This window comes from Carettochelys insculpta, chromosome 13, assembly GCF_033958435.1.
Source record: "Carettochelys insculpta isolate YL-2023 chromosome 13, ASM3395843v1, whole genome shotgun sequence".
Classification (NCBI taxonomy): domain Eukaryota; kingdom Metazoa; phylum Chordata; order Testudines; family Carettochelyidae; genus Carettochelys; species Carettochelys insculpta.
Window position 1 is genome coordinate 19734213 of NC_134149.1, and position 71716 is coordinate 19805928.

The window sequence follows — 71716 nt, forward strand, 5'->3', positions numbered from 1 at the left end:
ATGGGTGCTTGTGTCCCCTCCCCACAGGTGGTCCGCAGGCTCAATGTCATGCTGCTCCAGAGGGTTGTTGGAGTCGGGGACCTGGACACAGCCATTGCTGGATTTGCTGCCATGGGGTTCCCAAATCCCCCACATGCCCATTCACACCCCGGACCACAGCGGGGGAAAATACATCAACTGGAGGGGCTACCACTTTGATCAGGGTGACCCCTGAGCACCTCCCTGGCCTTCCCCAGAGGGCTGCCTACACACCACCCCCACCCGCTTGCACACCATCCCGCCAACAAGCATACATCTCAGGTTCTTTGGAAAATAAAACTGTGGATTATTGAATGCTGGTAAACTGTCTTATGTGCACAACAAAAACTGGAACCAATATACAAAGGGGGACAACTATATACAAATGGGGGGCCAGCGGATGGCTCAGCCTTCGGCTTATCAATCTGGAGTGGGGATAGAGGGGCGTAACCCCCGCAGGTACGGGTCACAGCCCCGCCCCTTGTCCGCAGTCCCCGGCATGGCCAGCTGTGAGCTAGGAGGACCAGCAGGTACGGTCGCAATGCCTCCACCAGCTGGTCTTCAGCCCCAGTGGGCTCTGCTCCTGGTGGGCTGGCAGGCGGGGTGGCAGGTGGGGCAGGCGAGGCAGGTGGGGAGGCAGGGGACACTGGGTGGAGTGGTGGGGAGGGTGGTGGGGGGAGCCGCGGGGGGCGGGAGCCAGGTGACAGCCTCCCAGAGCAACCTGGCTACGTCCCAGAATATGCCCATGAATTCCTGCCATGCCACCCAGTGCTGGGTGGACTCCTCCCAGTCGAAGTGGAGCTGCTCCTCAGCCACCTCCACCTGCCACCAGAGAGCCACCAGGAGCTGGGGGTCCACGGGGGCCATCCTCCCAGTTGGGTGGTGGCGTGCCTGTCCTCAGTGATGTCCCTGGGAGTTGGTGGTGCCTAACCTCTGGCTCTCAAGGACCATGGAGGGTGCCTGGCTGCCTGGGGCCTCGGATGGTGCAGCTGTGGAGAGGGAGAGAGGCAGGGGAAGGCTGATAGTACTGTGCCCTGACCCGTGGCCCATTTCCCCCCACCCCTCCTTGGGTACTGGGTCTCTGTCCCCATCGCTGGGTGTGGTGTCCCTGCTGGGTGGCCCCATTGCATGGTCCCCCCACCCCCGGGGTTAGGGCACAGTGCTGTCTATGGGTGTGGGTGCTGATGGGTGCTGATGGCCATGGCGCTGTCCTGGGACCATGCTGTGGCTGGACAGTTGCGGGTCAGGGTCCGCTGGGGGTGTGTGAGGCTCCCGGCTGTGCCTGGTGCCCCACCCTGTGGCCCGGGGTGTGTGCCCTGTGGGGTACGTACCTGACCATCTACTGCTGCGGTCGGGGGAACCCCGGTGGACGGATGCCCGGCTGATGCTCCGGGAGGGGAGGTCTATGAGGAGTCCCCCTCCTTGCTGCCACTTTTTGGCCCCCCGTTTGGCTGTTGGGGGTCCATGGGTCCTCTTGGGGAAGGTCCTGGGGGCGCTCAGGGGCTGGCTTGATGCCATGGCGCTGGGTGGTCGGGTCGGATCTGGTCCGTAGAGGGCGTGCAGGGCGAACACATGAGTATGCTGCTGCCTGCATGCTCTCAGCTTCCTGCCACAGGAAATCCAAGTACGTGGTGCTTTAAGGGCTGCTGTGTGCGGTGATCATAGAGCCCTGCAGGGGCTGGACAGCACGTCTCAACCCCTCGGCTGATTGCCGCCATGGAGGACCCCCCTATTTCGAATTAGCGGGACGCAGATCGTCTACAAACTCTCTACTTCGACATTGAACATCAAAGTAGGATGCTACTCCCATCTTCGGATAGGAACAGCGATTTCGACATCTTGCCGCCTAACGTCGATTTCAACGTTGAAATAGCGCATGGCGCGTGTAGACGCGATGCATGCTATTTCGACGTTGCACCAACTACTTCGAAGTAGCCGGCTAGTGTAGACGCACCCCTGCTCCCTGTTTAATTCTTGGTTGATGGAGTCAAATATGCAAATAAATTGCAGTTCAGAGATTTCTCTCTCCATTTGATTTTTTAAATTTGTTTCAGGACTGCCACCCTTAAATCTGCTACTGAGTGCCCAGGGAGACTGAAGTGCTCTCCCACAGGTTTCTGTACATTACCGTTCCTGAAGTCTGACTTATGTCCATTTAGTCTAATGTGTATTGTTACTCTTCTAAGTACCCTGGATTTTCTTCATAAGCAACAACTCTCAGAAACATCTTACTAAGAATCTTTTATTGTGTGGATGGTTTGCTCTTGTGGACTCCTATAACTGTCCCAGCACCAAACTCTTTTATCCACTGACAGAGAAGGGAAGAATTCATCTCATTTCCAGGATCCTGAGAAATCAACGCTCACCAGAATTTCTCGTAACATCTCAATCTTTCACATATATACATTCAAATAGAATAACTACTTTTATGATTTTAGTATCATCTTACCCTCATGTTTCTGATTGGACGGTGGAGGAGAATAACTTCTGTATGAACTACGTTAGCTTGGTTAGCATTTTCCTTTTGAAACATTGTAATAGCTGAGGTAGGCTCCTCCCAGAGAATAGGTGGTGTGGTCTGGAAATAACTGGAGACAGGTGTCCCCAGGGACCTCAGGAGGGGGAAAAGAAGACAAGGAAATTAAAAGAAACAAAGTAGTAGAGAAGATGGTAGCAAGTTTCAGGGGGAGCAGGAGCAATAGAATTAAAGGGTACGTCCACATTTGGAGCTGGAGGTGTGACTCAGCTCGAGGAGTCATATACATGCTAGCACTGTTTGAGCTGGTGCACTAAAACAATGTTTTCATGGCAGCACAAAGGCCTAGCTGGGCCCTGAGTACAAGCTTGTGAAAGAAAAGATATATGTGCAGTATATACTTGTGGGGAGCAGTCCATCGTGCCACTTGCATTGTCATGGCTACATTCTGTTTCTAGCAGGACAAGTCACCAAGAGCTAGCATGTCTCCATAAACTGGGAATCACACCCCTAGCTCAGCTTGTAGATATATTCAAACGTGAGCAGCCGCACAGAAAAATCTAACATAACTGAGCTAATGCTGCACTCACCTATCTTTCATTAGGAATTTGGAGGTCGCATCTCACGGTTTGTGGTACAGCAATACCCTGAGCAACACTTCCTGTATTGTCTGTTCTTCTAGGCAGGAGGAAAGGGGAAGAAAGTATTATGGGAAGGCACTGAACATCTAGCTGCACTTGCTGATTTAGCCCTGCTTCTGCGCTTCAAGCTGAGGGTTATTAGCAACGTTTCCTCTAATCTTATTCATCCATGTGCAGATTTTCCTATTCATTTACAAAATAACTTTCATAATATGCACCAAGTCTTGTGCAAAAGGCACATCAACAGTAGGAAAAAAAAAACAACCCCTAGCTGTGGATGCTCTGCTTATCAGCTAGGTGATATTTGAATCTCCCCTGAGCAGCTGCCTAAGTGCACAGCTTACAGGGAACACTAGTTACCAGCCCAACTAAACGTGGCAGCTGAACTTAAACATCCAGCTAACATGGGTTTAAAGCATCACTAAACTCAGGTGAGAGAGTTTTGCATGAACGGAGCAGGGTCACGGTCAGGGTGAGACTATGCGCAGCAGCTGAGTTAAACGTGCAGGCACACAAACGCTGCAAAGCCATGTCAAGGGAGTAGGGTTTACATTTATTTATGCAAAGTTTCACAGAAAGGAGTGCCCTACTGACATGCACAAGTAAATCAGAATTCTCTGCAGGCCCAATATCCAAATTTGAGTTGTCTGAGATTTATTTTCGGCTCCCATTTCCAACAATTGACATTAATCAGAATTTAAATTTTGGATATTTGTTAAAATCTTTGAAAATTAAGGGTTACTTGTATAAACTCCATGTATAAGAGTATAGTTGGGCCTTAAAGCACATTGCAGGAGACAAGAGTATGTCCAGGTTTTGGGAATGATTCCCCATTTCTGGACTTTGCATGGTGGTTTGTTTCACTGATACTGAAGGCATGGGAGCATGACCCAGATGAAATACCTGCACTTTATCTCTGTATATAGAGTATACCTAAATGCTATAGTTGGTCAGAAATTCTTGTAGTAAAAAAACCCAACAGACTAGGTGTAAAATGGGATTATACCATGCAATCTCCAGCTCCCTTTTCCAAACCTCCAGCCTAGCTCCTGGCTCTTGTGACAAGTACAGCAAGCTACTCTCATCATTTCTGAGTAAAAACAACAAATAGCGCCTTTGTGCTTTGCAGTAAAGCAAGGATGGGGAAGCCCCAGACCATGGTTCAGATCCAGGCCATAGCTTGTTCAGACCAAGGTTTGGGGCTCCCCTCCCAACCTGCGGCAAAGTTGGGGGGCATGGAGCCCTAAGTTTCATTGGCTGGATGAGGCAAGCTAAGACCAGACCCTGACTGCCACTGGTTCCCCGGCCGGGGGGGAGGGGGGTGCGGGCACAGCCAAGCTGCCTGAAGAAATACTGGCCAATTGGAGCAGCAGAGGACAATGCCTGGGACCAGAAGGGACACAGAGCCACGTGCTTCCAGTGGTGCTGCCCAGGCAAGCTGCACCCCCCATCACCCTGACGCCCTATACAGTTCCTGCATACCCCCCCCGTTCAGACCTCCATGTCCACCACCTCCCCCACCCTGATCCTACCCCCTCCCTTCCAAACCTTCTGCTCCCCCTCCTACCCCGATTCCCCACCCGCAGCCCGCTCCTGCACCCCGCTCCGGCGCCGACCCCCAATTCCCAGCCCCCCCTCCTCCCTCCCACCAGGACCCACACCCACTTCCTGGCAGCCACCTCCCGCACTCAACGCGCATTTTAGCCCTAGAGGAGCCCATAAAACGTAACACCCGGCCGGCTCCGGGGCCGCGTGCCGGGGGAATGAGCCCTGGCGGTTCAGGCGGGTACCACACGAGCAGAGGAAGTGGGGGATCTGGGGGCAGGCCGCGCACAGCTGAGCCCCCCTTTATTTCAGGGCTGGCACTGGGGTCCACCCGGGCGCCCGGCTGGAGCTGGGCATAACACCTCTGTGCTGGACCATGAGCCACCGGGAGACGCAGGCGGAGCTGGGACTCGCCGCCCGCCGGGCCCCTGCTCGGCTTTGCCGAACCAAGGGCGCCCCTGGCGGCCGCTCGCAGCCCGGCTCGCCGGGAGAGGGACCGCTCGGCTGCCACCGGCCATGAAAACGGCCTTCGTCACCGTGGGGACGACCAGCTTCGAGGAGCTAATCGCCGCGGTGAGCGCCCCGGAGACTCTGCAGGTGAGCTCGGGGCTTGCACCGCGGCGAGCGCCTGTCCGCCCGGGCCCTGCTTGCACTGCGGCTTGTGCCGCAGGCCCCCAGCGGCCGGGAGCGAAGGTGGCGGGTGGGGGGAGCGCCTGCCAGGCCAAGAGGGCCCGATCCCCTCTCAGGAGCCGGCCCGGGCTCGGCGCAGGCCCCAGGCAGAAGCGGCCCCACCCCCCCGGCCCTGGGCGCTGTAACGCCCCCCCGTCTCGCGGCAGGTGTTGCGGGGCCTGGGCTACGGCCGGCTCGTGCTGCAGGTGGGCCGAGGGGCGCTGGCCCCCGCCCCGCTCAGCGCGCCGGCCTTCGCGCTGGAGGTGTTCCGCTTCAAGGAGTCCCTGGCTGACGACCTCCAGAGGGCGGACCTGGTGATCAGCCACGCGGGTAAGGCGGCGCGGGGCGGGGTTGGGGCACTTCCGGGGGCCCCAGGGGGTCGGCGGAGTGAGAGGCTGACCGGCGGGAGTGGGGCACGGCTTGACGGGGCAGCCCCCCTCTGCCCAGTGCGAGAGCACACCCGGCTCTGTGCTGCCTGCCTAGCCCTTGCTCACGGGGTGGCTTCGGGGTGCATGGCACAGCCTCCCCCACTCTTCCCGGTGATCCTTAGCCCTGCCACAATTGCCCAGTACCCCACACCCCAGCGTGCACACGTCTCCCACAGCTACAGCACCTCACCCTGCCCCCCACTGTAGCACCCGAAAATACACAAGGCTCCCCCAGTGCCCAGCACCCCCACACCCATCCTCTTCCCAATGCCCTGCCTCCCAGGCCTTGACGGACCAGCACAGAGCATGTCACTCCTCTCCCAGGAGACAAGACAAAAGAAGCTGGGGAGCAAAGAGCAGACTCCCACCTATCCCTACTCACCTGATGTGGGTGCTCATAGTTGAGGAGAGTATCAGAGGGGTAGCCCTGTTAGTCTGTATCTGTAAAAGCAACCAGAAGTCCTGTGGCACCTTCCAGACAAACAGATATATTGGAGCATTAGCTTTCTTGGGCAAAGACCCACTTCATTAGATACATCGCTGGAGGAAGTGTTTTGGGGTAGCCTCCAACTTTCCCTGCTTACCCCTTCCACAAAGCAGCAGGGAGAGGGGATAGATCCTGCAACTGGAGAGCCCAGAGCTGGAAGATTGCTGGCCTGGAGTAGCAGGTGCTAAGGGCCCCTCTTTGTCCCCTGCTTGCTGCCAGTGATGGGGGTGGGGAGGAGCCTGGAGCAAACAGTGGGTTGTGGAGGAGTCAACAGGTGGGCAGGGCCAAGAGGTGTGGCGAGAAGCCCTGGGCAGCTGGATGAGAGGAGCACATGGTGGTGGGGAGAGGAACCAGCTGTGCCAGGTGCTGTACAAGTGAGCAGGCCAGGTTGCGACCCGTTTTGAGTGGGGGTTTAGAATAATAGAAAACTAGAACTGAAAGGGACTGCAGAAGGTCCTCAAGTGCAGTCCCCTGTTGGCATGGCAAGACCAAGAACCATCTGTGTCATCCCTGAGAAATATTTATCTAACATCTTCTTAAATATCTCCACTGATGGAGATTCTACAGCCACCCTAGGTAATTTATTCCAGTACTGAACCATCCTGACAGGAAGTTTCTTCTAATGTCCCACTTAAATCTCCCTTGCTGCAATTCAAGCCCATTGCTTTTTGTCCAATTGTCAGAGGCTAAGGAGAATAATTTTTCTCCCTCCTCCTTGGAACACCCTTTTAGGTACTTGAAAGCTGCTGTCATGTCCCTGTTCAGACTTCTCTTTTCCAAACTAAACAACCCATTTCTTTTAATATTCTCTAACAGGTCATATTTTCTAGACATTTAATTATTTTAGTTGATATTCTCTGGATCGTTTCCAAATTCTCCACATCTTTTCTAAAATGTGGTGCCCAGAACTGGGCACATTACTTCACTTGAGGCCTAATCAGCACAGAGTAGAGTGAAAAAGCTGCTACTTGTGTTTTTCTCATAACACTCCTGCTAATGCATTCCAGATCGTGTTTGCTTTTTCTCACACTTAGCTTGTTGTCCACTATGACCCCGCACCCCTTGGTTCAGTACTGCCTCCTAGGGAGTCCCTTCCCATTTTGTATGTGTGAAACTGATTGTTCTTCCCTAAGTGGAGTACTTTGCCAGCAGCATCATTGTAAATCTGATACTGGCTGGTTTGCTCCATTGGCTGTAGGGAATGGGTCTGTCAAGCTGCCGCAGCCTGAGGTGCCACTGACAAGTTTTGCAGCTTTTAGCTTTGTACCTGGGATGAAGTGGGGATTTTCTGTGGTAGTTTTATTAGTCTGGTGCATGCCTCAGTTTCCCATATTATGCAGCCCAGTGGGTGGAAAAGGATTATTTGCTTTCAGAGCCAGAAAAGGGGCATAGGCCTGAATGTCACATCGCTATCTGAGCTTCAGTGGGGTACTGGAAAAGGGCTGGCAGAGGCTGACCCCATGGCAATGGAGAATTTAAGATGGCAATGACAAATCCTATCTCCAGGATAGCCAAAACTATCAGCCAGTGATCCAGAAGGAGAGAGCTTTCCCTACCTCTCAGCAGGGAAACTCAGCAGCATATCAACTCAAAGACAAAGAATGGGAAAGCTGTTAAGTGGAGGGGGTAAGAATTGGCAACTGAAAGGAGACATCTCTCACCTAAGAACTGATTATGGAGATCAGAGGAAGAGGGGAGACACTGCTTACAAACTCTGGAGTCACTACAGCTTGGTGGACTCTAGGTTAACTGGAATGGTCTGGTTATACCTTCCGTTTTCTATTCTAACCTAAAAATTTCCCATGTTCCGTTCCAGCTGACCAATGAACACTACACTTTTGATAGCGTGGCTTGAGTGTTAGTGAAAATGCTTGGTGAGGCGCATTGATCTCCAAAGAGTGGACAAGTCTCTACCGCTAGTCTAGTTCAACTGGACTTATTTAACAGAGCTTACAGTCACAAGAAGAAGATCCGCTTTGCCCACAAAAGCTTATGCTCCAATATGTATGTTAGTCTGTAAGGTGCTATAGGACTTCTTGTTGTTTTTGAAGACAGACTAACATATCTACCTCTCTGAGAGCTTACAGTGTGAACCAGCAGTGTGGGAGAGATCCAGGCTAAAGACACAGTGAGGCAATGAGACTCCATGCAGGAAGAGAGAGAGCTTGGGGTGCTGTCAGGTTGTAGGTGTGCCTCCTGGAGAGTTTACCACAGCTGGAGGTTCAGCACCAATCCTATGGATCTGTGACAGTCCCCAAGTTTAAATTTTGTAAAATTTTAGGCAAAGCCCCCATTCAAACTAAATATCAGTTGAATCATGCAGTATAATGGAAGTGTGACACATTGAAATACATCAGGGTGTTATTTTTAACTGCAGGAGTGTAAGGTGAAACATGGTTGCATATGTGAAAATACTGTTCCTGATTTCTTCTGTAGGTGCAGGCACTTGTTTGGAGACACTGGAAAAAGGAAAACCACTCTTGGTGGTTGTAAATGAAAACCTGATGAACAATCATCAACTAGAATTAGCCAGGCAACTATACAAAGATGGACACCTCTTCTATTGCACTTGTAGGTATGGCAGATCTTTTCCCATCATTTGTGCCTCCTCCTAAAGGTACAGCCAACTGTTCTCACCTCATTCCCTTGGAAGAAATTGACAACAGCCATCTTGACTGAAAAATATTATTAGTGATAATTATCTACATAGTTCTTAGGACAGGGGTTGCCAACCAGTTGGAGATGAAGAGCCAAGATAGCCGTGGATAGATAAATATATAATATGTGACTCTTTCTGCTATTAATGTAGATAAAAATAAATATATGTGGCTCGATGTCCTACCCCCCAGAGCCACGCACCCTAGCTTTCCTGCCCCCACTCTAAGGCTATTTCTACATGGAGAAAGTGGTATGCTAATAAACAGCCCCAATTATGCTAATGATGCACAGATGCAAATTCCCAGCACCTCATTAGCATAAGGTTACATGATTTAGAGTCCAGAAGAGCGTCTTCCGGACTCCAAATCATGTGACCTTATGCTAATGAGGCACTGGGAATTTACATCTGTGCCTCATTAGCATATTTGGGGCCATTTACAAGTGGCATGTGTAGGAACAGCCTAACTAAGTGTCCTCCCCACCACAGCCAGGCACTCCCACCCTCCCAGCTCTCACCCAATGCCCCCCCCACCCCCCCGAGCCAGGTGTCCCTAGTCCTCCACCTCCCTCAGAGCCAGGCACTCCTCCCCCACCCTCACTCTAATTCAATGATTTGACTGACCAGAGCTGCCGCTATGCGTTTCCCACGCACTGGTGGAATGTGTGCCACCCCTGGCCTTGGAGCCCTAGGCATGAGCTCATTGTGCATATGGTTTTCACCATTGCATTTTACAGTATCACTTACAACACACCAGATTTCCTAGAAAAATATGTCTCTTCTCTACAGTTGTCTGTCCAAGGCAAGAGCCCACGTTATCTGCCACTCCTGACCCTGCTCACTGGCCTAGGTTGTCTAGCACTCCATTAAATTATGAACCCTAGAGCACAACTGAAGGAATTAGAGTTGTCATTATTCAGACTCTTAAGAAAAAACAAATCAAATCTTCTGAAGTTGGTAGAAAGCTGCATTGACCTGTAGATCTAAGTAAAATACCATGTAATAATAAGAGATCCTGTCCCTTCAGAAGCTTCAATTTGAAATTATGTAGGTCTTCATGTTGAGTTCAGCCTTAAAACAGTGTCAGAGAAGTTTGGGTTACTTCACCAACAACTCTCCCTCTACGTAGGATAGTGAATCATCTAGATCTGACACAAGCGCTCTTGTCTTGCACACCGAAGCTGTGTGTACGCTTGCATTCCTCTTTTGAAAGTTATGCAAATGAAGGAAATCAGAAATGCAAATAAGGCACTGATTTGCATATCTGGCACCTCATTTTCATATTCTCCTTTTGAAAGAGCTGCTTTTGAAAGAAAAAAAACAGTGTAGATGGGGCTCTTTCGAAAGTAAACCCCTCTTTGAAAGAACCTTTTTTTCCTATTTTGTTTCAGGAAGAAGGGTTTTTTTGAAGATCAGGTTTATTTTCGAAAGAGCTGCCTCTACACTGCTTTTTTTTCTTTTGAAAGAAGCTATTTTGAAAGAATACGCAAATGAGGTGCCAGATGCAAATCAGTGCCTCATCTGCATTTTTTCCTTCATTTGCATGCCTCTTGAAAGAGGAATGCAAGTGTAGACACAGCTTGATTGTTTCTGCTGTCAAGATTTTGTATGCCTGTCAGTAGAGGGGAGACTTTAGGAATAAAAATGGGTTATAGATTGGATAATGTGAAATGCAGTCAGAAATGTCTTAAATTTAATAGTTATCCTTTTACTTATATACTCTGTGGCTATATGCACTGTGCTAGACCCTGGTTTGGTTGACAAAACTTGCGGAGCATCTACACTGAAAATGCATACTGTTGACTCTGCAGTTTTGTCACCAGGCTTCTGCTTCTCCCCTGTGAGGCAGGGAAAGCCTTTCTTGACAGGCTCTGTCAACAAAAGAGCAGTGTAGACCACTCTTCTCTTTCGACAGACAGAGCTTCAGGGTCACCGGGCAGCCCTATCTGCTGTGCTTACAATAGGCTGCTCTGTCGACAGAGCAGATTGACAGACCAATCCGCTTTCATGTGTGGCCGGGGTCTGTCAACAGAAGTTTTGTTGGAACTTCCATTGACAGATTGCTGTAGTGTAGACATAAACTTCATGAATAAAATAAAATGAGGTTCTCCTCAAGGATCTTAATATGAACAAAGATAGCACAGTGAATATTATTGTCCCTCCTAAGTGAAAATCATTCAGGAAAAACTAAGAAGGGTGAGTGGTGGCTTTTAGGGTGCATGCTATATTTGTTTTATGATACATGTTTGGGAATTGTGGGTCGTCATGGTCCATTTCTTATGTTTTGGTAAATTTAGAACTATTATTGTGAGATTCCGAAATAATCAAGTGAAAATGTTTAGTGGAAGAAAAATTGAGAACAGCAGAATTCTGAAGTCCAGAAAAAAAAGGGAATGGGGAGTTGCCTCTGAATCTGGCTCCACCATGAAAGGAAAAACAATTGGTCTTTTGCTGAAATAGTATCAGTTTCATGATGCTGGGGGGTCTTTTTTTCCTTCCATGAATGTATGCTCTTGTTGCTGATCTAATGCCAATGGGAATCATGCATATTCATGCCTGAAGGCAGGATTAGAAAGTGACAGACAAAATAGCTCTAACGTGACACATTTAATTGCTTATTTCACCTTTGTTTTTCGCTCTGTTCTTATAGCACGCTTTTGGAGTCACTGAAGTCAATTGATTTGTCAACACTGAAACCTTTTCCTCCTGGACAACCAGAAAAGTTTGCTGCGTTCTTGGATAGAGTTCTTGGATTTGAATAACTAATTCAGAAAAATGAAAATTTAAGTATGTGGTCAGATTCTTCTGATGTCACTTTGTTAACAGGAAAATCTACTTACTGGAATCAACACTTTTGTATCAACATAAATATGCCTGTTCAATTTCAGCTGAAATTATGTTTCCCTTTTATTGCCAAATTAAAATCTATTGGCTTCGTGCTTCAAGTAACACACTGTCAGTAGAGATATATAGCTATCGCCAAAGGACTTACTAGCAAGAGCCAAGGAGAGCCAGAAAACAGAGGCATAACTTGACTCTTGCAGACAAGTTTCAGCTGATAAAGCTTGATTTGCCATCTGCTAAAAGACAAAGGTGGCTTTTTGCAAGGTTCAGCATCAATTGTATGTAAGATCTTAAAGAAAAGACATTTTAAATGAATATGACAGCGGTTCAAACTACAATAAAAACTGCAACAGCTGAGGAAACAGAACTGGGTAGAGGCGACCCTCCTGCACTGGTTTGTTGATACACATCTTCAGACCACATTGATTACAGACAGGGTATTTATCAGGAAAGCACAAAACATTACAAAAGAAATAGGATTAAAAATTTTTTAAACTAGTCAGCAGGTGACTTTTCTGATAGAAAACATGAACTTTGCAGTTAAAAGGATCCATAGTGAGATAGATACTGGAATCTCAGCGCAAGCACTGTACAACAGTGTTCTAGTCTCAAGGGTGACCAAGTTGTCTTTGATGGACACCTGCAGCTGATTTACTTTATGGCAACCATAGACGAAATTTTGGGCCTTCAACAATGTCAGCAGTAGCAGCAAGATAACAAAGAAGTCACTGTTCTTGTGTGTACAAGCCAAACTGACAAAGAATATTGAAATGTGTGTGATTTGAAAACAAAGAAAAGGCCGTGAGTTTTCCTGGTGTCCCCTCCATTTCTAAATAAGGCAATGTCTAGATGACTGTCACCAGATTCACTGACTGGCTTATGAACATTGACAAAGAGTGGAGGAAGAAAGAAAAAGAAAATTGCAATGATTCTCAATTGTTCAGCTCCCCCTACCCTGGAATTTACAAAGGTGAAGTGAACTTCATGCTACCCAGTACTGTTTCTCTAAATTAGACTACTATTGAAGGTGTCCATTCACAATTTAAGTCTCCGTTATAGGAAGACACACAGTCTTCATGCAACCTGCTGGTGGCACAGCAAATGAGAGCAAGCTCACTAAAGACCTTGGTGTTCTGGTTGCCGTTAATGTTTCATACTGGCAATCTGAAGGCAACAACATTGTCAGTTATAACTGAAAGGCCGGTTTTTCATCTGACACCAAGGAACTGACATACTATGTGTTAGAAAACTTTACAGCTGAACTTGGAGAGACTTAAGTCCTTGGCTGGTTTACATGAATTCTCTAATACAGATGTTCATCTTGAATTTGTAATTCAGATGAAAAATTAAGATCTTTATAGATCGGTTTTGGAACCTACTGAAGTGAACAAAACTAGAGAAGAAAATCCAGTCCTAAACCCAGCTGAAGAAGCTGTTTGCAGAACAAGCTTCTGGTTCATAGTGTAGTGAACAAAACTGTTACTAAATCCATTTTACATTTTGATAAAGCTCCAATTTGTCAGGTACCAGCAGCAGCAGCAGCATCTGATCCCATCTGCAAACTCAAATACTGTTTTAACTGTATTTGGAATTATTGAGAAACTAGGTTCTCCACCACACCAACTTCTTTCCTAATAGAGCCACATCCACAGTTGGAAAAGAATTATACTGTAACTTTGCATATACACATGTTGACACATGGCTCTTGCTGGAGTTCTTACCACATCTTCCCCTTTGCTGTGTTAGGGCTGGGTTCTGTCTTATGCAAACATACATAGTGGTACAGTGCTAAAAAGTGAGTCTTCAACAAAATTTGCTAGCATAATATCCATGAAGAAAAAAATCCCTGTCCATATTGACACCATGCTAGTTACAGGCATAACAACTACAATTTAGTGTGATTCTAATCCTGGGAGAAGAATACAAGCCAGCCTAAGCCTAAATTAGTGTTCTTCCTCTAAATGGCCTTTAAAAGTGTTTGCAAGCTGACAGCGATGTGGTTCCAGATGCCATTATACACCTGAACACACATTATTGATTGAAACAAATTATTTTTATTTCATTAATACCTACTGGGCTAGGCATGATACTCAATAAAAAGACTGTCCCTTCCTCTTAAGTCTGTGATTTGTTTTTTGTTTTTTTTTTTTAGCTGTGAGTTTTTGCACATGCAGTGACTACATTGAAGGGACACGGCTGAACAGAAAGCTTGTTTTGGAGCAGTAAAGCAGTGGTGTCCAAAACAAATGCAATGGATTGTCCAAGCCAGGGTCACACACGCTGCAAGATTATTCACTGGAGCTGCCGCTGGGGCTGAAGCTGCACTGCACAAACCACCTCACAGCTGGAGCCCAGCCAGGCCAGAGGATCTGCCTCCATGTGCATGGAGTAGTCAGAGGGGCGCCCTACCTTTGCCACACTCTGGTGCAGAGCATATTGGACACTGCGGCACTATAGCATTGAAAAGAGGAAAACTTACGCAGCTTCATAATTTCCTAAATAAATCAATAAATAAATATTCAACAGAATTCTTAATTTCAATGTCACTTTTCTGTCAAGTTTTTTTACGTCATAGCTAAGTACTCTGATGTACATTTGTGTGAATAAATACAATAAAATAAAGTTTTTATGTATTATGTTTGCAGTGTGGTAATAATAAACATTCACTTGATAAACAGATTTTGTTTTTGGTTAAATACACTTTTGTTCAGCAGGATTTTGGAAAATACAAACTATTCTGTCAGAGGTTCTTACACTATTGTGGAACTGCCCAGACTAGGTGAGTGGATGGTGTTTGGAAGGCACATTGTGTTAGCAAACACAATTTAATAAATACAATGTAAAACAGGACTTTTCACTTTGTGTAGACAAGGTAAGGTCTGTTTACATGTCTTATGTGCTCGCAGTCAGTCCTAACTTCCTGGTTTTCTACTACAAACAGCTTAAATCAGTGGTGTCCAATAAGAATTAAGTGATCGCCATGCTTGTGGTTGTCATCCTTCCATATTTGCCACAGGCCCCCATTCTAAATAAGAGTTCTCTCCTAGAGCCAGGAACTCCCATCCCCCCCCTAAATGAATACCCTCCCCCCTCAGCCAGGCAACCCCAGACTCCCTACCCCCCATTCTAAATGCCAGCAATCCGCTGGAGCTGCTGGGGGGTGCTGCAGTCTCTGGGGCCGCTGGAGCAGCCACCACAGCTGCCAGGGCCAACGGGGTGGCTGGGACTGCTGCCACCGGAGCTTGTGGAGCGGCCAGAGCTGCTTCAGGGTTGCTGCTGCTGCTGCCACACGCCTCCCACCAAGCAGTGGAGCGAATGGGCAGATGGCACTCCCTGGGTGCGGCTCTAGGAGGGGCCATGTTTAAAGGCTACAAGAGCCACATGTGGCTCCAGAGCTGGAGTCACCGCACTGCGGGGTCCTGTTCGCCTCACGTGGAGAGTGGCAAATGCACTGGACACAGACTTAAATGTTTTTGAGAATCCAGGTTTGATTTACTTGTAGAGCTGTCAATCTGTGTCAGTTAATGGAAGTTGACATGTAAAAATGACAGTTTCTCAAACAGAAAGGACAGCTATATTGGAGGAGGGGGACATTCTTTTGGGAGGCTCAAAATACATGTACACACATGCACGCACTAAGCACCCGTGAAATGCAGCATCCTTGGAGGTGGGAGTGTGGTAATGCTGCATATTGTGCAACAGCTTATTTCAGCCTTCGTTTTTTAATCTTTTTTGGGAGTTATATGTTAACATTTTCAAAATGACAATTTTTTAGAAACAACATTTTGATAACTTCAATTTTAAACTGTTTAAAAAATTCAAATTGGGAAATTGGTGAAAACCAACCCTATCCCACAAAAGTTTCAGTTTTGATAAATCAGTATTTTACAATGAAAAATATTTATTTGGAAAATTCCAGAGCAGCTCTACTTATTACTTAATTGTTCAAGTATTATATCTAAAGACATGTGATCTGGTTTCCTACTAGATAAATCTAAGAATCCAAGTTTCTCTTCTACTTATCATACACTCTAGCAAATCATTTCTGAGCATAAGAATTTCCATGACCAGGTCATGGCAATTTCATTTTTGGTTAAAGGAACTGTTTTTGATCATTTTTACACTACTCATTTTAATTTTTTCAATTGTTAACTAACATGTCTGGTTTGCTTTCTCTTTTTAATATTCTGGTCATCTTTTTATCCTGTTTTCTATTACACTGCTGAAGGCCTCGACATTTAGGAGGAGTCATATGGCTTGTAGGATCTGGAGGTGCATTTAGTTTGCCAGTTCAAATCCAGCCCCTATCAATAGGGAACAAAAATTTTAACTTTGAAATTATTTATTATAAAGAAAAAGAAAATTGGAAAAATAAAAGTATGCCCATGCAAGCTCTGGGTGACTAAGGAAATAACCAAACCAAAGATTCATCATCCTGCAAGCTGCTCCCAATGAGAGAGCCCCTATGCCTCTGTGGAGCAGCTGGCAAAATTAACCTGTAACTGTTATCAGTCAGCAAAACTATTCAAGTTCCTACTCTACACTTTATCTTCAAATGACTGTCACCCCTCCTCAGACAGGCTTTCCAATATACCTACTGCAGACAAGTTTTTAGTCCAGAACAACAGGAAGAGGGGCCCTCACAGAGCATACACAAATACCCCTTCAAACTGGTAGGATCTACAATAGTGGTTCCCAAACTTTTTGGCATCACACCCCCACCTTTTGATTTTTGAGAAACCCTCATGCCCCCCACCTCTTCTTTACCATCATCAAACCCACCTTTAACAAAAAATTCAGTTCATAATTTGAAATAAACACAAGCTTGATATAAAAATATTATTTAAAGTTAAAAATAATCAAACAATTTTTCTTAGCCCCTTGTGGTTTCCAGGTGCAGCCCCAGCTGGCTGAACCCCATGTGCCATCCTCCAGAGCTGCCCGTACCAGCTGCCCACCTGCCCGAGACCTGCGCTGTTAGAGCCGCTCACCTGAGCCCCACACCACCTGTGCCAGCCACCCACTCACCCACCAGCCACTGGGGCCAGCGGTTTACCTGCCCCCTGGCCACCTTAACCCTGTGCTTCTGGAACCAGCTGCCCACCCACCAGCCATGGGCCAGCTGCCCAAGATGCCTGCCCAAGCCCCACACTGCCAGGACCAGCCACCCACCCACCATCCTGAGCCCCACATTGCTGGGGCCAGCCACCTGCTCACCAGCCTGAGCCGCCTAAGCCCCATGCTGGTAGGGCCGGCTGCCCAAGCCCTGCTCTGTCGGGGCCAGCTGTGTGAGCCACACAAGTCCTGCAAGTCCTGCCAGCCACCCACCTGAAACTCTCCCCTGCCCTCTCACAAAGCCAGGCACCTACAGCTGCCCATCTAACCCCATGCTCCTCCTCCCCTGTAACCCACACTCACTCTCATTTGCAGAAGACAGCTAGCTCCATGTGGGTATTTGCTGGCTGCCTGCTTCTTATAGCGGCTGTGCCAGGTCACCCACATAAAATGGCAGGGGCTGAGAGGTGGAAGCAAAGGCCAGCTCTTTCTTCAGGTGGGGGGAATGATGATGCAGTGGGCTGGGGTGCCTCATTCCACCCCCTGAATTTCTTTCTACCCCCCAGTTGGCAAACCATGATCTACAAGGAGATCAATGATAGAATAGACAAGCAGACTAACCTTCTTCCCAGTGGATAGTAGTCCATTCACCTGGTGAAAGTATATTGTTAGTGTGGTGTAAGGTGTGCACTTCCACTAATCCTGCAGTACTTGTGCTGCAAATAACCAGAAGTCTTCAGCACTCACCGTAGGCACTTTTTCAAGAGTGTGGAAACAGTAAGAAAGACAAGATTGCCAGAAGAGGGATTTTGGAGGGATTTTTATTTTTTAACCACCAAAAGTCATAGAGGGGCATTGGCAGTTCCATTCAATTATATGATACTACTCTACTACTACTGTTTTGATCCAAAGTTGCAGGAATAGCTGGGTTAGTCTGTAGTTTCACAAATAACAAGCAGTCCTGTGGCACCATAGAAACTAACAAATTTTATTAGGTCATGAGCTTTTCATCTCCTGCCAACAGTTCAGTCAGGACAGGCTTTTCTGACATTTGGCCTGTCTAGGCAGGGCCAAGTGTCGGGAAAAACCCCTCTACCAACACATCCCTTCTTCCTTGTGGAAGGAGGATGACCGAGATGCTGGCAGAAGACTCCTGGAGTGGCAGACTTCTGAGGTGAGACTTCTGGGCTTCTGACAGAAGCCTGCAATCTAAACACAGCCTAAGGTACCAAAGAACTGATGGTTATTTTTGTCTGTAAATGTCAAGTAAATACTTACACAATAAGGAAGGTTTAATTGGAATTTGGGAGCCTTGACAATAAGCATATAAAATGTTTAGTATCTTCTACTAAATAATCAAGTAATTGTGCTATTGGTATTAAATGTCTTTCCTTTCAGTACTGTTTTGACTTTTTTTTTTTTTTATAAATCTCTCTATATGTCAGTGTTTTGTCTAATTACATTCTTCTTTAACAAATGACAACCATCTTCATGATCAAATATTTGGTACTCAAGTACTGAAACCAGTTTATTGGCTGCTCAGTGGCACAAATGTGAATTTTTCTAATCCCCCACATTTTCCTGGAGATTTTCACTTCCTAAGTGGGCAAACACTGTTTGAGTCAGATTCACCTCTTTAGAGCCAAATCATAAAATACTGAGTTCACAGGGTCCCATTGAAACTAATTAGCAGTTTTGGCGGAGTAGGGATTGAAGGATTTAACTCCTCTACTTTGTTGTGTTATTGATATAGGCAGCTCAGAAAATAAAGCTCTAAAACAATATGATCTCAGCCTAACAAGAAATTCTCTCTCTTCCTGGCATGGGACGAAGAACTAGAGAGCATCTGCTGTTGGGATTTTATTGATCTTTTAGTTCAAGAAAAATCATTTTTGGGGGGAGGGGAGAAGCAAATACATATATAGCCCCTCAGCCTGAATATTAAGTAATTTTACATGGGAATAGTCCTGCTGAGTTCACCAATAACAAGCAGTCCTGTGCCACATGAGAGACTAACAAACATAGTCTCCATGAGCATTCCTGAATAGAGCCTACTTCATCTGATGGATTTGTAGTTCAGCAGTTTACAGAACTGAGGCCTACAAATATAGACAAGACAAATACTTATTACTAATTTACACCACAGCTACATTTTCAGGTTCTCTCTGGTGCCTTCTTGGTTGATTAGAACTTAACTGTCCTCAGCTGTGTGTGTTAGGCACCTGGCTTTGAAAAGAAAAAAGGTGTTTGCACCTACTAAGTCCATAACTCTGAATATGAAGGGGGAAATGTGACCAAAAGAGTAACATGAGCTACCCAAGACAAACCAGAGCAATTAAGAGTGGCATCCCAAGGAAAGGAAGTCTAACTATTTCTGTATTACAACTTCATTACGTTCTGATGCATTACAAGGGACACGTCAGCCCCGAGATGCAAATCTTCCCTGAGTTCTCTTCTAAGCCGACAGTATTTCAGAAGTTGAATACAATACTGCTTTCTGCCTTTCCTGCAGGCAACAATCCTTGGAGCAGAAATACCAGCAAGGGAACATTTTTAACCCCCCTCCCTCTATGTGTGTGTGTGAGAGAGAGAGAGAGACAGAGATTCCCCCCCGTGTGTGTGTGTTTTGTAACCCAGTGGTTCCTAACCTGGGGTCTCTGCCCCCTGGGAGCCCCTGAGGGTATTGCACAGGAGCCATGGAAAAAATCCCAAAACCTACACACGATCATGGCGAAGACAACTGGCTTTGATGGGGGCTGGGGGGCGCTCGGGGTCCCGGACCAGTGCACAGGCCGGGAACCGCTGGGCTAGCCCTGTCGAGGGCGTGGGGGGAGGGGGGTTCCCAGGCCCTCGGAAGCTTGTGTCCCGCTCCCAGGGCGAAAGAGGGAGGCGAGCAACGCCCAGGCCGCCCTGCTGTAGAACTTCCCAGCGGATCACGGCCGCAGGCGCAGCAGCCCGGGCAGCCGGGCTCATCAGTGCCCCGCCGGATTGGCTGCAGCTGGGCTCCCAGCCAGCGGCGCCCCGGGGGCTACTGCGCGCCCGGCGCATCCCCGCCCCGCCGCCCTCTCCCCAGCGCGCCCCTCCTCCTCGCCCCCAAAGGCGCCGCGGCCCCCATGCGGCTGTCCTCCCACCAGCCCGCTGCCTGCTGCTAGCGCTCAGGCTGGCCCCGCGGGCGCTCGCCCCGGGAGGGAAGATGCAGAAGGGCTGGAAGAAATACTTCGGCCAGAAGTCCCTCAGCGAGGTCACCATGGACGAGTATCTGGCCAGCCTGGGGCTGTACCGCAAACTCACCGCCAAGGACGCCTCCTGCCTCTTCCGGGCCCTTTCCGAGCAGGTACCAGGGGCTGCCCCCTGGGCGTGTCTCTTTCCCACCCCAGACTCCAGTCCTGCCCCTGCCTGGCAGGAGAGAACTTCCGAACTACCTCTTCCTCCTCTGGCCGCCTGCCGCCCTGCAGAGCCCCCGGAGCGGGGGAGGGGGCTGGGCTGAGCTAAGACGTTCTTTCCCAGCCTTAGGGGCAGCCCTGGAGCAGCTTAAAGGCTCCCGCGTTCATGGATTAGGGACGGGCTTGCCTGGGTAAGAGCCACCTCAGCGGTTTGGGGAGTGCTGAAGAAGTGGGTCTTCCCTAGGAAAGCTCCTTCCCTAACAGATACACTGTTAGCCTGGAAGGCGCTGCAGAACTGCTCGTTTCTTGTGAAGCTGCAGACTCACCCTGCTACCCCTCGGAGCCTGTTTTCCAGGGTTGTGCTCTTGGCTTGGGAGGATCAAGGTTGGCGCGAGCTCTCCCTCTCCTAACAGCTTCTGGTTTTGTTTTGCCTCTTACACAAACTTCAGGAAGCTCTGGCTCTGCAAATTGAGCTGAGGGTCAGGCCTAGTATCCAGGGTTGCCATATTTGAACTTTCTAAAAGAGGACACCTGAGAGGAAGTGCATCTGGCTCAGCAGCTACCAACTCGCATTTTATGAGTGTTTTCTGTATCCTATAACACATCAATACACGTCTGTGCTCACGAAAGCTCATGCTCAAAACTTTTCTGTTAGTCTATAAGGTGCCACAGGACCCTTCATTGCTGTTATCAATACAGTGTGAGTTGGTTGATGCTGATACACTCCCTCTCAGGCATGTCCTCTTTCGTGAACATTTTGGTAACAATTACGGTAACCCCACTAGTATCCTTTTATTCCCGCTGCCAAAGATTGGCTGAAAAGCTCTCGGTTTTGCTAATACTGTGCCAGTGGTAACTTACTTAACAATCCTTTATTTTCTTTTAGTCTCTTCAGATTCTTCCACTTCCAAATGTATGGGCCAGTAACTTAAGGCAGAGAAGTGCAATGAAAAAGGGTTGTGTTATATATCGGTTCCATTTATGAGTAGTTTTATAAAGGGTATTATTCAATGCTTTTCTGTAGAATGTTAGTCCAGTTGGTCCATAAGTGAATTACAACATATCTAACACTCAACATTGGGTTTATAATCATCTATGATATGTGTTGTTCAGGTCTGCAATATGCTTACAGTATATTAATGACTAAGTGACACCTTTGTATTCTAAACTATGCATAAATTGTACAGGGAGCCTTACTGTAAAGTGGAGCTTAACATTAGCTGCAAACCTTTCCTTTCAGTGCCATCTTATCACCTTTTTTATTTTCCTAGCTGTTTTTGTGTCAAATCCATCATATGGAAGTCAGGAAGGCTTGTGTTTCATTTATGAAGGAAAACCAACATAACTTTGAGTCTGTAAGTAGATTTGTGTGTAAACTTAGGAAATAAGGGGGTGTTTATACATAAACATATTTATGTAGACCTGTGCTTACATCCCATTGTATTTTGTTTTAGTTTTAGCTTCCAAGTTTTGACCAAGCAGAGGTTTAAACTGCTATTAAATGAGATGAGATGTTGAGGGGAAAATGCTTGCTCCTTTGGCTTACTCTGTAAACTATCTGTTAGTTTCTTGACAACTTTAGATTTGTTTCTAAATCTTAGAAATATATTTATATGGCACAATGTTTTTCTTTGTATATACATTTACCCTAAACATTTGATCTCTCATTTTAAGTTACTGATTACAGTACCGTACAGACATTAAGCTGGAATTGTACATTTTGAAGTAAAGCATACACCTTTAAGGACAGTCAAATATTGCAGGGCACTTTAAAGCACGTATTACCTCATGATTAGTGTTACTGGGCACTTTTGTTGGATGGCTTCAGCAATGCAAGCCTGCTCTTTCTGCCCAATGAAGACTTGACTTTAATTGATATAGTGGGGGTCTGTGGTTTTCGTTCAGAAGATCATGCATTTAATCCCTGCCAGCAACTTCAGTGTCTTTATATACGTAACCTCAGTTTGTTCTAATATTGCTGAACATTAGGAAATGTACTTGTTGCTTATTATGATGTCTGATGGATTAGTGCTTGTGAGCGACAGGTAGACTTATCACTATACGGAGGTCTTGTGAATGCTTTGAATCAACGTATGTTCTGGAAGAGCATTCTGAATACTCCACTGGCAATTTGAACTCTAATTCATTAATAGCTTTCCCTACATCTTATGGGAGCAATTCTAAATGTTTTGTTCACAAAACAGATGTTGGAAGCAATAAAGTAGTTTTGTACAGTCTTTAACATAAAAGGATATTAAAGTGCTTGGTACACTGTAGACTTACCTCACTTAAATGAAGCTACCATTTGGGTGCAGGGAGATACCTAGTGTCTCACGACATGGTGAATAATAGTGAGATGCTTTTGGTGACAGGCATGTGCACAAGTTCCTACTACAACTATTGCTGTGGTATATTAACTGCCAAACAGAGCAAACAAGATCTTTCTCATCCAGTAAAAGAAAGACACAGTGAACTATATGACATATAAAATGTTGGCCTCCTGATAGGACGGGGGTGAGCAATGCTTGTATTTGCAATTTTGTGTTCTAGGGTATCAATTTTTTCCTTAAGCTATCCCTTTTCAACTGGCAGAGTAGGTATTAAATTTGATACCTTGCCTTTTAAACAAAACAAAACCAAACAAAACAAAAAAACTGCTTGGCAAGTCGTCTTCTGCAATGCACTAAATATGAGCAAATGGGACAAATTATTAAAACTGAACTATGGTCAGACCAAAGCATTAGACCCAGATATAACCAAATCATTCATGTAGCTGTGCATGTACAGCAGAGATATATTAGACCTCCCAGACCTAATGTTTGACATAAACATTACCACATGCTTCCTTAATATGTTTTAGAAAATGTGGCTGTAATCCTGATTGATTTGTTTTTTAATTTTTATTTTTGTTTGGGGTCTCAAATTTAGTGTGTACAGATAAAATAACTTTTCAGCAAGAAATTACCTGTTTTACTAAGTACATCCATGTAATTTAATTCTAAATGCGGGAAGTAGCGAGGAAAGACATTCATGATCAGAAAGGCAACTTAAGAACTTGAAGGCTGTAGAGCTAACCTGAAGTTAAAAAGTAGGGAAAGAATAAGCTAAAAATTGTCTAAAAAAGTTAGATGCCTTCAAGTCACAGGGCCTAATGAAATGCATCCTAAAAGCAGATTGAGGAGGTATCTGAGCCATTAGTTGTCATCTTAGAAGGCTGGAGAGATTCCAGAAGACTGGAAGAAGGCAAATATAATGCCCAACTATAAAAAGTGAAATAAGTATGACCCTTGAAACTACAGACCACTCAGCTTAACTTCTGTGCCAGGAAAGAAAATGGAACAAATAATTAAGGAATCCATTTGCAAACATCTAGAAGTTAAGGTGATAAGTAACAGCATGGATTTGTAAAGAACAACACTTAGACTTCAGTAAAACACTTGATACCATCTCACATGACCTTCTTATGAATAAACTAGGAAATTACAGTGTAGATGGGCCTACTATAAGGTGGATGTATAACTGGTTGAATAACCATTCTCAGAGCAGTTATCAATGGTTCACAGTCGTGCTGGAAGGGCAGAGCAAGTGGGGGTCTGCACGGGTCAGTTTTGGGACTGGTTCTTTTCAATATTTTAAGCGATCAAGGTACTGGCAAAGAAAGAGCAAACACTTTTGAAGTTTGTAGACCATGCCAAGCTGGGGTTGGAAGTGCTTTGGAGGATAGAGTCATAATTCAAAATTATCTGGACAGGTCAGAGAAATGGACTGAGGATCATAGGATGAAGTTTGATAAGGACAAATGCAAAGTACTCCACTTAGGATGGAACAATTAGTTTTGCTCCTATAAAATGGGAAGTGACTGTCTAGAAAGGAGTATTGCAACAGGTGTCTAGAGGTCATAATGGACCAGAAGCTAGTATGACATTATTGCAAATAAATAAATAAATCTGGGATGGATTAACAGTAGTGGTGTGAACAAGACACAAGGGGTGCATCTATACCAGGAACTAACTTCGAAGTTAAGCACTACATTGAAGTAGCCAGCAGAGAGTCTACACACATTTTTTTCCCTTACTGCAAAGTTAACTTCCAAGTCCTTACTCCATTCCCAGGACCGGAGTAGTGCCCTACTTTGAAGTAAGGTGTGTGTAGACGCCCAACTTCGAAGTTTCTTACTTCTAAGTTGTGCTTTGAAGTAAGCAACATCGAAGTTATTTTTGTAGTGTAGAGACAGCCAAGAAGTAGCTCTTATGCTTTACTCTGCATTGATTAGAACTCAACTGAAGTATTGGGTCCAGTTCTGGGCAGCACATTTCAGGAAGGATGGGGACAAATTGAAGAAGGCCCAGAGAAGAGCAACAAAATTGATTAAAGGTCTGCAAAACCTGACTTATGAGGGATGACTGAAAGAACTGGGTTTGGAAAGTTTGGTAGAGAGAAGACCAAGGGGCCGTACCAGCTTTCAAGTACCTAAACAGTTGATATAAGGAGGAGGGAGGAAAAAGATACTCTTCTTGGCCTCTGATACTAGGACAAGAAGCAAAGGGCATATGTTTAGCATGGGACGTTTAGACAAGACAGTAGGAAAAGCTTCCTGACTATCAGAGTGGTTAAGCACTTGGAATAAATTTCCTAGGTAGGTTGCAGAATCTCTTATCATTGGAGATGTCTAAGAACAGATTAGAAAACCATCTGTCAGGGATGATCTGGACGGTGTTTGGCCCTCCCGTGAGGGTAGGGAACTGGACTTGATAACCTCTTGAGGTCCCTTCCAGTTCTAGTGTCTCTGATTGTAAGACTACTGTGGCCTCATTGTTTCCTTGTGTTTTCCCCTCCAGCACTTGTTTTTCTATATCTGTTGTGTCTTCGGCCCTGCCCCAAGGACCTTACAATCTAAACTTACCTGCTGTTTGTACATCGCCTAGCACAGTGGGGTCCTGATCTGTGACTTGGTTCCGAGGAGCCAGGGTAAAACAATTAAGAACAATATTTTCAGTTTTCCTCTAACATTTTAAATGCAAAGTGTGAATTCTGGTTCTTAATGTTTCCAGCAGAATTAACAGTGATCTGGAGTTTAACTCAGTTCTCTTTTTTTTAAAGTATGTGGAAGGATCATTTGAAAAATACCTGGAACGTCTAGCAGATCCAAAGGTGAGGCCAGGTGCATATTCCTGAGGCTGAGCCGAGAAGGCTCATGAAGTTTGCTGGAATGTTAGTTTGAATGTTTTGTTTCTGTTCTCCCTGGTCACGTGAACCTCAGTCCTGCCATCAGGTCCATTTAGATGCACCCTAGCAGAGACCTGAGCTGATTTCAGTAGGCTTTGGGTGGGTGTAGTAGGACTCTACAGACCTGATGTCAGGCTCAGGGCCTTGGTTCTTGCATGTGGAGAAAAATGGGGCCTTGTCAAAACCACAGCAACTAACTTGAAGCTTGGGGAACCAAAGTTGGTTTTGGTTTTAAAAGGGCCTTTAAAAACCCGTTACAAAACTGTGTGCATAATTGATAGATGTTTGACAAATTTAATTTTTTTTTCATATTTGAGAGAGGGAAAGTACCCCTGCATTCTTACTAAAACTTAATGTAGGGAGCATGAGCAGGATACAAGATTATGTGAAACGAATTTGGCAAGTCTATGAAAGAAATACTTAAAACATATGTGAAACTGCCATGGGTCTTTGCTGCAATGTTGTCCAGGATCACTGGCCACTAAAATTGAATATATAATTGTCCTATGTCAACTCTTCAGAAATCCTCATGTTTTACAACCTTCCAGAGGCAGTAAGAATTACAATTTTGCAAGAACTGGAATTTAAGTATTTAAGTAGTACACCATCATTTCACATTGATTCTCTCTCAGTGGGTTTTCTTCAGTGCCCACATAAATATTTTGAAGAGAGTATCTGAGAGGTTTTCTACTTACTACCATAACTTTTAAGTACCGAGGAGTAGTCTTTTTCTCCTTGTCCCTATGAAACAACAGTGTAGAGGGCAGTAGATGCAGATGTAATTCTTTATAGATCTTGCTTTGAGTCTGTTAGAGGTTTTGAAGTTAAGAATTTTGCCAGTACTTAGAGCTGGTCAGAAAACTATTACAATATTTTTCATGAAAGATGTTGATGAGCTCTGTAGTAAGAGCCAGTGTAGAGTTCCAGTTAGTGAAGTGTAGGATCATCAGTCGGCTGTGGTACATATCTGACACAAAAAGGTTATTTACATACTTGCTCACATGATCTCAAAATATGTTTATATTCCTAGGAAAGTGCTGGCCAATTGGAAATAAGCGCTCTATCACTAATCTATAAGTAAGTCTCTCTTCCTTTTTGTTTTAAATGTAAAATTTTGTAATGGTCTGTGATGGGCCAAGGATATTAGCTATGAGGTCCAGAATCTCTTGCTTAATAGGATTTTTTTTAAAGTGGAGCAGGATCATTATGGTCATCTAGTTTTGATGCCTGCTTGGGTTGGGAGCAACTGTCATTCAGAGTGTATTAAATGAATTGGGAGCTGCAGATCAATTCCACCTGTAGAGGATCCTGGAACCTGAAAGGTATTGAATTAGCATCCTAGTTAAGGTGGCCCTGGAGACTGAACTAACCCTGTCTGTTGGGCGTTTAACTGTTGCTGCTGGCCATGCAGTACTGGCTCTGTGAATTTCAGAGGGCTTCAGCCTTTAGTGGTGTCTGTTTGTTTGGCATTTTTTGTAATTATTACATTCTTTTTTTTAAAAAAAAACCAAAACTTTACAGTTAGACTTATTGATAGGAAGTGTGAAATCATATGGAGCAGTGTGCACTAGAAACCACTTTCATGAATAGCGTTACATAACTGCCAACTCACATATAAAACTTCGTGCTTGGTATGTGGAGTCCTTGAAAATTCAGGAGATGAAAAGTACTGCTCAGTGTGTCAGCTTGGAACTACATTGAAAATAAAGTAGAATTTGTTTGCTACAAGCACTGTTTATCCTCTAGAAAAAATACTCCCATTTCTGAACAAACCAGCTTAGGAGCCCAATGGCAGAGACACTAAAAAACTTTGCATCCTGTTTCAGCCCAAGTTACGCTTCCACGGGGTTCTAATGGTATCCTGTACTGAGATTTTAACCCTTTTGGGGGCTGCTTCTTTCAAGGTTAATTGCCTCATTATCAAAACAATCCATCTTGAGGTCAGCAATACCTGACCTCACAAGTTTTCTTTTATTGTCTGAAAACAGGCATTGTAGTTTCTGTCAAACCCTTCTTATTTCAGGTAGATGGTTCCATGTTGTGGATTTAGTTATTGCTTATTGTTAGGAAAAAATATTCTGCTCCAGTTCTCTATACTAACCAGCCAGAGGTGACTGGTGACATGGGACCGTAGGCCCCACAGCCATGTGGCCTCCCCAGCCCAGGGAAGGGCTGGGAGGAACCTCTTCTACCTCAGGCCCCATCCCTGACATGCCCTTGCTCTGCCCCTCCGTATCCCACCTTTTCCCCCAGCTGAAGCAGCCTGGGGAACTAGAGGGGCTGGCACTGGCAGCTGGAATCCATGCTGCCCGCCATGCACCTCTGCACTCACCAGCATCAGGGGAGAAGGTACAGCAAGGCGTCTCCAGCTTGCACTGCTCTCTGACCATGCTGCGCCTGTGGAGGGGCGGGAATACCCCTGCGCTCCCTGGCAGGAAGCAGTGCAGCATAGCTGGAGAGCCATGCGAGTGCGGGGCAGTGCAGCGCAAACTCCTGTTGCCAGCACCAGCCCTGCTAGTCCTCCTGGGGGTCAGTCTTTCCCTCTCCGACCCTGTCGTTGGCGGCAGGGACAGGGAAAGCACAGCAGAGCAGGCCCAGCTCTCACTCTTTTCCAGCTGTGCTGCTTCACCATCCACTGGGGAGTGTGGGGCAGTCCCACCTCTTCCCCCAGAGCCGTGCAGCCAGTGAGCTGCACAAGTTGGAACTGCCCTGCTGTGCCTTCCCAGCCGCTGACCATCAATGCAGGGATCACCCTGCCAGCTGGTGGCTGGCCCCTCCCACCTTAGGAAGGCATGTGGCCCTTTGCCTTCCCCAGCACATCTCCCTTTTAACCAACAGTGTATTCTCCAAGCTATTCCTTTCAAATGTCTTCATAACAATAACTTCCATTAAATGCAGACTCATTCGATTCTCTTGTTTTTCTTCCTCTTGCCTAGTCGAGACTTTATTCTGTACCGGTACCCTGGAAAGCCACCCACCTATGCTACGAACAATGGCTTTGAAGACAAGGTAAGGAGATGTCAACCAATTTTCTACTCTACTACTCTTTGGACTCAATTTTGTAAGGATCTTGCCACTTCAGTTTTGCTCTTGTAACTCCAGTGAAGGTTGCACATTTAACAAACAAACTCCAGTGTGGCTAATGTTCCACAAATGAGTTATTTCATAGTTAAATACTGTCATCACACAATAGTTAACCTTTTCATTGACTAAGTTATAGCAGGCTGCAGGCTTTATAATATTACTGTCCAGAAATCTTCCCATTTGATCAACTCCAGCTTTTCTGGGGTGGAGTTGCCTACATACAGTTCCTTGTGGCTGTTTTTAAAATCTCACTGGCTGGTATTTGGAGCATGTTGCTGGTGAGCAAATTTTGGCAAGGTTAGAGAAACATAAGGGTAAAGAGGGTGCTCTTCTCTCTCCCCCCAAAAAGAGCAGAGAAGATTTGGGGTTTCCCCATCTAAACAGAAGAAATTAATTAGCTTGATTTTTTTTTTTTTTGGAGGGGGGTGGCTTTTTCCATTATTATGTAAAATAGTAAATTATGTTTCCCCTGGAGTTTTTAACACAGAGGGTATAGGGAAGGTTCTATATTTAGCCTTTTCTTGTGAAATAAGATTTTCCTCTAGTTCGATGTTAGTGGGCCAGTAAAATGTTGCAGTTTGGGGATTCTAAAAGTTAAATGTCAATCATTTTTTAACATTTAGTTATTCAAAAGGTAGCTGATTGACAGTACAGTTTCTCAAGAACTCTTAAAAGATCAAATGTGAAATGACTAACCAGTGACGGTATAGGTAGTATACAAACTTATTTGTATGCTTGCTCCAATCTCTTTTATTGGGGCTAGTTTGTTCGTAACACACTTTGTATTTACATTAAGCATACCTATTGTTTGGACAGTCAGGTAGAGCACTGGGCTTAGAAGAAGCAGAGAATATGCAATCTCCATCTAGAACATTGAATAGAAAATGTTTAGTTTTCTTTCTTTCTATCCTCAAAGCTTTTTGTTGTTGTTTTTTTTTCTCCAAGATCTTGCTGTGTTGTTCCAGCAACGGCCATTATGACTCGGTGTATACAAAACAATTTCAGGCAGATGCTGCTGTTTGCCAGGGTAAATTAGCTCTTACTCTTTTCCCACAAATACTACGTATTTGAAGTCCTTATCAGCAATGCTCTCTTTCTTGGGGGTTAGAGGGGTACTGAAGGGAGACAAAAGTGGAAAGCTCATTGACAATTCTTAATGGAGTTTAACATACTTGGTCTTTTATGAAAGTCCACCATGAGCACATCCTCAACAGGTGTTCTTTTCTGGCACCACATCAAAACCTTTGGGTTCTGTGTGCTTTGTTTGCTCAGCTGTATTGTATGAGATCCTGTATAAAGGTGTGTTTAACATGGACGAGGAGGAATTGAGAACTGCAGTGGAGATGTTTCGAAGTGGAGCCAAAAAGAGCAGAAACAGTGCCTCTGTTGGAAGCGAGGATGCAAACTATGATTTCCTTCCTGAGAAGGTGTCCAAAGCTACTTCAGAAAGGAGGTACCAGTAAAAAGCAAAATGCTCTTGGAATGGTGACTGATCCTTTTTTTTTTTTTTTTTTTTTTTTTTTTAAAAAAAAAAAAAGGTGTTGGAAGGACTAGCCTGAGTTGTGTTCTGAGCTGCCTCATGGGACATCTCTATAGGTTTTCCAGTGTCCTGATACTGATCCTGAGTCTGTGCATACTATGGGAAAAAGCTGTGTGTTTCTCCTAGGATTGGGAAGTGACATGTAGCTGAACAGCATTATTTCTCACTAGCTGTAGTCAGTTGGCACTGTCAAAAGGCATCTCTTTCATGGAAAAAATCTTGATTTAATCAGAATAAGTGGCTTACTTTATAGAGGACCTATTTTAATTCCTATCAGTTTGACAGCAACAACACTGGTATGAGAAAGGAAGCTGGATTCTAGTCTAGTTTGTACATCTTTAACAAAGCTGTGTTCTAAGCTTTGGGCTGAACCCTGCCTTTTTGCAGTTTTGCCATGCAGCCTTTTTGTGTCTGATGGGGGTAGTAACCAATGGGATTTTACAGATGAGAAGTAGTGTAAGCCGAAAAGAACCCAGCATAACTTGCTGGCCCTGGGAATCCTTAACCAGTCGTAAATTAGACATGCTTTTTAAGGAGTACTTGAGATTTTTCTTTCTAGAGGAAATTCATAATGCCCAGGACTGGAACAACTAAAGGAGTATTTAAATTTGCAGAATGGAATGAGGCCAATCCTTCCTTAAATGTAAAACAGTGTCACCTACTATTATATGGGGGACCTGAATCCAATAGTTTGGGGAGGGGACAGAATTTTACTTACAATCACAAAAAGGTTTCATGTGTGTGACTGGCTGCATGTGTTTTCGTACTACAGTATAATAGTAACAGAGAGGAAGCCGTCCTAGTCCATACACTATCAAAACAAAAAGCAATCAAGTAGCACTTTATTAGGTGAGCTTTCGTGGGACAGGCCCACTTCTTCAGACCAGACTTCTTCAGGTCTGAAGAATTAGGTCTGTCCCACGAAAGCTCACCTAATAAACTATTTTGCTAGCCTTTAAAGTGCTACTTGACTGCTTTTTGTTTTGATACAGTATAATAGTGTAAGATTCTGGGTTGCATTTTATCACTTGATGGCGCCATGGTTCTTCTGTTTGATGTTGCTTTTAGTGCTGGCCAGAAATCTTGTTTGTATTTTGTAATCTTATTTTTAAATTGCTTAGAGTGGAAGACTGGGAAGGCAATGATACTGACAACAGTCCACCTGAAGATAAGCTCAAACAAGGCACTGAAGAGGCAAAGGTTTGGCAATTAAGGGAGAATCCTTTCTTTTCCATTTCAGTGTTCATGATACTGTGGTTAAGGCTGAATCAGCATTTCCTGTTCTAAATGCTGCTCCTGAGGGTTTACACCTTTTAATTTCTTCAATCTTACATGCAAATGTTCAGTTTTTAGCCCTGGTATTCATCTTTTAATTGTTGGGCCTTTTCATAATATAAAAAGCTTATTTCCAAGATTCCTGTAACTACTTAGCCAACTTTTTTTAAGCTAGCCAAGTTTTAAAAATAGAATTTGGCAAACAATCCTGGATCTGGACTCTTACATAGAAACTATCTAATTTATTTTATTTAATCTAATTGTATTTTAGGCATACAAACAGTGTTTTTGTTCTGTTCTAGTAATCCTGACTCAAAACAATGCTTTAGCTAATGGGGTGGTGGTGGGGGGAGCCTTTTTCTCCTGTATATAAATTTCATCAGTGACAGATACCTGCAATACTCATTGTCTTGGCATTGTATGGCTTGCAGCTTCTGAAAGACAGACCCTAGTTAGTTTCCTTTCTTTTTTTACATAGTCATTAAAAACTTTTTCTGCCCTGAAGTCAAGCAGGTCAGTGTAGGATCTGTGGCTAACATCTTCAACACAAGTCTTATTTATCCACCTTGTCTTCAACCTCAGAATCTGTAATTCCTCAAGGCTTGTTCATATTCTTCTTAGGTTCTGTACTTGAAGCAAACTGCTTACAAATCATAGTGGAAATAAGAGGTCAGATAAAGTGTACATGTTTGTTCAGAATGGTTAGAACCTCTGCAAGGAAAGGGTTGTGAACGTATGGTACGCTTTTAAGTGTAGTCCATTTTAACTCTGTTTTAGCCTCCAGAAAATTCGTCAAAGATGCCTTTTCCCTATAAAGTGCTAAAAGCCTTGGACCCTGAGATCTATCGAAATGTAGAGTTTGATGTTTGGTTGGACAGCAGAAAAGGTACCCCCCCAAAAAATCCCTTTGTTTATTGAATAAATTCCTAGCTAAAAGTAAAAGTTACTGAGGCTTAATGAGGTTTTTTTATAGACTGATTTACAAGTGTGTTGGACCCACAAAGCAACTTGAGCAGATAAACACGTGGAATGTAAAAAGCATCATCTAACCCAGCAAATATATCTGTGAAGCACACATCCTGTTACCAACTAGAGACTTCTTGTTTTCATCTCTAAGTAACTTGTAAAGTGCTTCCCCTCTTATATGATGTCCATCGTGCGCCGAAATTTGATCTGTTGAGAAAAAGATACTGGTTTTAGAATAGACAATGTGACGATGCACTAAAGCTAAGTACAGAAGCAGAGTATCATCCTGTTTTCAGATAGCAGTCAAATATAAAATGGCGCATTTTAGTTTTTCGTTTTATGGTAGCAGTATGTCCACAAAAGCTTGTCTGTTTTTATGAATGCATTTGAGTTCAGAGTAATAATACAAGAAGGGTTACTTAGTGTGCACCCAGAACTGCTGCATGCTACAAGATGGCTCCTTCCTCCTTGGGGACATGTTTATACTATTTCCAGCATCTTGTCTTGCCTGTTAAAGAATCTCAAAGCATTTTACAAACTGAATGCAGCAATAGGTTCACTGTGCTCATCGCTGAAATTCGTTCCTTCCTGCAACTACGTACCACAGCCAGTTCCTGGAGTGTAACAATGTTCTTCAGAAATTTAGATGGTGACAATAAATTTTCAGAATTTCCTCGCTGGGAGGATTTACATAGATACATCCATCTAGAAAAATCTTAGTCTGGGAGGCACAGCCGTGCGTGCCAGTCTTAGTCTAGAGCCCAGCAGTCCCTCACATGGAAAGGGACGGATACTTTGTGGCATTCCCAGTTGTGGGCAGAGTGCAACATTTCCGTAGTGCTAAAGCCCCTGGGAGACTAGAGAGGCAGGAGCCACTTATCTCATTTGGTAGTTGAGTGCTCACATAATAGATGTCCAGGAAAATACAGCAGATAATACACTTGTTTCAATCTATGATGATTAATTCCCTTGAGTGCAATTCTGGGTCACAAGATGAATGAATAGGTGACAATTAAGAACAGTACCTCACTTAAATGTTCACGTTGATCTCTTGTAGAACTTCAAAAAACTGATTACATGGTGTTTGCTGGAAGACAGTACTTTTTAGGAGACAAGTGTCAGGTTAGTACTTAAAGCAGGTTCAGTAATGAATTATTAAGGTTGCTTTAAATAGAGACTGTTCAGTTGTCAAAGCAATCTGAATTCTTAGGGTCTTCAGAAGTTTTCTTCTCTCATTATTTCTATTAAATATGATGGAGTCCTTTTAAAAATATATGTATATTAAATTATAATTTTCTGTAAATCCAAAACTAACACGATAGTACACAGAAAGGCTGCCTGGAACTTAACCAGAAACTAGTCCTATAGATCCTGAAAGAAGAAGAGTTTGAGCCGTTGAACTATTCTAACAACACATTAATTTGAAGAAGGAGGGCTCACCCATGAACACTCATGACCTAATTTTATTTGTTACTTTAAGGTGCTACAGGACTGCTTATTGTTTCTGATACCACACTGACTGGCACTGTATTCAAACCTTAGTAGAATGGAGAGGGACTTTGGTTTTGGTTGGGTTTTTTTGCAATTTTTTTTTTGGTTTGGTTGTTTTTGTAGCTGTGCAGTGGATCCAGTTTAGTGTAGTTTTTTAATCATACAAGCCAGTTCTGGTTCTGATCTGTCCCTGTCCTTTGTTCTGACTTTGAGGTTATCTCTTATTCTTTTTCTGGTGGTGTTTTGTGTCTGTTCCTGCAGTGCCTTTCCCTTTTCTCCCCACTCTTCTACTGTCTGTATGTTGGGTAGGTGGGGAATGATAGGTACTACAAGGCTCTCAAGCCTGCTCAGTGGTACCTGAGTACCATGAAATCAGTTCCTATGTTATCAGCTGTTGGGAGAAACTGGAGCACCCTTAACATGTCACCATCTGGGTTTACCCACTTCCCCTTTATTTCTTCCTCAGGTACGCCTGGAGCCTGGGGGTAAGTACTACAATGCTCATATCCAGGAAGTTGGACATGACAACAATATGGTGACTGTGTTCATTGAGGAGCTGGCAGAAAAGTAAGCAATCTGGGAACTGCCTTAGAGCTGTGTCTCTTATTTGCTGAAATCCTCCTTTTCCATTGAGTTTGCACATACAGATGTCACTCTTAACAAATTTTTAAACTGTGGCTGCCAGAATGTTTTGAATCTCTGGTGGGCTCAGTTTCTTTTCAGAATAAAAGTGAAAAATCAGACCCACTTCAACAGATTGACAGTAGCTACCATTGCACCGGTAGCATGAGTAACCGTTCTTGGATTTTCATTTGAAACATTCCAGATGTAATCTGGATATCATATGTATAGAAAGCAGAAGTCTCCTGCTTCTTGGGCTGAGTTCATGTGGTGAACAATTAAATGGCTTCTAGAAAATTTGCAGGAGTGAGGCTTGCATGCCAGCTAAATAACGGGCTTTTAATCCTTAAAGTTTGTTCTGACAGCTCCTGTTCAAATTCTCTCCTTTCCTCTCCCTCCTTAATTTTGGGAGTTTTGCAAATGCTTTAATATATTGTACAAATTCACAACTAGTAAAAATCTCCTTTAACATCCCACATGTACCTCAGATAACCTGTCTGTATTGTTATCTATAAAATAAAACATAACTTTGACTCTAGTTGCATGTTATCAGTAACAGGTATTACCATGTGCCCTTGAGTGACAGTGTGCAAGAGTTAGACTGGATTAAAAATAAAAATTAAAATTAAAAACAATCCTGAGAGGAGTCCAAAATCAAGACAACTGTGGGAGCCGAGTTATAGCCTATAACACCCATAGCCGGGGAGTTGTCACCTGCATCTATCCCTGAGAAATCTTAAAGTAGAATTACTAGGAAAATGGATTGCAGTGGTAGAAGGCTATATTTAAACTGACCCTGGGTGCAGTGGTAGAAGGCTATATTTAAACTGACCCTGGGTTTAGCTAGCCCAGGTGTGAATTTCTAAACTTTTTTTTTTGTGCTGCTTATTTAAAGAAGAATCTGTTCCATAGTATCCGTCATTTTGCTTTAACGTGACGTTGACTTGCATTCATATGCGTTCCTGTGGCACTACTTATGTTAGTATTTTTCATGTAGGCATGTTGTTCCATTGGCAAACTTAAAACCAGTGACGCAGGTGACCCCTGTCCCTGCATGGAATGTGGTTCCCAGCCGAAAAGGAGGAAACTATCAGAAAGTAACAGGTGGCTACATTTCAGAAATAGGTTTGTACAGTTTTTCAGTAATGAGCTTCTTTTCAATTTGGTTTATTTTTTAAGAGATTGAAGGGGCATTGTAGCAGTGGCAGTCTTCAAATATTGGCTATGACTGAATTCAATTTGTGACGTGAAAATCACTTTAAGGAGGAGTGATTGGAGGAAAATTGTTCTTCGGAGATGAGATGAATGGAGATGGATGAACTTCTGATGGGTATTTTGCAGGGGCACTTACAAATTGTAAATCCATTGAGAAAGTGTGTTAAGGATGCAGAGTACTTCACTGAACAAAACAGAAAGGCCAGGTCCTGGCACAAAAGTTCTAACTGGTTAAAAGAATGATGGTGGCGGTAGCAGCAGGGAGGAAATGAAGTGAAGACGGAAGCAGAGCTACAGCAGCACGGCTCAGCAGAACAGTTTAGGTGCCATGTGCCTCTAGATGATTCAATAACTGGTTTTATAATGTTGCAGTTCCCTAAGGGAAGCGCAGAGAGAGGTCTCCAGGGTGGTGGTTAAATGATGAGTGCTGCCTTGGCCTCGCCAAAACAGTGCATATGAAGCTTATTAAACATTCTGTTCATCTACCTCCAAAGGCTTAAATTAGTGTTTTAATGAGCTTACACATTTGCTTGCACTAGTCTGTAAGGATGACTTTTCCCCCTGCCATACTCAATATCCAAATATTAACTTACAAAATGTCTCTCATGAAATTGTCTGTCTGGCTCTGTTTTTCTAATCTGAAGGTATGTCTGGAGTTTCTTCTTTTCTCCATTTAAGGCAAGCCTATAGATCCCTACAAATGTTTAACAGATCTAACTTCTCTTTTTCATTGTCACTCTCCGTTATTTTTTTTTTCCTTTGCTTAATTGAAATTGCAGAAATGGATATGAAATCACGGAAGAGACTGTTTAAGAAAGTTCGTGGGAAGGAAGTTTATATGACCGTGGCTTATAGTAGGGGTCAGCCAGTTCTTCCACCTCGGCTGCAGCACAGCATTCCCTCAGGTCGATCTTCTCCAATTAATTGCCCTCAAAGTGGTGGGAATATGGCATCCTGTGATCACTACCGTCCTCAGAATTCTCCTCAGAGGCATGGCCGAGGGTATGGAATGCCCAGGTGTGAAACCTTGGAACCCTAACAAAGACAAGTAACAGTATATAGACTAGCACGACTTTCTCGCTATCAAAACAAAAAAGCAGTAAAGTGGCACTTGAAAGACTAGCAAAATAACTTATTAGGTGATGAGCTTTCGTGGGACAGACCCACTTCTTCAGACCATAGCCATACCAGAACAGACTCAATATTTAAGGCACAGAGAACCAAAAATAGTAATCAAGGTTGACAAATGAGAAAAAATTTGTCAACCTTGATTACTATTTTTGGTTCTCTGTGCCTTAAATATTGAGTCTGTTCTGGTATGGCTATGGTCTGAAGAAGTGGGTCTGTCCCACGAAAGCTCATCACCTAATAAATTATTTTGTTAGTCTTTCAAGTGCTACTTGACGACTGCTTTTTTGTTCTAACCAAGACAAGTATTTGTTCTCTGCTAGGCCATCCCTACCACTATGAAACTACATAGGGTTTCATGAAATGTGGTACACTAAATTGCCCCAAATTTTGTAGTACCCTAGGCAGATGGGTGCTCTGTGTGTGTCATGGCCTGGCCCATCCCTGCCTGGCTCCCCCTGCACGGTACACCCATCAGGGCTGTTCCTAGGGGAGTATGAGACATAAGGCAGCCTCCTGGTTCTGCCCCCCACTCCACCCCTTCCCTTAAGCCCTGCCTCTTTCCTCCCTGTCCCCATACCTCCTCGCCAGAATGATGCAGCTCAGGGAGTGAGTGGGAGGCCTGTGCCAGCATAGGGGTTGAGCTGGCCTTGTACTTATGTTGGTTTGGGGGGGGCGGAGCTGAGTGACTTGGTCCCACCCCACTCCCCCAGCTCCCAACTGTGTTGCTTTGCTTCCTGCTGCCAGTGAGTGTGTGGGGCAGTTACACCTCTTCTCCCAAGCCACGTCCTCTGAATGACATGCCTGGGAGCCAGGGGAACAGAGAGACCAGGGTCTGGGTCACTCTGGTTCCTACTGTCACCTGTACGGGGGACCCGTGATGCCCCTCCATCTGACTGTCTTGCTTCTTAATCCCCAGTTCCTACCTCCATGGCCCTTTTTGTACAACTCCACCCCAGAGAGGAGCCTCCCCAGCTACCACAGGGGCCTGCAGAAAGCCCCAGAAGTGTTAGGGTTGGCCTTGATTCTCTGATCTCCCACTGTTTTAATCTTAGCTACTCTTCAGAGATCTAATTAGATGACACTACAGGAGAGTTTCATCTGCGAAGCTCTGTAGGCACTTATTGGTAACTGGACCTTTTTTGCTTTGAATTTAGGGGATCTGCCAGATTTATGAACAGGAACAATCTGGTTGGCCCTCAGATAGCATTCTACCCTGGTCCAGGGAAGAGATGTTATCAGAGCTATGACAATTTCTCCTACAGGTCCCGGTAAGTAAACATAAATTTCTTTTAAAAAACATTACACAGGTTGAACCTCTCTGATCCAGAGTCCTCAGGACCCAACTGGTGCTGAAAGAGAGAATTTGCCAGACCATGGGAGAACAGTCTTGTCTAGCACATTATCACCCCTTTCACTGCTTACTGGGCTCTGAGAAAATATATGTAGAGGAAAACAACAGCACAGAATACTGACAGCCAGGACTTGTGGCCATAAGTGAACTTTATGGGACCACAGAAAACATGGACACAATCATAAGTGGACACCTGGCTACCTAAAACCATGCCAGACCGTGGATGTTGTTGGACAAGAGTGTTCTGGTTTAGAGACGTTCAACCTGTACTAAAATCAGGAAAAACAAACTTTTAAAATAGCAAGTTACTAAACAGTGGGTAAATAGCACTTGTGCACACAAATGTAAGGACATTTCCAAAAGCAGCGTAATTACAACTTAATAATGGAAATAAATTTACACCACCATGTCTGTCTCAATTTTTGTGTTTTTTCTCTAAAGCTCCTATAGCCGTAGTCGCCGGCAGATGCAGTGTGTGAATAAGGAGTGTCAATATGGATTTGTACCAGAGAATGGGGAGGAGCCTCAGGGTTTGGAAGAAACCATAACTTTCTATGAAATTGAAGAAGGAGATGAGGCTGCTTTTCCTGCTTTGCCAGTAAGTCATGAACTAGCAGTTCTTCTGAAGTGTTTGCCAAAAGGAAAAGGAAAACCTGTACTCGTTTAATGGAGGGTGGTGGTGGGGAGTTGAATGTACAGCTCATATTTTCTGGCATAGGCTTTTCAGACCTCATGCAACTTTGGAAGAAGCGGAAGGTAGCTCTCTTCTAGTTGGCCATGCTCTAATTGGAGTCTCTCAGTTAAATATGAAAGCTGTTAGGAGAGAGGAGTTGAATCTTGATTTTCTGCAAAAAGTGTTGTGTTGTCACTCAACTGTTGCATCAACACCTGTGGTTGTTTTGTTTGTGCTGGTAAGTGGCAAATTGTTGTGGCGATAGAGAACAACACACTAATAATTGGAAAACTACTTTCTTTTATACAAGAAAATAACAACCGCCAAATTGACTTTTTTCCTGAACTCCTCTTTGCACAGCAAGTGTCCATGAAATGAAACAGTGTGGAATGTAGATCCCTTTGTAAGCACAGTTATTGCCCAAACAAAGACACATCCAAAATGAAAAGTTTTCAAATCTACAAGTGAAGCAGACAAATTGAGCTGCCAGTGCAAGTTATGGAGCCTTGCCCCTTTGTTGTCTGGGGTTTTAAAAATCAGTCCTTTCATCAGGCTTCTTGATTTTCCAGACTCTGTTTTTAGCACACTCACTTTGGTTTAGTCTAAGCTTAGTCAGTATTTAGCTTTTTGGGACAGGAGTTCAGCCCGACAATTGTAAACTCAGCCATTTTGTCTTCCAGAGTGTGTGGTTTTTGCCACTGCCATTTTGATATAACAAATTTCACAAGACAGTTTTGGGAACGAGGAGGGAAAAACTCAGGATTATGTTTCAGTGGGCTATGCTTTAGTGAGGCCTTTCTGTTTGGGCTCAGCCTGTGACCTTTACACATCATTCTAGGAGGAAAACACTAGCAACTTCATTTTCAGACTCAGTCAGTAGCATTTAGCAGGAATGTGTGCACCCCATCCCTACCTCATGGTGTTGTAGGTATGCTTGTAGCTATTGGATTATTTCTCGTGTTCAGACAACTATTTTTGTATTACTGTTAATATTTTTTCTTTTCTTTGCTTCCTGAATTTACTGGCAAACTTGGGAGATGCTTTTAAATCTCCTCCTTTGAAGTAATATATAGGCTTTAAATGTTTTAAGTTGCTTGGTTTGTTACACTGAAGTTGGGGGGGGAAAGAGAGGTTGCAACTTTTCTAGTTCAATCCTGTGCTTTTCAGCTGCTATAGCATAATCACTAACCTTATTGCCATTGTTGGTGAATGACTGAAGGCCTAGAATGGGGACTTAAATTATTGTCATGGCTACATTTCCATGGCAGTGAGGAAACTGAAAATGTCTGTCTTGCAGAAATCCCTCAGTTTTGAGCTCTCACGTCAATAAACCAAGGTTCATTCTGTGGTGCATTAGGTATCTGTCCTTTTTGTTCTGTGTTTTTCCAGCTGACTATGAATCCTTCTCGCTACCTACAGGTCCCTTGTCTGCAACCCTCAGGACCTGATCAGTTCCAAATAAGGGAACTTGCCAGACAATGTCCTCTGCCCATAGTCCCCCCAGCCTGCTGCCCTGTCCGACAGCCTTCTGCCCCTTCCTGCTTCCAGCTCTGCTTTGTCCCCTCTGGACTCCAGCCAGAGGCCCTTGGCCCAAAAGCCTCCCAGCTGGGGGCTCTCTGGTTCAGTAACATCTGTGGTCCTCCCAGACCACAGATGTTCCCAGACCAGAGAATCCTGGTTTTGGGTGGTGCAACCTATATTTAACATCTCCTAGCAAAGGTTTGTCAGTAGGCTGTTCTCATGTTGCAGTCCATTCAGTCACTTGTTTTAGCGCCTCCTTCAAAGCTAGGTGCTAAAATTCGTATTTTGATATTTATTTGGCAGTTGCCAAATATCAGCGCTTTCATTTGCATTGTTAATCAGCCGTTTTCACACTTTGTTTTTCTTGTTGGGAAAACAATTCAACAATGGAGACTGACAATTTAGAAAACTGAGATGCTAGGCAGCCTTACATAGAAGTGTATTATATCATGTGCCTTGCCTGTCTTTGTTTCTAGATTATAGCAGTACAAGTCCCTGTCATCAAGTAAATTGTGCACAGTTCCATGAACTTTCCTGTCCATGTCCAATGACAACTCTTCCACCTACTAGCTGCACACTCCTTCCAATTCCATCTGACTCCATTTCCCTCCCCTCAGACTTCTAGGAAGTTCTGTTATTTATTATTCCAGTTAGGCCCAGAAAGAACAAGAGCAAAGATGTTCTTCCGCTGCACTAGAATTCTAAGCCTTTCCTTTCATACTGTGAATGAAAACTTACGTTTCTTGTGTCAGAGTTTTAATTAATCATGTAAATAACTCCAGTGAGACAGATGTGAAAAAACAAGATGAAGAAATTTCACTCAGGTTGTTGGACAGTTGGGATGGGGGTGGAGGGGGGGGCTGTACCTGTTACCCCCCCAACCTCCCACTTACCTTATGTGAATCTTTAATGGTTCCCAGCTGAGCTGATTACTGTTCCTGTCAGTGAAAAAAAGAGAAACAAAAGAATTTAACCCAAGCCCATATGGCAAGTTTATTGAAAAGGAATTATACCGGCAGTAAGAGAGTTATATCAAGCACATAGCCCCAAGTTAAACATTAGAAACTATGAATTCTCTTAAACAAGTCTCTCTTTCACAAACATACACAGTTCCTGTTCTGACCCCGCACAGTGCCTGCCTGTTTAATAGCCACCAATCTTCATATGAGTCCTTTTCTCTTTTATGTTTCAGGGCAGCTGGTGAGGTTTTTCAAATTTGTTTTCCTTCTGCTTTGGAATGAAACCTATTTTTTAATGTTTCCATGAAACCAAAATTTTCCAGTGTCCACTTTTGGAGCTTTTTTTCCAGTTAGATGATGGGGTAAAGGTGTGTCATAGGGAATATGACACTGCACTGCTTGCTTGATTGGTTTCACGTGAACCTCTATTCAAAATCAGGCAGAAAAGCAGAGCATAAAATTGGGTTTTCCACATGCTAGGTCAGAGTCCTTACCACCAGGTTATGGAGGTTTCTTTCTTTTGCTGGCCCTCAATGTGGTGGGAATATGGTATCCTATGACGACTGTTCTTAGAATTCTCCTCCAAGACATGGCCAAAGATATGGAATGCCCAGGTATGGAACCTTGGAACACTAACAAAATCCAGTATTTGTTCACTGCTCGTCTCCTTTGTGGCTATTAGAAGATGCTTGATCTAACCTTGACCAAAATATTCTTTCTTCCTCCCAAACGGGCGTTGCCAGCTGTATCTGAAGTTATTCTGGAGGATTCCTCCCCTTCCACAATGTGATATGTTACTTTCTTAAAATATCGTAAAATCTCCAGGATTGCTCTCAAAAGTCACTGCGAGGTCAAAATGCTGATTCTGGGAGACTCCAGGTCAACACTGGAGGGTTGGTAAAACTATCCCAACACACAGGAACATGTTTGGCCGATTAGAAGAGGTGCCACTCTGGTAGCACAGTACTTACAGTAATAAAGGTCCCTTCAGAAATGTTCAGTAGCCCTGTGGCTAATCACTGTCATATCAGTATACTCCCAGCAGAGTTAGCCATTTGCTTGGAAGTGTTTTATTTTCCTTTGTTTGAATAGCTTTCTTTTTATAGGACCTGGGGTCCTGGCTGGAGAAAAATACAGATGGACCTTGTTCAGTCTTATGCTATCAGAATTGCATAATCATTTCTCCCTGGAGCTGTTGAGGGATGTGTAGCAGACTGGTAATTTCAGATAGTGGGCTGTAATTTTATGGTCAGTGATGTAGATATGATATATTGGATTATTAGAATTTTCTGTATAAATGTGTCTGGGTAGCCGAGTTAGTGTGTATCTTCAAAAGCAGCAAGACTGCCTGTAGCACCTTCTAGACTAACACATATTTTAAAGCATAAGCTTTCGTGGGCAAAGACCCACTTTGTCAGATGCATGGGTGGGGGTTTCCAGAGGAGGGTTTAAAGAGGGAGCCTCAGTCAAGGGAAGGGTCAGAGTTGAAAAGATCTGTTAAGTCAGGGAGGATGTGGCCCATTATCAGTAGCTAAGGTGGAGGTGTGAACATCAAGAGCTCTTGATGTTCACACCTCCACCTTAGCTACTGATAATGGGCCACATCCTCCCTGCATAAATACAGTGGCCCAACTTAATAGGGGGCCTGTTACTAGAAAGAAGTAGGAAACAAAACTGGCTGTGAATATGCACTTTGCAAAACCTGGGAGTGTGAACATTCCAGGGTAGGAGAATGACTGACTTCCAGGGTATGTTTACACATAAAATGCAGCAGCTGCACAGCTGGGCAACGGTTGCTTCACTTCAATGTAGACAGTGCTTAGACCAATGGGAGGGTTTCCTCTATCGGGTGTAGGTGATCCATCTTCCTGAGAGGCAGTAGCTAAGTCAACAGAAGAATCCTCCTGTCAACCTGCTGCTGTTTATGGTGGAGGTTTAGCTCATCTTAACTGTTCCACTTGGGTTGTGGATTTTTCACACCCCTGCATGAGGTAGTTAAGCCCCTTAATTTTCTGTTTTGGACCAGGCCTCGGCTTCTAGCCCAAAGTTATATGACTGTTCCACTAAACCAGGGATCTTAGAGTGACACAATCTGCTTTGGAGGGAGGAGGAGAGAGGGCAAGGGGCAGCCTTTACTTCAGACACTTCCACTGGACCTGTTTCTGTGTCTGTCACCAGAAATGCCGTATTCACAACTCCCCCTGCTCTTTCTGGCATCTTTATTTACGTAATGGGCCTTAGGTCTCTAGGCTCCCAGCCAGGCCAAACAGTGGGGTAACTTGAGCTGGAAACTGGAAGTGTGCCATTGTCTTAGAATTCCACTCCTTTCTTCTCTCTTCCCTTCCTCCCCCCTGTGTTTGTTGGAAGGGTGTTTTCTCTAGAGCTGTTGTATTGCTTTCTTCATTTTCCCCAAGAGCCCTCTGTTCAGTTATACAGTAGCATACTGGTCATGTCACATTACAGTAGCTCATGAAGTTACTACAGTGCAGCTCCACATCTGCCGTAGGAGGCTATGGTCCAGCTGTGTCCAGAAAGCTTCTGACTCTCATTGGCTATGCAGTAGCAGCGTTGGCAGATTCCGTGGAATAAAGAACCGTTTCTGCTCAAGCCAGGGTTAATGGAATTTGCAAATCTGAAATTCGACAGTTTTTTTGCCTGCGGGCAGCCTGATGGTCCAGTTCCAGGACTCTTGTTTGGAGACCCATTTTAGTGCTCTAACCACTGACCATCATTACATTCAGTAACCAGGTGGTATTGAAGGGGGTGTGTCATTGCCTCTTAGAGCTTCAAGTCTGGAAGTGATGGGCTTGCTACAAAGGCAGCATTGGCTTTGGCTCCTGCTACAGCTCTGTTGGGAGAGGGGTGGAGCGGTTCTCTAACCTCTTGGCAGATTGCAGGGTGGGGTAGCTTGAATCTCATCAATGGCAAGTGACAAACATGCTAATTTCAACTGAACTTAACACTGAGCTGAGGTTTGTGTGAACTTAAATTCTGCTATTCAAGCTTATGCTCGTCTAATAGAGCTCTGAGGTGAGAGTGAAACAATTTGTATTGTGGTCCAGCCTGAAGGCCCCAATTAGGTATTGGCACCATTATAGTAGGCATTGTACACACACAGAGGGAAAAGTTTATCTATGTCTATGAAGACATGGAAGAAGCAGAAGGTACCAATGAGAACATTTATGTGTAGTAAATGCTGTCTACACCAAAATTTTTTTGGCAAATCTGGTTTCAGGCTGATGAGAGTGCATGCCCCATGGTGAGTTTTTACTTTGTTCTAATAGCACCTTTTATCTTGTTTCCTAGAGTCAGGGTGGCCCTGCCCCAATTGTCCCTGGCCCAGCAGGATTCTGGGTAGCTAGAAGAGGCCCAACCCCTATTCCACCCAGCAAACAAACTCTGAATTCCTCAGAGGAGGAAATTGATGAGCCAAGTGACAGCGGTAAGCTTTAATAATGGGAATCCATATTTGTGTTCTGATTAATACAGACTCTCCGTTTTTGTGTCTTCTGTTCAGTGTCTCTGCAGGAGCAAGTCCTGTTAGCTCTCCTACTGATCCACATTGCCTTACAGTGGTGGTCACTCAGTACACAGAGATGCGTTCCATTTTTCTCTTCAGAAGCCCAGCTTTAGGGCAGATATCTGTTTCAGATACTTGGAGGTGTTGCACATTGCCTGCTTCTATTTTTATTTCATGGCAGAAGTGTTAATCCACTTAGTTTGCCAGACTAGTTTAGATGTGACATTGCAGGTTTGTAGCAGGACTCATTGCTTGAAACATACAACCTATTTTCCCTTTGAAAGTTACCATGGCCTTGAGTGGAATGGAATTAAACAGTATTTTATATTTTCTTCTGACGTGCCTCACAAATTAATAAGCTAAATGAAATAGTATGCTTTTAGCAGTAGCCTTAGGCATTCACATCTGTCTTACTGCCAAAAAGGGGCATTGTCTAAGACACCTTAATAATTTTTTCTAAAAGTAGCATTGGGTCGTTTTTAGCTATTGTGGAAGCCTGGATTAACATTGTTTTAATATTTCTTGTCTGGGGAGTGCTCCAACGGAAGTATTTTGTCCTTTGCTATCCCTTAATCCCCTCTCAAATGCATTGTCTATTGATTACAGTGCATAAGAATTAAGTAGTGCATTTTTCAGACATTTTATTGTACATTTCCAATTTATTCATATATTTTATATACAGTAATAAGAGGATGAGAGAAATATAGTGTCACAGAAGGCTATTTAAAGGATTTTCCATTAAAATTATTATGGGACTGTAACTCCTTGAGGTGGTAAGGGGGACAGTTCAGTCCCGTACAGACTCAAAACACTTGTATCCCTCCCCATGTGTTCACTTAGAACTATCTTAACTTTTTAACTCCTGTTAAACAGAGGTGTTTTAAGCCGAGCTATACATTCAGGACTACTACTCAAATGAATGTAAACAGAGTCTTAGGCTTTGTCTACCCTACAAGAGAAATTTGAGTTTATTAAAATTGATTTTATAAGGCCTTTAATTCGATTTTGAGTATCCTCACTTTCCACAGGCTCCCAACAAATTCGGCATATTGCTTCCACACTGAAATCACCAAACATCAACTGTTGCAGCAGTGCATTGTGAGAACAATCCACGTTTGGAGCCAGGTGCACCAGCACCATCAGTTTCGGGACCCTGGGAAACTGACAGTGCAGCAGCCCTGGTCAATTTCCTGGCTCCCACTAGTAGTGGGGAGCTGGGAGCCCGGGGCTGCACGTAGCTTTGTGGGATACATATGGAACACTTCTGGATGCCGATAAATTCGAATTAAGGACATGGCACTTACAAATAAGCCTTTATTCGATGTTTTTAAATTAGAAATGGATGCTATAACCATCCGTTAATATCGGCAATTTATCGATATGAGGGCAGACGAAATCAAGCTAATGACATTTACAGTGAAGACAGTGATGTGTTAATGCTGAGCTAATTCCTTTAAATTCAATGTTTATCTCATAGTGTAGACGCAGAGTTAGATGCCTCTAGACTCCAAGTTCAGGTGTTGAGTAACTATAATGTTAATGTTACTTGAGCTGTGAAAGAGCTGACAATGCAATGGCAATGGTGAACTGGTGGAGTGTGTCATTTTCATAATCTTTTTTTTTTAAGACGGCTGAGGCCATCTTTGATGGGCACTGAAATGGAATTCTGATCTTTTCAGTGTTTAACTTTCTTTCTTAAACCTATCCATTTCCTCTTTCCCAGGGGAATTTCATGAAGAATATATGTACACACCTTCAGGTCAGTAAGAATTTGACTCTTCCCATCTTACACACAGAGAATGTAAAATAATAGTTTATGATCTCTCACAAGTTTTTGAAGGATTAGATTTAATGCTCCTGTTTCAATTAATTTTGCCCATGCCCTCCAGATCCAGACTGTGAAACTCCAACAGTATTTAGTTCAGCAGAGACTACAGCAAACTTGGTAAGCTTTAGTCACTGTTTGGGTTAGGCTTCCTAGAAACACACAATCTCCTTCAAAGAAGTTGGCCCTGGAAGTGAGCTTAGTGTAGATGCTTGGGTGACTGTGGGTTTTTTGTTTTTGTTTTAAAAGAAGGAAGAAATAATAATTCCATTTACATTTCACGTGTCCCCCTTCTCCCCCTTCCAGCTAGATAGTGAATGCTTGACTCTGAAGGGGATCCTATTGAAATGTGACCTCATTACAGTATCAGTGTAAGGTTGGTCTCTAAATGGTGTACACAGTGTGTATCAATTGTGTACACATCCCGTTGGTGGTGGCTTTTACAGTCTGAATTTTATTTGTCAGACTTCTGCTCCATGTCTTTCCTCACACTTGTGTGGGGAGCAGAGAGGTGAAAAATCATTTACGTTCTTTGCAAAGCCCTGGTTATTCCTGCGTCTTTCTCCTAGCTTTGTTTTATATGCTGCTCTTCGAGTCCCACACCAGGGTATACTAGCCTTCAGGGACAGTACTGGACCATACCTTGCCTTTGAACTCCCATCAGTTTGTTAATGGACTTGGAGAGGTTACTGTTTAGTGAAATAAGGTGTTTTCTCTTCTCTTCCCCACACTCCTATAGCCTACTGGTCTGGAGATCAGGTTGTCAAGTGCAGGCATAGAAGACGATTCTGCATGCAGCAGTTCAGAGCATGATTGCAACCTGCCCTATCTTCAGTTAATGTAGGGATGGTTTTAAGCAAGATGAAGGACCTTTTGAGTGTATTTTAGTAAAGTTAAAGAATAACTAGAAGACTTTTGGGTTTCTGTCACTTCCCCTCACTCCTTCCCCCTCCCTAAATCTTGTAGACTTGTGACTTTTCTGTATTTTAAACACTGTTTTGCTTTGTAATCTCCTCAGGATGGCGAGACAGGTTCTGTCTCACCTCAAGATGGAGTTGCTTCATACAACTATTCCCAGAAGGTAATATCCATCATGGAGTACTAAGTCACATGTGATAATGAAAAGTTTAAAAAAATAACAAAGGAAAACAAAAATGAACCTTTCTCCTATAAAAAGGTGGTAGGTCTGTCTGTCTGTGCCTACAGGGTTGGGGTTAACTCCCATCTGCTTTATTATGTGAGTAATCCCATTGAGTTTGACCATTCTACCTGAGTTAGTGAGGAAGTTGAATTTGGTCTTAATTTGCATTAAGCTTCCATATATCATTCTCTGGCCCTTCACCCCCCTGCCCATTCTTGCAAGAAAGCTTTTTTTGAAAAAATGACATTACGGTAGCTTTGCACTTGATTTAAATACTGGAACTGAAGTGATATTGGTGATTGCTCAATTGCTGCATAAATTTCTTCAGAAAATATTGTGTGACTGCTTAAGTGTAGGAATCTCTCTATAATGGATGTATTGCACTTGTTTTAATATTGTAAGCACTGTCATGGAGATGGTGAAGTTTTTTTGCTTAGCATTTTATGATATAAAAGGCTATGTAGAATCATAGCCATATGAATATTTATGGTTAAATAAAAACAGGGGAGGAAGTGTTCTTGACTGCATATCTGTTATCTTTCCATATTCTTTGTAGTATTTTAGTCTGGAACTGGACTCCTAATTCCTTTAATGCTTTTCTTAGTATCTCAGCTTAAACATATATGAAAACTACCTGAGCAGGTAGCGTTTCAGAGATGTGTGCAGCATTGTGGTGGTATTTTTTAAATCCAAGTTGGCAGCATATTGAACACTGTTTTGGCAGGTGATGGTGAATTCTGCAGTGATCTCAACCTCCTCTGGTGTTAATACTGCTCCAGCAACAGTCTTTTCCTCCAGCACAGCAGCAGCTACCCAGGCCAGTGTTACCACATCTGTTCCCCCACAGACGGCAGTGCAGCCCATCTTGGTATCTCCTCCTTCTGCTGGAAGGCCAGGTTGAGTGTTTAAATACAAAATGTCAATTTAAAATTGTCAGGTTCTACTCAGTGTTCACTTTTGCTTCTTACCCCCTCACCACCCAGAACACGCACAGTTCTTTTGAGGTATTCCATGGAACGCAGTTCACTTTGCTATGCATTGTACTACCGTCACTGTGTCCAATATTTCCTTTTTATCATTTTTGAATATGCATCCTTTTCTCCCGTGTAAGACTGGGACAACAGAAGTTGCTTGGTTGTATTCTCTAGACCATAATTTTATATAGAGTACTTTAACTGTAGCCACTCCTGTTTTCTCTTAAAAAGCAGATGACAATCAGAATCGCTGAAAAGATTGAAAAGAGTTGTTTCCTCATGCATTCAAACTGCTGCATTCATTACTTTCATTTACCTTCCCTGGATTCTTTCTTTTACTCTCTGTTCATTCCTCTGTTACTAGCCCTCTCAATTCACAGTTTTTACGTTATGATTATTGCTTGATGTGATCACTAAGTGCTTGCAGTTATGATTAACACTGCACTATGTGGGTTAGCCACTTGGTGGTGGTGCAAATGAACTTTTGTTTGAAGGGACACTTAAAATGTAATGTGCTTGAAAAAAATGCAGCTTATACAGTGGTTTCAACTACTACACCTACCCTGAGACTTGCAGCTGTTTTTTGTAGGTTTCATAATCACACTTTCCTAACTTTTTTCAAAAAAAATTGCCTGTTCTATCCCGTTTTACTGAATGTAGTTTCTCTACAGTAAGTTACTGTTATGCGGGGGGTCGTGGGGGTGGGATGTGGAGTTGATTATGCACAAAGGGTCAGATCCTCAAAGGTATTTAGGCACCTAACATTAATTAGGCATTAAATGCATATCGTCTTTGCAGAACTGGGCTAAATAGCCTTGTAATGCACAAAATAAACTGCAAAGATTTCTTTTTAATTTGTTTGTTTGATCATGTCTCTGGTTTGGAATGTTACCTATTCCTATTAGTCAAAACAAAAGTAAATTTAACTATATAAATGGTAAAACGGAAGGTGGGAGTTGGGGGAAAATAAATCTCAATTAATTTGTCTAGATGGAATGCTAAGTCCTTGGAACAGAAGCTGATAATACATTTAGAGAGGATGATGGTAGTTCATACCAACTGCACTGACTAGTAATTCTCCTGTTTTAAAACCATTTAAAATCTGACTTGGAGCTTCACATTTTTGTGTTTTTTTGTTTTTTTACATAGTAGTGATACCGTCCGTGTCGTACCCATATCATCCAGCTCCCCTTCCCCCTGTCAGCGAGGTAGGAGATAGTGGCAGCATTCCCCCGCCTTACTCTTGCGATCCCAGTGGCAGCGATTTACCTCGAGGTAAGATGGATGCATTCTCTAACATGGTGTGCTTTCTCCCTTGCAGCCGCTGTGGGGTGACCAGAGAGAAAATGTGAAAAATCAGGATGGGGTGGGGATGTGTGTGGAATGTAATCCTCATCAAAGTGAGAGGGGAGGGCTTTGATAGCAGGAACAGTTGTACTCCACAGTGATCACAGGGGGCAGCAAGCACACTGCCCTGACAGCCCCAGGAAGCAGCTGCTGGTCTGGGCAATGCAGCCCCAGGGAGCCTCTCTGCACAGACCTCCCCTGCACAGCCCTGATTCCTGCACTGCCAACCGCTGCCTGGCACCCTCACAAGGACCTGAGCAGTGTCTGATAAATCATCTAATAAGGAAATCACCTCAAGAAGCCTTCTATGCTGGCACTTTATGCTTGCCTGGGTAGTTTGAGGAAATGTGCTGATTCCACTGCCATTGCTGAGCACTCTGCCTCTGTTTCTGATTGGAACCTTTCTACCCCTGGGCAATGAAGATTTAATAACTCATGTTGCTTGCTACAGGTTGTCTAAGTAAAAGCAAGTTATGATCAATATGAGAGGTTTACTCTGAATGCTGCAAAAGAGTCAGCTGCTGATCTAACCAAAGTTCTTGTTGGGAGCAGAGGATTTTGTGTGGCCGGGGCGGGGAATGGGCTGAAAAATAGGGGTTGCAGCTACAGAGGGCAATGAGCATGGGTGTTTTTGAGAGTGAAGCAGACACTTTGAAGTAGGGCTGGATGACTACAGGCTGCAAATTGTGGGGCATAATACAGCCTGGCTAAATGACTTAAGTCCTGCCTATAGCATCTTTTCCTGTTTGGTTTTTTTCTGTTTTAACCTAGGAAAGTCAGTGGCAGTTGATGTTGGTTGCTGTGTCATCCCCTTGTAGGACATTAAATTCAGCAAAACCTCAAAGTCGGAAAACCGGGAAATGTGCAGTTAAGGTGGCTCATGTAACCTTAATTCTTCCCTCTTTCAGCAGTGCCCCAGTACATCCTGCTGACACACCTCTTTACTCTTGCATCCCCACAGTAGCTGAACTTTACAAGCTTGTCAGGTTTTTTATCGCTTAGTCGGTCGAATAGGGCTAGATGGAATCCTGTGGCTAAAAAGACGAAAGAAAAATTTGGGTTTTGCTCCATTAATTTTTGCATTCAAGCTGACAGAACAGATGTGCATCTGGTAAGAATTCAGCTTGGTGAGATTTGGCATTCATTGCAAGAGTCAGAGGTCCAAGAGAGGCCCAAGTGTTGTCTTCAGTGGCTCTTTCACACATCTACGTCTTTTAGAACAGATTCTGGAAGTTCAGTATTTCTCTTCTCCCAGAGCTAATTTAGGAGACTTTCAGGTGCACCCTCTTCCTGCCCACTCAGTTATCTGTACTGAAATTGTCAATATCTGATTATTTTGTGAGTCCTGTATTTGAGACACTTTCTCCCTCCCTTCATTAGTATTCCAGACAGATCAGAGTCTCTCAGAAACCGCATTAGTTAAATTCTTCTCCAGAAAAGTATTTCTTGAGGTCTTGTAAAGGTTACTGTAAATTCTTGGTGACTCTTCTTGTCTTGCTTTCATATGTGACACTTACTTGCCTCACTGCTTCTCTGTTTGGCAGGTGTAACATTGTTACTATATTTTGCTGAGGATTATTCTGGTTTCTATAACTTAAAAGAGCATTGTAAACAAGAACTGTATTCCTCTTCATCTCTTGCAGCTCCAGAGTTCCACACACATCAGTATCTTCAGTATTAGCTTGTAATTTCATTCTTCTACTATGGCGTGTTCAGTTATTTTCACTATGTAACCACTGCTCCATCCAACTCTTAGAACTGAAGCTGATTTTGCATTGCTTTGCATAATAATTGAAGAGTAAAATTAGATTTTGTTTAATTTACCCCAAATGTAAATGAGTCTGCTGCTAGATACTGTAGAGCTAGCATTTATGTTACTCTTTCAGCCTACTTTAATGATGCAGTAGCATTATGGTGAGCATTGTCACAGTCAGAGCAGTGTCACTAGGATAGCTGCCAGGGCGTAAATGCATTGCCTGCAGGGATGGGGAAGAGTTCTGGCATATTGACTGACAGATAACTGGATGGATTATGGTCTGTTTTGAAATGGTAAATAATGAGTTGACCTTAGTGGGCTTGGAGGAACCAGTCATCTTTCGTCCCATTCCCTGGGCAGGATGAGGGGGGGAAAAGGAACTGAACAACCTCAAAAACCTGTAAATATCAATAAAATCCTGAAATGCAGAGCTAAGTGAGGCTTTTAGCCTCCTGCCTCTGCCCAAACCTCCACTAATAGTTCCAAAAATGTGAGAGGTGCACAATTTCTTTCAATTCGCTTACAGAGAATTAGAACGGAATCCAGGCTTGACATTTTCTTAAAATAGTCAGTAATGTGAGAATGTCTTGAGATTACCTGTTTTTTGTGAATCATGTGGAGTTTTGCCTCCCTTTCCTGTCTTCTCATTTTCCTGGATTGTGTGTGAAGCACAGAGAAATAGCCTCCTGATTGTAGCACATCACAATACAACAAATGTTATGCAAGCTGGCATGCAGTGAAGAACACTGCAGATCTGAGCTGGTAATGCTTTGATCGCATGAAGCATCTGTCTGTTTCAGATAGGTGCTGCAGCTCTTTCTTCGCTTTATTGCTGTTGGGACTTCAGAGACTAAGGAATTTTCAGTTAACTTTAACGCAAGGCCCTAATCTGGAACTAGAATTTACTGTTTTGTTTTGGTTTTTTTTCCTCTTAATTGTCTGAAATATATTCACTGGGACCAGCCAAGAATCTGCTGTTTTATGATTGCTCCTACCCTTTTCAAAAACTGTGCATAGCTCACAGAATCACAAACTCGAATATTCTGGACTAGGAGTCTGAAACCTGTGGCCCCGGAGCCACACACGGGTCTTTAAGGACTTCTTTGTGGCTCCTGATTCTATAATTACAACGTTTAAAAAAACAAACAAAAAAACCCACAAAACCCTCCTGATGATTTTCGATATTTTGGTGAACATTGAAAAGCCCAACAATGAACAGCTCATAGCTAAATAGCAAATTATATGTGACTTCAAAATATTGGCTAACTCCCACTTTATTATTTGCAGTGGGATGTGCAGAAGTGCCGTTTTTGAAACGGGTTACAAAAAGTACGGTTTGACCCTATTTGTTAAGGACCATCTTGTATTCACATGCATCTGTGGCCCTTGAATTACTGAGTTCAGGAATAAATGGCTCTTCCTGCTCTTTTGGTGGCCAACCCCTGTTCTGGACTCTCTCATGTTTTGGGGGAACGAGGTGTGTTTTGAGTCTAAATTCCAGTTATTCTTGGTAAACAATTTTAAAGGCCTTCATTTTTGGAATTGCCCCTTTGTGTACCATATAATTGCTCAGGATTCTCTTCTCTTGAAAGGAAGCAAATAGGGTTCAGAAAACTGTGTGCATTCTATCCTTCCATGGTATGGGAGTCAGTATGCGCATAGAGAGACAAGAGGCATGAGGGTTTTTTTTTTTTTTTTATTGCATAGAGCTAGGGGTCTGGGGGAATCCTAATCTCAGTTCAAATCTTAGTACAGTGTGGAATGCCTTGGTCCATTGTGTTCCTTGCAGGTTCCACTTTCCTTAGCAGCAGGTACAGTAAAACCCTGATTATCTGACATAATTGAGATCAACTGATATTCAGAGCTGAAAATGTAAGATAATTGGGGGGTTTGGGAGCCTGCAGCTCGCCCTGCAGAAGGGACCCAGGCAGCCCCTTCTCTTCCATCTGGTGGAGGCTGACTCTCCGAGGCCAGCTGTGCAGGGCTGGGGGGATTATCTGAACCCCAATTTTCCAACATTGTTTTATCCCATACCACCCTAGGCAGTGTCTAATAAAATTGAGTGTTGGATAACTGGGAGTCAGATAGTTTGGGTTTTATTGTATATCTTGGTGGCCCTGCAAATCTTGATTCCTCAGTGGCATTTCTATGTGTGTAGAATGACCGGATGGCTTGCTTCCAGTTTATGATAGGGCAGCTTGCAAAGTGTGCCTTCCTCCTCTGCCAGGTTGCAGACTAGTGTTATGCAGTCATCTTTCCATAGTGAAAATGGAGGGAGCACAGACCCTTGGGGGAGAGGTCTGTAGTGCTCTTGTTTGCAGAGGAAATGCTTATCATTCAAATCAGTTTGGGAGACCTTGTATTTAGTGACTTTTTGTGTTGCTGGCATCATAGAATGCAGAATTTAGTTTCATTGCGTCATATTATATGAGAAAATGAATTCAGATAAAGTCACTTTCGGTTTTTAAAATCTGTGATAGTAAAAATTACAGTAAAAAATAGGCAGTAAACCAGTCTACAATCATCTGCCAATAATATCAGGTAATGGATATCTTTTTCCACACTTCTTTAGTTTGATCAGGTGTATGCTAAATTTTGGATGTCAGTTTCAATCATTATAACATATCTATGTTTTTAATAGATTAAAATGCCATTTCTCTAAGGGATATTGTGAAAGTTTACACAGCTATCCCACAATAATCTTGTAACCAACCAAGAATAAGGACAGCACAGTATGCCACTATCTCTGTGTGTCTGGGTATTCATTCATAGTCTGTGCCTGGTGTTGGAAGCCCATAGTAAGGACCTTTCACTTCTGCAGATACAGTTAAAGTGGTGAGGTAAGATATTTTTGTAGGACAAACTTCTGTTGGAGAAAGAGATTTTGAGCTGCACAGAGCTCTTTTTCAAGTCAGTTCAATACACTTCAGCTGTTTAGACACAAGACTTCTGTGAAAGTAAATACTGTTTAAACAGAAATAAAGCAAACTACAGCAGAACCCCATTTATCCAATCAAATAGGGACCAGGCCTAGATTGTATAATCAAAAATGTGGAGAATGGAAAAGTACGATGTTGTATTGCCTCTAGAGGCCCCAGCCCCTACTAGTTCTCTGATTAATGCTGAGAGCCAGGGAATGGAGGGCCAAATCAATGGGATACGTGTATACTGGGCTGTCTTAAAATTATCCCCCTTGCCCAAAGAAACACATGGGTTAATATGTACTAAACTCTTGTAATTTAAATTACATGTTAGGGAGTTACTTCCAACATAGGTCGTAGTCGGCATTCTCAAAAATAGCTATTTTGGATGTCTTCAGTTTTGGCTTCCCAATTTGACTAACCTTCAATGGACTTTGATTTTTTCCAGAACGTTTGAATGATGAACCTCTGAAAATCAGGCCCTATTGAGTGCCCAAAATAGCTTGTCACTTCTGGAAATCTAGGCCACAGTAATTGATACTTCAATAAGTTATTTGTTAAGTTTGTAATAAAACTGATGGATTATAATAATTATGTGAAAAGCATCATTGAGCAAACAGTTTATAACAATGCATGAATTTTAGTTTTGGCCTATTAATGTTACTAGCTAATGTATTGTTTAATCCAGTTGGTTTTGTGCAAACCTTTTTGATTGTTTACGTATATGTAGTAACTTCAATAATATCACTTTTGAAAGAAAGTGAGTCAGATTCTTAATTTTATAATCTAAAAATAATTTTAGAAAATGATTGAGGTTTTTGTCCACCATCCTCAGTAATTCAGAGCATTCACTTTTATGGTATGTTTTCTAATTTCAGATACTAAAGTACTGCAGTATTATTTTAATTTGGGATTGCAGGTAAGTGCTTCTCAGATGACTATGGTAAACTGCTTATACTATCAAAGCATAGACAGGTGATATAGGGCTTTTAAAATGTTCTGAATTTCCATCCTGATAGAATGTACATTGAGGAAATTAGGCTTACAGTGTAAGAAGTTTGAGCTGTAAATTGTGAAGCTCATGGAGTGCATTATTACCTGTAGTGAGTTTTTCTGGTGGCTTCAGAACAATGCTTTACTCACTTAAATTCATCTGATGAATATAGAAAGTGTAGGTAAAGCTCAGAGAGGTTTAAAGTTAAGAGCCAGGTCAAGTGCCTTTTTAAGTCAATGGGAATATTTCCCTGGGCCCCATCTGTCTTGCCAAAGTCACTTGAGCAAGGAACAGATTTCAGGGGCAAGATTTTGATCTTAATTACAACAGTTAAGTCTGCAGTAATTCCTCACTCCAGATGATATTCAAATAGGCATCTTGTCTACTTGACTTTAGTTATTAACAATCTGGGGCGAAACTTGAGCCTTATTTCCCAGATAATGGAGCATCCCAGTTCTCAGGGTTCCTACTGACTATATGCCCTAACTACTCATTCTGTGGTGGTAGAGGATTTTTGCCGCATATCAGGATGAGGACCTTTACAGAATGAAATAAGACCTTCTGTATCCTAAAAGTTGCTAATAAATATGGAGACTAAATTACTGGCAGTCCCTTCTCTGTATGCATTGGTATGTGGTGCATCAGAAAAAATGGTATCTGAGATTCTAGTGCTCAGCAGGAGGTAACCCTAATACTAGAATTGCATCTGCCCTTTGATTGTGGTGGAATAGGAAATATTGATATGCAGTGGACTAAGACCCATGACAGCTATTTCTGCAATAAAAATTCCACAAAATGCCATCTCTGCAAAATGTATAGAGGGGATATTTTATTCCTTCAGGAGAGTACAACACAGTGAAGCGTACTTAGCAGTGCTTGGGGAAGTTTGTTTTGGTGACTTTGGCAGTCTGCCAGATATAATCTGTGTACAACATTTCCAGATGTTGTTCTGGAAAACTTAATGTTTAAAAGCTACTGAGTGTGGGGAGGGTTATGGGTTATAAAACTTTTCTCTTTACTTTGAATTTCCTAAGTATTACCATCAGAGCTGTTGGCATTCCATGGTATACATGCAACAAGTACCACCACCACCACCACCACCACCAGTAGAAGCTTATGCCGCATACCCAGAGCCTGCCTCCATGGTGGATCAGACAGTACCTCAGCTGTACACTGATGCTGGGAGGAATGATGTCCGGCATGTTCCCCTGGAAACATCAGCAAACAGTTAGTATTTTATTTATCTGCATGGGAGTGTGGCCCATGAAGTAGAAACTGGTGTTTTATTGTTCCTTTACCATTTGACACACCATAGTTGATTTCTGTGATCCTTTTTCCTTGCTTTGTTACCTAAAATATATTTCACATTAGATAAGACAAATGGTGAAAATGTGGGGAGGGGTTTAAAAGAGTTCTGATATAAAATGTGGATATTGGATGTTCTGTGTAAGTGGGCAATAGGAAATATTAAAGTCTTAGATAATTTTTTAAAATACTGTTCATTACCAACAGCTAGGGATATGTACTGGAAAACATCAAAATTGACTATGTAAGCTCTACTTCTTTTATAAGTTATCTTAGGGTTAGGTGTCCACCTTTTTTTATACCACAAGTATTTTATGATTTTAGAATGGTTGATATCCAGGACTAGGTAATCACATCATGAAACAGAAAATATTTGATTGACATTAGTAACTCATAGCTGCTTTCTAGAAATGAACTTCTGTTTCCAAAGTTGCGTGGGAGGTTGAGTGCTTAAAAATGCTTGTGCCTTATGAAGACTTGTTTTGTTTGTTTTGCTGACCCACAGCAAACTAAAACGATGCTTGTATCTTTAAAAAAAGAATCCTAATTTTTGAATGTGTCTTTAAAAGGCTATTCAGGAACTATGGCTTGTGGACCTTTTTGGATATCTTGGCTGTCTGAACAGCCAGTATCTCTGGCTCATTTGCATTGTGTGTAAAGTTACAGCAATGCTTAGCTTAACCCAGCAGTTTTGTAAGAAGCATGTAGGTTTATGTAGAGTAATGGGAAAGAAAAAAGGGGCTGTGTTTAAATGGGTAGATATCAAAAATCAGATGTCTGATTTCATTTAAAAAATCTCTGATATTGGTATAATGGAATAAACATGGTAGAAACTGGCATCTCTGTCACAGTATCTTGCCAAAACTATTAGTTGTCATTGAGCAATTACACGGGCTTGCAGTTCTGCTGAATATATAACATATTCTGTTTTAATTTCTTTACCCCATATTGGGTACCATGGTATCTGGTCAGAACTTCCAAAGGCAGGTGTTTTGTTTTTGTTTGTTAAATCCCCTATGGTCTTGCAGCCCCACTGCCAGAAGCCCCAAAGGGGAACTGCTCTTTGCTTAAGTCTTCACGAAAAGAGATATAGGTTGAACCTCTCTAGTCCAGCACTCTGTCATCCATAATTCAGAATGATTTTAGTTAGCCAAGTTTCCCATAAAGTTTGACAGCCCTCAGTCCTGGCTCTGTGTTCTGTGCTTGTCTCCTTGTCAGTGTACACATCATATGGATATAAATTATCTAGATATAGTTATATGTTGCTAGTCATATAAAATGTTTGTTATAATGAAAATGAGGAATGGCATTTAAAAAAAAAAAAAGTCAGACATGTTAAAATGTCAACTTTTTTTTTTCCCTCCCAGGTACTTTCCAAAACGTAGAGCCTCCACCTCCATCCCATGGAACAGTATATTATCCAGTCATGACAGATCCCTATAGCCAGCCACCTCTACCTGGGTTTGACTCTTGCATCTCTTTAGTACCTGCCTATCATTATGTTAGCCCTTGGCATCCAGTAAATCCACCATATGGTAATTCTTCACGAATTCATAATACTATAAATCCCGGACAGTTGCATCAAGTCAGCTATGTTACCTCACCTAATCCTGTGTCACATTATGTACCTCAAAGTATGTAAAGCCAAGTGCTGTAAAGTCACTTCTTGCACTAAAGTTTTCTTGTTTTCTTTCCTCATATTGTTTCTATAGTAGTTTTTGTAGTAACTGGTAAACTATTTTGTGTGTGAATCATTTACATGTTTTTTTGGTTTACATTAATAGTAAAATATGTTTAAAACTTGAATTATTTTAGTAGAGAATATTGGAAAGTAATACTATTGTACAGCAAAGACAAAGCTTATATTCAACTGTATCTAATATGTAACAACTTTTATATATTCTCCTATGAAAGACAAATTGCATTACCACTTACCTCTGTGAATAAGTATAGTGTATGGAGGGGTTATAAAATCATTGTTATCCTGTGCAAGAGTAACTAGTATCTTACATGTTATTCCAGTTTGCATGCAATGGTAACCTACTTCATTACTTAAGCATGGGAAAGGTTTGGTCCCAGTCCATTTGAGGAAAGCTATTACTGTTGAAATAGGTTTTGCTCAGGAAATCTGAGAGAAGCAGTCTACCAGCTAGGTATATTCTCCAATAGTAACTACTAATTTGTAATAGTTATCTTTTCTCTGTTTATTCACTATAGTTTTGAAGTGTTAAAAGGTGGGAGAGTCCTTGGTACTGGCATGTTGTGTTGTATACAGTTGTGTTTGTGAGAGAGACTTGGTTTGTGAAAGTCACCCTGCACAAATGGTGGTAGAAGTGGTGTTTGATTTGCACTAAATAAACAAAAAAAAAGCATCTAACCTATGGAAGTGAGTCGTCATTTTTTTTGACCCAAAAAGCCACCTTAATGTCCATGAAAAGTAGGTTTCATTAAAAGGCTGGAGTTGAGAAATGCACTTTTTTTTAACTTTGAAAAATGGGACAAAGGTGACAATAGGTCTGAACATATTCCCCAAAATGCTTCCTTTGAGTCAATAGTGCAATGTGGATAATCTCATCAAGCAGAAACTTATTCTGTTGCCCAAAAGCTAGTGCTTTTCAGATTGGACCCCACGGAGGTTTTGCTGTTTAAACATATACGTTTCTTGGGGGGGGGGCGGGGTGTGTGTGTGTATGTGTGTGAGAGAGAGAGAGACACACACACACGCTGTCTCTTATACTTTGGTTCCCTGTGGTAGGTGCAAACTGGGTTTGAGAGGCCAATTAACCCATTTGAGCCTAGGTGGGGAAGAGCTGGGTGGTGGTTAAGGAGAGTCTGAAGCAGAAAGGGGTTGCAGGGCTAAAGGGAAGAGCTCAGCAGTCTCTCTTGATAATGAGAAGGGAAACACCTTTGGGAATAAGAGCCCCTAGGTGGTAAGGAGGAAGCCTGGGGAGAGCTATCTGAAAGATGCAGGACTGGAAGAAGCTCCTATGGCTGATCCTGACACAAAGACAGGAACTGTACCTCCTGGGGTGGTGCAGGTGTAGCAGGAAAGCTTTGGGGGAAGGCTAATGGCAACCCATTGGCCAGGGAAGAAGTGTAAATGTCTTACGGAGCAGAGGTCATATTCAGAAAAGAGTCCCTGAACTGGAACCCTACATAATGGGAGGGGGAGGGGGCTTTTGTTTCCTGACTTTGGAAGATGGCATTGAGCCACCTGAGGTAAAGGGATAAGAACCACTTAAGCAGGGTGACCAACTGTCCCATATTGAAGGAATGGTCCCGTATTTGGGATGCCAAAAAGGTGTCCCTGCTTATTTTTCAAAAGGGGCGAATTATTCTGTATTTAGGCAGTCGGGGCTGGGGCTCTGGGTGGGGAGCGCCCATGGCCCCCACTTTCCCAGGGGTTGAGGGGGCACCAGCTCTATGAGGCTTGGTGGAGCCGGGAGGAGCTGCCCTTCCCCAATGTCTCCCTGTCCCGTATTTGGGATGTTAAGATATGGTCGCCCTCAAGGAGAAGGGTATAAGCATCCTGAGGCCAAGAGTTGGGGTCAAGGAGCAGATATAAGGGCTTTCTGCTCACGGTGAAGAGGCAGACAAAAGCATGACTCAGTGAGAGAGCTAAGTAGTAAGGAGAGGAAGGCCACTCAGAGCGCTGTCAGAGAGGAGCAGCTAGAGAACAGCCCAACAGCAAGTCTACTCTTTTGTAGTCCGAATTTGTGTCATTGGGAAGGGGAAAAGTATTAATTTCCATGAACGCAAGAAAAACGGGGCTTTTAATTTAAAATGGGAAGTGTAATGAAGTCTGTTTTTAAAACTTACTTACACTGTGTATACCTGTTCCTTGCCTGAATGGTGCAACCAATTTTGAAATAACTTTATACTTTCTCTGTTGATACTCCCCCGCCCCACCCCAAAGATTTGAGTGCGTATTGATTACAGATGGGCTGACGCAACTTGACATCATAACTGCAATGAAAGCTACCTAAAGATTATTTTCCCTTTGGGAGAATTTTCATCAAGGTGCCCTGTGTGCAGTTGTCTGGAAAATAGTTTCCTTTTCACCAGCCTCAGGGAGCATGTGCTTTTCACTATTAGAGGCTTTTTTAAATACCCGTAATTTCTTTTGCCATGAATTTAGCCACTGTTAATTGACGATTAATGATTGCTAAAAGTAGACTTCCCACCAACAGGACTTGTTACTGATTTCTAGCTGGACAAGGGAGCTTAACTTTTTTTTAATTGGGTTAGTTTTTTCAATGCTCTCTTGATCTTGAGTTTTTTTTTTTTTTTAAAGCTAAGAGATGTTTAAAACCTCTGAGGATAGGACAAGAAGCAGTGGGCTCAAAGGAGGCTCAGGTTGGACATTAGGAAAAACTTCCTGACTCTCTGGCTGGTTAACCCCTGGGATAAATTGCCTAGGGAGATCGTGGACTCTCTCACTGGAGATTTTTTTTTAAGAGCTGTTTTGACGAACACCAGTGAGGGATGGTCTAGTTGGTGTGTGGTCTTGCCATGTGTACAGGGGACTGGATTTGACCTCTCAAGGTTCCTTCCAGTTCTTTAATTCTATTGTTAGTACAGTCCCTGGGCTTATGTTTTCCTTTTAATGGAAATACAGTCCATGTGCAAGTCAGTAATCTTATTGATTAGAGCACTTTTTTTGAGGTCCAAACAAAACCCATATTGTGAGGTATTGACAATATGAGAGATGGGTCTTTTGGATGGCTGTGCCTGAAATATAAAAGGGGCTAATAGCTATAGATGTCTTAAACGTTTCTGTAATTCCACAGCTTGTATTTAAATTGCAGTTTTAAAAAGTACTACTCACCTTAGCGGACATCTTAATCTACAGTGGTACCACCTGACACCTGCCTAACAGCCACTCCTGATCTCTACCTTTCTTGTCCTAATCATACTTGTAACCTGCGGTAACAATGCTGTGTTGGCCAACTCTTTCAAAACTGTTGCTACTTCAGAAGCCAAGAGGTAATTCATAGAAACCACCATTTGCACTGTCTTTTATTTGCTCCCTTTCCCAGCGCATGTTTGATCCTAGGTGCTGTCTGAGGGGTTCAGGGTTATTGGGTTTGAGTTTTTGGATTTTGAAGCATTTTCAGCATGGGCAATTATTTTCTTTTAAGATTGTACTTTCTGAAGTACACCACATTATGTTGTATTTTAAAAAGTGACTAGTTTATGCTTGACCACAGTGTATGTTTGGTGGGGGTTTATTTTTTCAGCATGTTCTGGCAGCAAGTAGGACAATCTGTACTAGTTTGGTAGTTTTTCAGCCTTATGTGTATTTCAGGCAGAGGGCACACTGTAAATAATTTAGTGTCTTTATAAAATTGGCATGGGCACAAACCAGAACCTTAAGATAATTCAGATCCAAACTTCTTCCTGTCTTACTCAAGAACAATAGCAAAACAAAGTGTTTAATGATGAAGACCCTGCATTGCTTGTACCCATAGTAAGTACATAGTTTTCTGTGCATACAGGTTGACTCTCTCTAGTCCAGCACCCTTGGACTTGATCAGTGCCAAAGCAGAGAATTTGCCTAGCAGCATTTCCAACAGTTGCACTGCTTACTGGACACTTAGAAGACATTTGTGGGTAAATTAGAGCTAAGTAACAGCACAGAACACTGAGACCCAGGGCTGGTGGCTGTAAATAAACTTTATGGGGCTGCAGGAAATTGGGTCACACCCATGATAAGTGGACATCCAGATAACTATAATAGTGCCGGACTGGAGAGATTTCAACCTGCATCATATTTGGAATGCGCAAGCTACGCTTTTTGCTCTGTCGACGCCTAATCACTAGACCCTGTAATGGGTTTAACCAATTAGTGGGTTCCATGAGTTGGGTTCTTGTTTTAGTTCCTCTGGATTTACATCAGTTCATCTTGCCCTGTGTCTTTACCTTGCCCAGGTGACGTTATCCGGGGCCTTAATGCAGCAGCTGTAACAGGTCTTTTGCAATCACGGACAGTTCCACTCCCGTTTCACTCTTTGCACATTTAACGTTCCACCCTGTTACAGAGGCGCATCTTTTCCACGGTCTTTCCATTCTGAAATTCGTCTGTTATTGAAGAGAATTATCAGAAACACTGCAGACAGAAATCCCGTGTCATTGTGTGTCTGTGACATTAGACTTCGCTGTTACTACAGAGCAGGCTACAGCACTGTTCTTTCCCCTTACTGCATGGCAGCACTCAGGCAAAGCCCGGATAGCAAGCAGCATCTCCAGATAACTTATCTGTTTGGCTCAGTGCCAAGCCTTCACTTTGATTATTCTGTCTTCAGCAGTAGCTCTCTGAATGTGATGGAGCCCCTTCTCATTCTGCACACTAGCAAGGTGCCCCAACCAAAATCTTTGAGCCAACTGTTCAGAGAGCTTTGAAAGGTGGGATCTGGGTTTGATTTGTTGCAGCTGCTGTTCCTGCTGGCTTGTTACTGGTATCCACCTGAGCCTGACCATGGGGGTGTTTGGATTCCAGGGGAGAAATCCCAGCTATGTTAAAGCTGTTTTCTGCGACTGACTGTTCATGCCAGGAGTTCACCTAAGCACACAAAAATATGTAGCCATCGTTGCATGTGGTGGTACGAAATGGTTGTCATAGTGACCATATGCTCATTGGGCTGGGTGCTCAGTTTCTAAATCCATGCACGTGTAATTGCTGACAGGTGGAACCAAACCTGGGACCTCTGGAGCTTAGTGCCTGAGCCTCTACTACTTGAGCTAAAAGCCAGCTAGCTGCCTGTAGCTGAGGCTCATTTTTTCTCTCTCTGGCCACATCTACACTAGAAGCATCTGTCAACAGTAACATCTCTTGACAGAGTTGTTTCTGTTGACAGAGTGCATCTACACACAAAGGCAGATCGACAGAGCAATCCGGTCTGTTGACAGAGAGCAGCCAGATTGCCCTGCCCTCTGCGGACAGGACAGCTGACCAGAAGCTCTGCAAACAGGGCTGTCCAGTGAGCTGGAAGCCCTCTCTGTCGTCAAGTGTCTACGCTGCACTTCTGTGAACAGAAGCGTTATTCCTCAAAATTTCAAGGGATAATGCTATCGAGACAAATGCAGAGGTCTGTCGAGACTGTCAACAGAACGTTTTGCATGTAGACCTTCCCTGAGTTACGTTGCCAGAAGGTGCCTTCGGTCGACAAAACTCTGTAGTGAGGCACGGCCTGTAAAAGGTCTCAGTGCATGTGTATGGAACAATAGCCACACCTAGTAGGTGTGTGGGTTATGCATATCTCCATGGGAGAATTCAAGGGATGTGATACCAATGGCTATATATCAGAGTTGAATGAGGTTTGAGGATGGGAGTGTTAGAGCCTTCTAAAAAGTTCTGATGAACATGGTAAAGATATACAGATCCATTGGTGTTCATAAATATTTATTATCAATAGGCAGCTGGAAATGTTACATCTGAAAAGGTAGAAACACCTTGAATTTGAATAGACATACATTTTTGGAAAAAAGTAAATGCTTTTTTATTTTTTTTCAGTTTACAGTTAAGCTAAAAATACACACAAAATAATTTCATTTGTTATGTACATCATTTCTCCATTTTTACAAGTGTTTGGGAATGACAGAGTTTGTACTGCTGACAGAAAATAGATAAGTATGTTAAATTAAAAGTCATCTCCCACCCCTTCCCCAGCAAAGAGGCTATTATTTAATGGTCAAATTCTGAGCTCTCCTTAAATTTTATGCAGGAAAAATTCCCACTTCAGGACAACAAGGTGTTGACCAAAAGTTTTAAAAAAACAAAATTCTTCCACCTATTGTATTTTATTCTGTGGAGTAAAATGTCATTTAAATATTAGATTCCAAACTCTTTCTATGATTAAACACTGAGAAGATGCAATCAAAAGATAGTCATTGCACAAAAGAAGTTATTTGGCAAAATAAGCCCATTCCCCTTGGGCCTGCCATGTAGTAAAATAGAATACTTAAGCTTCCTTTACCATCCTTCCGCTTCAACAGATCAGCCGTCTGTAGTTCCCAGACTGTCATATAAACAAACACAATAGCTCTTAAATGGAAATTGCACAATACCCCCAAGAAGCTATACTAAAAACACCAAACCTCGAAAACAACGACTTTTTCATAATCAAAAAGACATCTCCTCTGGATTTTGTTGGCTGAAGATATCACAGTGTTTTGTTAGCTAATTGTGCTAGGAAGCATGGGTCTCTGGTCATCACTGTGTATGTTTGAAAGCGCAACCACACTGTAATGTTCTGTTCGTGCCACCAGTGACATTTAAAAAAAAAAAAAAGTGGAGGAAGTAGTATTCAGAAGTGGTCTCTAAAGACCTCTGGAGGTGCTGTTTTTCATAGCTGCTGAACTGCTGTCTCTAAATTGATTTCAGGGAGGTTTTTCAGGAAATGGCTTTCAAGGTGGTTTCTGACAAGTGAGTTCATGTTAATTTCCCTCTCTTCTGCTTTGTACACTTTTAAGACTGATGTTCTTTTATTTTTCAAGAAAAACTGTGGTTCTGGAGATAAAGATCCAGCACTTCTACTAAAACTGTTTGAGATAAAAGGCATTATTTTTAAAGTGACTCTTTCTGCATCATGATTTGATTGAGAACATTAAATACTCTGATAGAGAAAAAATATCATTGATAAAAGACAAATTTTAACCTTTTAATATCTGAATGTTATGATCTAAAACCAGGAAAAAGCCTTAAGCTAATTTGTACAGGAAAGGAAACTGTTTGTTTGAATGGTTAGCACAGGCAACAAAAAAAAAATCTGGTTTTAATTCTGGAAAATGATTTATAGTACGTGGATTTCATTAACATGTTTAGTAAGCGACAGACTATTTTGGTAATACTTTATTTTAGAAGTTCCATCACTGAGTTTATTATTCACTGTAGACTCACTGATTCTAATTTCTCCATTTTGTGTTGGAGAGTCACAGGTGCTGCCCTATGAGTGACTCCGCTTCAACATGCCAGCTACACTTGTGCTACCTTCCTCCGTGACATAAACCTGCAATATATTGGTGAAGCTTGATGTGCACTGAAACCTGTTTTTGTGAGGTGGGGAAGGAATCAATTGTTTCTCATCTGTTTTAAAATTGGCAGTATGCATTTTTGTTAAACAATTTGTTCACAATTCCAGGGTTTTAAAAATCGTTCAGACTCATTGGTTATCCAAACGCATCTAATTTTTAAATGCCAGAGGACTGATGGAAATGCTGATGTATTTATGTAGAAATCAGCCACAGAGACTGCAGAATGTTGTCTGCAAATTTACACTTCTGGCAACCCTAATATACGTGGGATTAGCTGCCATTTTGACACTTAATTTCACCAACATTCAACCTTTTTCAGCTTATGTAAAATATATATCTAATTTTTTCTTTGAAATTGTAGTCTTGGATGAGAAGAATGAGAATTACTTTTCATGCTTTCTCAGCATTTCCAAAATGTTGCAATCCCAACCCAAAGTAAAAGTATTAGTAAGCTAATGAAAATACAGTAAACTCTTCCATATCCGGCATTCTATCACCCGGAACTCTCAAATAACTGGCATTTTAACCATGAGCAAATTTTAGTTACGTTTTTCATAATTGCAGTATAGTGAAAGTAAATACAAATAAATACAGTATAAGTTTACCATGTACAATACTACTACTGTTGGTAAATACAGTATTCTGCCTACATTTTTGTTTTCTTAATATCTAATCTTGTTTTTCTTTAGTGTTATGCACTGCTAGGTATTCCTCTCTGTTATCCAGAATAATTGAATATCCAGCAACCTCCTTGTACTGGGGCTGCCAGATAGGAAAAAGTTTGTTTTATGTGGCTCTTGCACAATTTTGCTGCTCAGTGTGACACCCCAACAAGAATTCAGATGCTTATCCAAGCTACTGGCTCTTACCCAAATTAAACCTGAATGCTAACTCTTTTGGTTTTTTCTCTGTTCACATCTCTCTAAGAATTCTTAGCACAATCCCAGTGCAAATCGATGTGAAGGGCCAAAGCTTACATCCCCTCCACTGGTTTAGTGTATGGAATGAATGCTAAACTGTACTGTACTGTTCAACCAGTAGCTGTCACTGTGTGTAAAATACCTTATTTACAGTTAACCTTCGCTATACCTGGCAGAGCGTCAAAAGATCTTTAATGAATAGATCTGATATATATAAAACCAACCTCTGTAGCATGTTCATATCTGATATAGGAACATTATATTAGGCTATTAGGAATATTTGATTTTATGGCAGAAGTAAACCAATATCAGAAACAGAAAACGAGCAACAAAGGTTGAAGGATCTCATGAGCATGCCAATTTTCAGTGCCTCAGAGATTTCAGCTTTAAGAAATCTTCACAAGGGACAGACTGGAAAAAATATTTTGCAAGATTTTGCATTGCTACCAGGCTTCACAAAGAAACGAGATATATGGGTATCTTCTTCAATGTAGGGCATAGGGAAGCAAGCCAAGGATATCTTTAAATCCTGCTGGCTATATTTGTGTACTTTATATGCCAGAGAAATATGGTTTATGAAAAAGTATTTCAGCAGAGTATACAAGAACCTAGGGAAAATGTTGACTGTTTAAGAGCACTGCATGCGTTGTCTGAAAATTATGGTTCTGGGAATGCAAAATATGAAAATATCAGACAAGCGGCTTAATAGGTTAACAGATAAAAATGTTTGACAAATGCTACAATTTGAGAGAGTGAATCTGAAACACAGCTGTGCAAACAGCAAAGCAGGCAGAATTCCTCAAACAATGGAACAAAACACAGAAACAGTGTGAGAGTCCTGAAACTCGCTCAGAAACTGTAAGCGGATACTGGAGTGTTTAAAAGTCATTGTCATAATACCCCTGAGGCAAGTCTAAAAGGAGAGAGAATACCCAGGCTGAGACAGACAAGAGGCAAGGGGAGAGAATACCCAGACTAAGAGGGACAAAATCTAGCCAACGTGCAGAAGATGTGGAACAAGTCATATCCCAAGAGTTGGTACATGTCTAGGCAGAGCTATATGGTGTAATAAATGCATGAAATAGTGACATATTGCAGCTTATGATGTATGAAAACAATCAGCATAGATACATGTTAGACAACCAAGGCCCAGTGTTTCTGGGATCTATCATTTGTGATGATGCAGAGCTTGCCTGGAGAATGAAATTGAATATTAATAGCAAAATCATTGAGTTTAAAATTGCCTCAGGAGTTATCGCCTTCATCTCTGAAAGGAGTTATAATCACCTTCCACTTCTCCCACAACTGAATTCCCCTGATGCTGCTTGGATTAGCCCTGGAGATAGTCTGGATTGTGCAGGTCAGTTCACCACAAACAGTTTACAGGGACAAAAGCAATGCATTCAGAGCGCATGTAATCGATCTCTGACCAACTATCTTTTCAGCTGCAGTGGCGGCCAAAATGGGCCAAGTGAGAGAGGGTGGAAGAACTCAGTGGAGATTTTGAGATTGAGCTTGTTCTTCTGAGTTACAAAGCTATGCCAATAACAGGTAAAAGATATAGTCCAGCCCAAGTCCTGACTGGGAGACAACTGAGAACTACAGTTTGAACTTTGGGAAAGAGTCCATCTCCAAAATGGTCAGACATGAAGAAAGTAGCCAAATCAGATAGAAAGGCTAAAAAACCTTTATGAACATTTTTACCATCGTCATCTCTGAGAAGTGCTGGGTCTAAAACCTGGTGACACTCTTCTGTCTAACTGGGGTGGAGAAAAGGGATGGACACCACTGCAAATATGTGATCAAAAGTGACAGTGAAGAGTTCAACAGAAACTGGCCACAGCTACAATTTGTTTCTCAGAACAAGCAATCAACAGCAACTCTACAGATAGCAGAACAAGAACACAATGACTCAGGGATTTTGAATTGACTTAAGCCAGTTTTTGCAGCTCCTGGATAGCAAGATGACCAAGTTGTTGCATGTTTGGGTCATGTAATTAGAAAACTAATACAGTTCAGAGACCCTTAACACTGATGTGTTCTGAAGTTCAAAGACAGTGATATTGTAATTTTGTAGAACTTGGAATACTAAACTGTGTTAAATTTGACCATATTAAAGACTTAACAATTTTATTTATTAGGTTATGAACGTTCATGGGTAAGACCCACTTAATCACATTAATCACCTAATAAATGAAACTTTGTCTTTAAGGTGCTACAGGACTGCTTGTATTCTGTGACGCTACCAACTAACACAGCTACTCCTCTCTTTAGCCACTAGGTGGTACTGTGTGTAAACACCTTAACCTTAGTCACACCTGCCAGAGCATTAAAAGTCTTTATGATGTACATGTCTGGTGTGTGTAACTAAGCTCCTGGTACAGGAACATGAGTCTGCCATCAGATTAAAATCCTACTCAAGCAGATCAGAATTTTCTTCCTAATTAAGGACTGCAGAATTTGGACCTAAAATGGAAGCAAATTTAAAAAAAAAAAAAAAAAAAAAAAAAAAAAGAGAGAGTTGCATGTAAGTTATGGCCATGCAAATCTATGACCTTAATTGTGAGTGGAGCAGCAAGAAAAAGCATTAGTTCTGTGTAATGTATACTGTATAGGTACAATAGGAAACCTTTCCAGGACCTGATTTTGTTCCAAGTGAAATTAATTGGGTTGCCATTGCCTTCAAAAGGATCAGAGTGGGGCTTTGTTCAGAATGTCGGTGAGAGTTGCATGCCTTTGTTCTTACACTTGATAATATGCTACACCTCATAATAAAATGGCACTTATGCAATTTCCCTACTCCATGAGCATTCCCTTTCTGTGTGCTGTCACATGTATTCCTATGTGGTTATGTTAACTCCATGTCAGTAGTAGTGATTTTCAGATATAGTTCCCATTGCCAGCAATGGGTGATGCAGCAAGACCATTAACACTGTGGGGTTAATTCTGTATGGAAACAAGTATCCTATTCAGATTGCTACCTATGTGTATGTGCAGCAATGCTAGGCAGTACAGTGAGCCCTCCTGTTACCTGTCTGCTGCCTTAACCAATTTTAATCTCTTTAGAGTGTAAGGTGTGTTACACACTAATTATGTCATTTATTTACATTTCTTGCTATTTCTGCTGAAGTAGTACATGCCATACCTTAGGAAAAGAACATGGAACACAAATAAGTACAATACAGTAATACTAAGGGTGAGACATAGCCCCATGACAGCATGGATGCTCAGAGTTTAGACTTCCAGATCCCCCTGCTCTGGGTACCGGTCAACTGCATAAACTTCCCTCAGCCCTCCTGCCTGACAAGCACACTATTTTCTGTTTGTGGAAAACTATCACAATTGACAGGTAGCTAAAAACCTTACCTGAATTAGTTGTAAGAAAATAAATTAAAATATTTTATTAATCTTGTCTGCTTACTGTATATAATGCCTATAATCTGAAGGTCTACAAAATAACTCTCAGCCCCTCTCCCCAGTGAGGTAGATAAGTATATTATCCCTATTTTACAGATGGGGAAACTGAGGCATAAAGAGGCTAAGTGACTTGCCCAGGGTCACCTAGTGAATCAGTAACAGAGCTGGGAATAGCCCACTGGATTCCTGACTCCTGGTTCTGTGCTCTAACTACTAAACATGCTTCCTCTGCAGAATTCACTTATACAAACACTTGAATATTTACATAGTGATATGTTGAATTAATTTACAAGTAGAGCAATTTAAGTGTCTGTGAAGATCTCTTTACTTAATTTCCTGTTTCTGAATTGGTCTCTTTAATCTCTGACCAGAGTATGAATACCTTAGTTTACTTGCACTGCATCTAAAATGTACTTGTGTGGTGGCCTGGTCAGTGGCTCCTTTTTCATTGTCACTTTGAAGCACTGGATTAAGATTGCTCCTTATTCACACATTTCTCATTTGTAATCTCCCATGAAAAGAAGTTTGAAGATCTGCAAGAGAGGGGGGCAAATAATCAAGAGACTAAACATTCTTAACTGCCAGTTTCTTTGCCCAGGATGAGAGTTAGAAACACAAAGAATAAAGGCCAACAAAAGCTGGGAGTGTGGAACTTGTGTGTGCCAAAAGTGCTACTCTGTGCTGGAATGTCCAAAGAAATTCTCAGCCTCACAGTAACTTTTATCCTCATTCACAGCCCTGCGCAGGCAGGAGACAGAAAAATATTTCAATGGCTATTTCAACTGCAAAATTTCTTTCAACCAGAGCAAAGCTTTTTAATGGAAAAATCTTCATTTTGGTCACTGTTTTTAGATTCTTTGACTGAAATTTTTACCAAAAAAAATGTTTTAATAATTATTTTTTCAGTTGTCATTTTTGGTTTTTATTTAAGAAAATATTTTTTTTTCCCTTGGGACGCTTCTAATTTCCCTTCTGAACTTCCCATAACAAATAAGTTGTTTAACTGTTTTTTTTAGTACAACTAACTGCACAGGGTTCCTGCTGCTACTGCTGAACAGAAGTTGGCCATTTTGCTTTACCTGGCAGGTAGGAGCACTGTGGAAGTTTTATAAATGCTCAGGATGGTGCTTTACTCTATAGATATGACCCTTCTTTATAAAAAGAAACAAACAAAAAAAAACAGTTGGGTTCACTTGAAAGGTTTGGCGTAATTCTGGGCCAGAAAACAAATTCCTAGAAGCCCCAGCCAATGGGCCATGGGGGTGAGACCTACCTCTCACCTTCATATAACTTTACATAGGTCTTTGT

At 42.7% G+C, this 71716-nt stretch overlaps 1 protein-coding gene and 1 long non-coding RNA gene across 2 annotated transcripts; one reads left to right on the forward strand and one right to left on the reverse strand.

Annotated features, from left to right (window-relative positions):
- Window positions 1-1401: 1401 nt before the first annotated feature.
- On the reverse strand, window positions 1402-3120 carry LOC142020020 (uncharacterized). The gene is made up of 3 exons (XR_012647258.1): window positions 3085-3120; window positions 2468-2630; window positions 1402-1624 (listed from the first exon to the last, which is right to left on the reverse strand). It is a non-coding gene; the product is annotated as an uncharacterized LOC142020020 (long non-coding RNA).
- Window positions 3121-4896: 1776 nt separating this feature from the next.
- Window positions 4897-58680, forward strand: ALG13 (ALG13 UDP-N-acetylglucosaminyltransferase subunit). Its single transcript, XM_075008130.1, has 27 exons — window positions 4897-5277; window positions 5517-5679; window positions 8701-8839; window positions 11571-11679; window positions 19695-20153; window positions 21474-21557; window positions 25303-25353; window positions 26459-26505; window positions 28365-28437; window positions 29458-29539; window positions 29785-29965; window positions 31174-31252; window positions 32105-32213; window positions 33351-33415; window positions 34251-34351; window positions 35403-35539; window positions 36400-36637; window positions 37906-38019; window positions 38544-38700; window positions 44562-44697; window positions 46665-46720; window positions 47619-47681; window positions 48466-48637; window positions 49865-49990; window positions 55618-55658; window positions 56768-56960; window positions 58406-58680. The coding sequence occupies exons 1-27, from the start codon at window positions 5197-5199 to the stop codon at window positions 58678-58680; spliced, it is 3531 nt and encodes a 1176-aa protein (XP_074864231.1). The 5' UTR covers window positions 4897-5196.
- Window positions 58681-71716: the final 13036 nt, after the last annotated feature.

Excerpts from the sequence above, each read along its gene's own strand:
- ALG13 (XM_075008130.1), top strand. The coding sequence starts at position 5,197 with ATGAAAACGGCCTTCGTCACCGTGGGGACGACCAGCTTCGAGGAGCTA. Across the intron at positions 31,253-32,104 it reads AAGGCACTGAAGAGGCAAAG|CCTCCAGAAAATTCGTCAAA; the intron begins GTTTGGCAATTA and ends ACTCTGTTTTAG. Across the intron at positions 48,638-49,864 it reads TCCTTCTGCTGGAAGGCCAG|TAGTGATACCGTCCGTGTCG; the intron begins GTTGAGTGTTTA and ends TTTTTTACATAG.